The 62,467-nt window shown below is 32.4% G+C and overlaps 5 protein-coding genes and 1 non-coding gene across 6 annotated transcripts; 2 read left to right on the plus strand and 4 right to left on the minus strand.

Annotated features, from left to right (window-relative positions):
* Positions 1-5,609: 5,609 nt before the first annotated feature.
* LOC122600364 (malonyl-coenzyme A:anthocyanin 3-O-glucoside-6''-O-malonyltransferase-like) lies at positions 5,610-7,153 on the minus strand. Its single transcript, XM_043773072.1, has one exon. The coding sequence runs from the start codon at positions 7,124-7,126 to the stop codon at positions 5,753-5,755; it is 1,374 nt and encodes a 457-aa protein (XP_043629007.1). The 5' UTR covers positions 7,127-7,153; the 3' UTR covers positions 5,610-5,752.
* A 6,322-nt stretch (positions 7,154-13,475) lies between these two features.
* On the minus strand, positions 13,476-13,557 carry TRNAS-GCU. Its single transcript has one exon. It is a non-coding gene; the product is annotated as a tRNA-Ser (tRNA).
* A 3,461-nt stretch (positions 13,558-17,018) lies between these two features.
* On the plus strand, positions 17,019-17,948 carry LOC122599465. Its single transcript, XM_043771981.1, has one exon. It carries the CDS (start codon positions 17,019-17,021, stop codon positions 17,946-17,948), a length of 930 nt encoding a protein of 309 aa, XP_043627916.1.
* A 19,168-nt stretch (positions 17,949-37,116) lies between these two features.
* Positions 37,117-42,045, minus strand: LOC122600621 (protein CfxQ homolog). The gene is made up of 7 exons (XM_043773364.1): positions 41,715-42,045; positions 40,738-40,848; positions 40,493-40,591; positions 39,558-39,668; positions 38,861-39,164; positions 38,286-38,425; positions 37,117-37,899 (listed from the first exon to the last, which is right to left on the minus strand). Exons 1-7 carry the CDS (start codon positions 41,973-41,975, stop codon positions 37,363-37,365), a joined length of 1,563 nt encoding a protein of 520 aa, XP_043629299.1. The 5' UTR covers positions 41,976-42,045; the 3' UTR covers positions 37,117-37,362.
* A 2,788-nt stretch (positions 42,046-44,833) lies between these two features.
* LOC122599466 (rho guanine nucleotide exchange factor 8-like) lies at positions 44,834-48,952 on the minus strand. The gene is made up of 7 exons (XM_043771982.1): positions 48,775-48,952; positions 48,580-48,696; positions 48,332-48,486; positions 47,723-47,797; positions 46,503-46,769; positions 45,756-46,076; positions 44,834-45,279 (listed from the first exon to the last, which is right to left on the minus strand). Exons 1-7 carry the CDS (start codon positions 48,950-48,952, stop codon positions 45,058-45,060), a joined length of 1,335 nt encoding a protein of 444 aa, XP_043627917.1. The 3' UTR covers positions 44,834-45,057.
* Positions 48,953-54,785: 5,833 nt separating this feature from the next.
* LOC122599728 (protein LIKE COV 1-like) lies at positions 54,786-60,534 on the plus strand. The gene is made up of 7 exons (XM_043772285.1): positions 54,786-54,988; positions 55,855-55,907; positions 56,971-57,080; positions 57,375-57,542; positions 57,625-57,722; positions 58,706-58,832; positions 60,140-60,534. Exons 1-7 carry the CDS (start codon positions 54,845-54,847, stop codon positions 60,232-60,234), a joined length of 795 nt encoding a protein of 264 aa, XP_043628220.1. The 5' UTR covers positions 54,786-54,844; the 3' UTR covers positions 60,235-60,534.
* Positions 60,535-62,467: the final 1,933 nt, after the last annotated feature.

Here is a 62,467-nt window from a genome sequence, read left to right on the forward strand (position 1 = left end):
TCTGTCACATTTCGTTTTCACTAACAATCATCTAATCTTCCATGCTAGCCAACTAGAAACCCCTAATTTGGTTAAATTCCAAGAACCCTAAGTTGTATTATAGCAATTAACTCAATATAAAGAAAACCCCCAATTTCCAAATAAAAACAAAATTAACCCCTAAACAAAAATAAAATAATAGGAACTTATTTTAATGGTAAAACTATAATAAAGGTTAATTAACATTGGCCTAAAAATTTTAGGATGTTACAGTACAACCCTGTAAAACACATTTAGTGATGTATAGTCAAAAACGGATAGTGTATAGATCGCCTCCCCTTAAAAAAAAACAAGGATACGAGAATCATTTTCAACCACACATTTTTCTTCCTTATTTTTCGTTGACTTACACATATGAAAGTCACACGATGACATTTACGTAAATAGTGAAACCTTTTGTTTACTTGTATACTTTCGACAATGTATACAGCTGTCAATTTTATATGTGCAAGTAAATAAAAAGGGTCAATATTTACGAAAATATGACCACTTTCGCATGTGTAAATGAATGGGAAAAAAGGAAGAAAAACTTGTTGCTGAGAATGGTTCCTACTTTAGTTTTTTTAGGTTGCTTAGAATAACTCACCGGCCCCTACTTTAGTTTTTTTAGGTTGCTTAGAATAACTCACCGGCCCCTATAATGCAAGCGTTATAATACTAGGATTATTATGTGTTTAATTTAACGAGAGTAAGTATCCGCGCGTTGCGGCGGTGAGATGGTGGGTGATAGCTAGGTTATAGAGAGTGATATGTCATAAAGTGTGATAGGTCATACGAGTTGATATGTCATAGAGTATGATAGTCAAATGTCTTAGCCGTACGGGCTCCGTCATTATATAAGTGGTGAAAGTGAAAAGTGTACATGATTTGAGTAGAATTATAAAAAAAGATAGATTAGGTAATTAAATATTTTTTAAATTGTGTGGCTTTTGTTGATTATCTGAAACAGACAGAGTGTAAATTAAGTTTGAAGCTGGCTAGATTATTTGAACAACAGCCAATTAATGGTTTTGAAATTCACTAGCTTGTTCTAATATATATACATATATATATATATATATGCAGCAATGTGCATCGTAAACTGTCTTTAGCTGGAGAGATAGCTAGGGTGTTTGGTAAGAAGTTACCAAAACCTGCTCCCCGCGAGACGTTACCACTACCTGATCCTGATGAGACGAAGCTCTATGAACCTAGTATCAAAAAGGCGACCGAATACACCGTGGTGCGCTTGTTTGGAGCTGACGCTAAACAAGGTTTTCGGCTTGGATGGAAAATTGGGAAAGAGTACTTTTCAGTGGCAAATAAATGCGAGAAATACGCAAATGAAAACTTGCAATGTGTCAATGGTACCTTGCAATGTGATAGTTCACAGTCGGTGACTTGTGTTCCGTATTGTGTTGTAGAAATCGTAAAAGGGTTAAACGATACTTGCTACGAGAAAAATGGCGTTCCTGAAGAAACACCTTGCCTTTCTTCCAATGGTACTATTTATTTGGGATCTACACCGATCACGTATCAAGCTGCTCCGACTAAATGTACTTCTTGACGTAATACCATAGTAATTGTAATAGTAATACTGTATTTCTTACACGATAGTAATACGAGTAATACTCTAGCCTGGTATCTATATATGGGCAAAGTATATATGTGTCGGGTAAGGATTTCCTCAAGTTATCTTAACTTGATGTTTAAAGTTAGGAGATTTCTGAACATTTAATCAAAATCAATGATCAAGATTCAATGATTATTTTCAAATCAATCTTAACCATTAATTTTAATATAATGGTCAAGATCGCTTTAACTTTAATTAGCCCTCAAGTTAAAAATGATTCAAGGAAATCTCTACACATGTATGTCGATGATTAATAATGTATATATAATAGAAAATAATTAAAAGCTAGTGAACCTTTTTATTTATATATGAAATGAAATGAAATGAATGCATTGTATATGCTGGTGTTTTACTTTTGTACTTTATGTAAGATTGTAAGAAATAAGAAAGTTGAATATAAGTTTAAACGATTATAGTTTGCACTCGATCAAGAGTTATCCCTTATATAGCCGACCTGATGCATTTAATTCATAACACTCTGTGTATTAGTTTGTCGCATAAGACCTAGAAGTGATCTTGGTTATGATTTATGAAATGGTATTCAACATTCATTCATTTACTATTTTAATTGTACGGATGCATTCAGCATTCTACTCTCTTATTTTTTTTGTTATCATTATATTTTGTTGAGAGTGGATTACATTCTGCTCTTTTTCGTTATAAGGTGATAAGTGTGTGTTGATTTTTGTTTTGCAGATTTTCAAACAGGCTAAAAATATCGATCTTAGCTAATTTTGAAAGTCACATTGTTGATCATGTCCATGGAGTGTATTTAGAAAAAGTATGCTGTATGTGGCAAAGTATATGCACGGGTCAGCCTTACCTTACCCAACAAGGATTTACCCAACAAGTTCATATATACTCGACATTAACCGGTCTGATTATGTTTTTCGAGATGACATTGCTGACGACATAAAATGGTGCCCACGTAGCGAAAAGAAAAGGGAAAAGTAAATAATAGATTAATAATTTTTCCTTAAATTGGATTGGAGTCTAGCTAGTGTTTTAGTTGAGGCTTAATGTAAAAAAAAATAATAATAATAAAAAAAATTATGTTTTTCCTTAGCTCGGTCTGTACGTTTAACCTATTATCCAATGTTCATATACACAACATCAACCGATCTAAGTGATTGGTGCCACCCAGCAGTGGCACCGTCGTAAACATTCTAATACGATAATTTGAAAGGACAACAGCCTCTCCGAATACGGGTCTCCTTATGTTTTTCTAGATGACATTGCTGACGACATAAAATGGTACATGCCCACATAGCGAAAAGAAAAGGGAAAAATAAATAATAGATTAATTATTTTTTCCTTAAATTGGATTAGACTTTGGAGTATTTTAGTTGAGGCTTAATGTTAAAAAAAAGGGGGGGGGGGGGGGGGGTAATTGGTGACGACCCTAGTAAAACATTGCATCGGGCCATCCGCCACTGCCACCCAGATAAACTGATCGCAGAATTTTCGTTTTGTCTGAAAAACTATCAAAATATGTCGAAGTGTATCTATTGACTCATATAGTCATATCAATTATCATTTTTGCAACACCCATTTGGAAAGATAAAAAAGGAACATTTAGAAGCATGCAAACTTCCAAATTAATTAAATGCCAGTTTTTTTTTAAAGGAGGAACTTTTTTTTTTTTCTTTAAAAAACCCAGATAACTTGGGGACATCATTAACGTCATCCCTCAAGTATAGCTTATTTGGATACTTTCGAGAAACTTAGTTTTTGAAAAGTTGATTTTGAGTCCTGAAGTGAGACAAAAAGCAACGAAAGATACAACAAAGGTTTTAGGCATTTGCAAAATTGTAGACGAAAGAGTTATTGGCAAAATTGTAGACGAAAATAATAAAGTTTGTCCTTGTCAATCGACATGACTTCAAAGATGTTTCAATGTTTAGCATCTTGTAGATTGTGACGATTATTAAGATGTATTTACTTGAATAGCCTTTTCTTTGAATTTCTTGTAGAGGTATTTTGTTCTATGGAGTTAAAATATCATTGTTGTTATCGTTTGATTTTTATTTTTTCTCTTCTTGTTAAATTAACTATTTGTTTGGATAATTTGATATTTCATTTGATTTGCTATTTGATGTTAGGATTAACTTATTTTTTCTTTTGTATATATGCTTGTCCAGTCTCACATATTCGGGATTTCCTCTTTGCTATTCCTATAGATTGGTTAAGGAAACATTTGTCACTAATTTGTTTTTTGGGAACTTGCAATACACTATAAAAAGTTCTCAGGTTCAAATACCGACATGATTTTATTTAATATTTTTAGATATAGTGGGAGTATATATAAATTCCTAGACTTCATTATGAAAATGTTGATAGGCTTTGGATCTTTGTGTATAAAAAGTAACTTTAGAATGTGAGGGATGTTACTCTAGCTAAAATTACACCTCCTTATGCATGGGATGTTACTCTAACTAAAATTACACCCCCTTATGCATGAAGTACGTACAAGTAGCTATTGGACAACAAAAAAAATTAACGGCTTTAACGACCATTAAGTGTTGTGTCGTTAATTAACGGTAGTTACAAAAGGGTATTTAACGGAGTTTGTTTTCAAATTTAAATTTTTTAACTTTTGCCATCAAAGTTTTGCTTTAGTTGCATTCTGCCACATAACTTTTCGTTTCTTTGTTTTTTCCATCAAAAGTTACTTCTTTCTTATTCTTACTACAAAATTTTTACTTTTTAAACTTTCACTACGAAAACTCTTTTTTTTTACATTTCCCCTTTTACTTTTTGCCACGAAACTTTTATTTTTTAAACTTTCGCTAAACAAACTTTGTTTTCACGTTTAAGTTTCTTAACTTTTGTACATTTTTTTCACATAAGTTTGTCTTTTTAAGTCTCCTTCAGAAAGTTTTCTTTTATTTGTTTTTTACTACATAATTTCTGGTTTTTAAATTTTGTTACCAAATTTTATTTTTTTTTTTAGTTTTTATCAAAACTTTATATTTTTTTTTTTGAACTTTTGTCACGAAAATTTGTTTTCTGGCTTAATATTTTTTAACTTTTTCCTCAAGAGTTTTATTTTTCTCTCAGTTTTTACTAAGTAAGAAGTTCTGATGAATTTTTTGACTAGCTTTTGGAACAAAAATCATTTTTATTGAAGATATCCGAATTTAACGTTTGGCTAACCTTGAATCTAACGTTTGCCCAACATGGTACGTTAATATCAAACCATATATCATAGAATAGTCCAGACATACAACATGTCCTTTTCTTGTTGAGGTATCATGGAATTCAACGTGGCACACTGTTGTGGTCTATATTCGATATTTTATATGAAAAATAACTTATCATTCCTAAAAATTAAGCTTAAAAATCCTCTTAATATCTTTAGATAGTGACATGTGGATATCACTAATTCTTTTTTCTAATCTCATCCCTCATTTTTCACATGTCACAATCTTATTAATTAAGAGGATTTTTAAGCTAATAACTTAAGAGGATTGATCATTACCCATTTTATGTTATCATATAAATAAAATAAAGTATCACTATTATTATTCTTATACAGTCCTTGATACTAAAATAAAATACTGCAGTATTAATTTGTTAAACGAATTAAAATAGACGGAAGCAGAAAATCAGTTTGAAGTGTTCAATTTGATTCCAACTACTGTACGAGAAATTCCAAACTCACCATGGATTGGCGTGAAAGAGTCGTATCGCTATTCATTTACCAATGATAGATCTAAATTGGTTGTCATCTGTTTGTTTATTTTATTTTTTTGGCTTTTTAATTTTTGATTTAATCATTTTTTAAAAATGAAATAATTACATTGTCATTCGTTTTTTTTTGTTTTTGACAACCTTTATTTAAAGTTACTATGGCAGCTAAATTTTTATTTGTTTTTTTTTTAATTTTACAATCAATCGTATAAAGTTATTACATTTTATCCGAGCGAGCCACGTATAAAATTTTTGTCACTTCCAATTTTAATCAAACAGAGAATCCGAAGCATTATTATTAATGCACTATTAATGAAATAAAATGCATTATTAATGAACTAAATGCATTATTAATGAAATAAAGGAAATTGATAATCGAGAGATAAAGCGAGAATTAATAACGTATCACTAAATGTATGTTTTTAATCCATCATCAAAAACACGAACAAAAGCCTCCATCTCAATATCCGGAAGGCAAACTCCGATCTCTAGATCTTGATCCGAATCTTTACAAGCATTCATCGATATCGACCCATTATAATCAATCGAAACCGTTTCAACTTTCTTCGGTGTCCCCCACCCGAAATCCATATTATAAAACTTTAGCTTCGGTGTTCCAGCAACACCGATCATAGTGGTTGTCAACATTCCATCAGCAAAAATATCTTCGTACAAAGATAAATCCAACACAATTCCATCTTTATTTGTCAAAACCTTATGCAAACTTTCCCCAAACAATTTAGCACCATTTATAAATCCTTGTTTTCCTTTTAACAAATTTGTATTTTCCATAGCCATACAACCACTTAAACAATTCCCAAAATAGGTTGTAGGAATCGGAGGATCTAAACGTGCCCTACAATCGATAACGAACCCGAATATTTGTTGCTCGTCGACGTTTTTCGTCGATGCTAGACAACTCCAAATATACGCGCACGCAACCGTGAAAGACGATACGTATACTAATGTTGGAAGTTCTTTTAGTACGGTTTTTTTTAACTCGGTCATGATATTTCGAGTTAAAACGAACGTACCACGAAGTTTATTATTACTCGGGCCGGATAACATTTGAGGCTGATAATCTTCTTTTAGTGTTTCTGCCTTGACAAATTTTAAATAACTTTCGTCTAGTTTCGGGTTTTGAACCAAAGATTTATCGTAAAATGGTAAATTAGTCGGGTTGCTTAGAAACGAGTCGGTTGAACCGGATCGGGCGATTGATGTCCACGCGTTCATGAAACAAAACCGAGTGGTGGCGTCACCGAGGACATGATGATTAGTCATGCCGATAGAGATTCCATGGTTTGGAAAAAATGTCACTTGGACCGAAAAAAGTGGGATTTTAATGTAATCGGATGCTTTAGTACTTTCACCTAATATCGGTATAAGATGGTAAAATTTATCACATTCGCGAGGTTGGTTTGATGTTAGTTGGTTGAAGTCAAGGTGACATTTTGCAGATGTAACTGTGACAGAATCACCTTCAACGTAACGAATTTCTGGTTTTTTATCGGGTGACGAATACGCGAATAAGTTACCCGCGAACGGGTAAAAGTATTGAAGAGTGGTTGATAACGATTGTTTAAGATCGGGAAGAATTTTCTCGAGGAATTGAGTTTCGGTGATCGAGTGTTCGTAGAAGAAAAGATAGTGAACCGGCGGTTGACGTAGCCACATGAAGTCGAAGAAAGTCAGTGGCAACGATTTATCGTCTTCGACGGTAGATGGTGGTGGCGATATTTGAGACTGTTCGATAACAGTCAAGATTGGAAGGGAACCCATCGAAATGGTATATATGTGAGTGTTATAAAAGACTACTACGTATAAAACATATATATAGGGGACTTAAGGTCAAAGTCAAAGTTACATATATATTAACATAAATTAATGGATTGCTCTTCAAATTGTCAAAGAATAAATACGAATAGTCTAGATTGGCATGCGTTGATTAATACCACAAAAATAAAAAGTTGGATTTCACTTTCATTTTCGAAACTTTGTTTGATTTTCTCTTTTGCAATATTTTATGAATAAAGAGTGGTGAAGTGGCCTTATATTCTAGTTCTAGACTCGATATATACTACATACATCATAGCAAATATCTTTTCAATATCGTCAAGTGAAGAGACATGCCGGGATTTTTACAAAGCGACTGGAATTATCTCGCCTGTAATTATTGACGAATTGAAGTTTTCCAAACTATTTTATATTTTATAAATAAAAAAATTAATTATTTGTTAGGTTTTTTTTTGTTAGACTGGTAAAAGACACAATCAGCAAATAACTGGAAATACCTTACAAATTTGTCATTAAAAAACCAAATTCAAGACCGGTGAACAATGCTTCATTGACCATATCAACAACAACAACAAGGTACTCAATCCCGACATAAGCCAGGCTATGGGGAAGGTATGATGTATACAAATGTATACAGATGTATACATAAGAAGCTGTTTCTAGATCCCCTGGAGTGGAAGGGACCTCCGGCCCAAAAGTGAAAAATAGAGTTAGATCCACCGGAGTGAAAGCCTTAACCGGATAAGGATAATCTCGATCTCAAACTCTCAATCTTAATCTCAATCTCAATCCCACTCTTCGGATCACAAATTCAGATCTTAGATCTAGAAATTTATTACCGTTAGGGAGAGGAAGAGGTTAGAGAGAGAAGTTATCATTGGCCACATATATCTAGTTATTATATTAATATGAGATATAATACAGATATAAAGAGAAATGATATTCGTACCATCATTTTTGATAGATGTACGACAATGTACAAATTATATAGCTGACTGTACAAGCCAGTAATGCATAGTTGTTGTACATCCATCAAAATAAATGGTACGAATATCACTTCCCAAATATAAATATAGCTCTTATACTAATATAGATCTTTAATAGTAAAACAACCATGTAATTACAAAAAAACATACGTACAAAACAATTAGAAATATAAGACGAAAAAGAAAGTTAACGGACTGAATAACAAGAACCACTCACTCATAAGTCATAAGGTGTATCTAATTCATGCCGGCGGGAGTTTGATACTTTAATAATTTAGTATCAATACAAATCATCACCCACTTATTTTTAAAATATTTTTTTACTTGTAACTTTCGAACGTATTAATATAATTGCTATATTACTAATGTTATTTTATAAATGTTTTGTTCTGATTATAAATAGTTTGATTAGATAATTATATTTTCACGTTGTTTGTAACTTCAGAGTTTATATCGTCCATTTTTATTAGACACTTGTGGTCTCATGCAGTATTGCTTAATCTGTAAAAAAAACTAAATTAAAATTAAAACAATTCTGACCTGCTGTTGAAAAGTAAAAAGCTAAAAAATAATTGATTGAATGTAGCGAGGTCCAATTTAAACGACTGAACACTTTTGTTCATGGGTTGTTCCCTTTAGTACATGGAGGTAGGGATGAGCAAAAGACCCAAAAACCCACGCCTCACCCGAAACCGACCCAGAATCGGCCCAAACCGACCCGCTCGAAGCCTTAACGGTCCAGGTCATAGGTCACGTTTTTAGTGCATTCTCAGGTCACGGGGACGGGTCGGGTGAAGCCAAAAACCAAAAATTGTGAAGGAAACCCGTGACCTGCCCGAACTGACCCGAACCTTCACAGGCCGGGTCACGGTTATATTTTTCATGCTCTCACGGGTCACAGGTCATCTCGGATCGGGCCAGGTCGGGTCGGATTTTGACCCGTGCACATCTCTACACGGAGGAATTGTACACGTATGAAGTGGTCATTATATACATACATACTTAAAACTAAAATCGGTGCTAATCACACATGTTATTGTAGTTAATTGTACAAAAGGACCTGCATAGGGTACAACACACTTATACACACTTGACACGTTGTAACACTCCAAGATTTTAAGGTAAAAGAAATTAACCCCTTTTCATAGTTTCGACATTAAATTAATTTCCTAGTATTTTGTTTTTAGTTATGGGGTTAATTTAATTGGAACTTTAGCGGATGGCGAGTAAAATACCCACATTTGGAGAGATGGGTCGTGGCACTCCAGGAAGTGCCAGCCATCCCTTTTGGTTATGACTCATGCTTCCATTCTATTTCATTCTTCCCCCATCATTTCTTTCATGTAATTCCTCTTGTTCTTTTCAAAATCAAGCTAAAATCCTTCAAATTCAAGGATAAAAACATCCATAATAATCATCACCATCAAATAATCTTCATTCAAGAATTAAAAAGTTAGGGTTTGGGGGTTGTGGTGGTGGCCGAAAATTTAAGAGAAAAAGGAGAAAAAATTGTGAACTTAAAACCCTAATTTATTGTCTTCCATTGTTGAACTATTGATTTCCTCTAATTTAGTGTTCATCTTTCTTTTGAAATTAAGGTTCATGGAGTGAACCAATTTGGGGATTTTTGCTATAATATGAATTATGGTTAATTTTCCCCAATTCCTTAGTTAACCTAGTTGTCATTGAGTTATGTGATGTGCTTGATTATGAAATTGACAAGTTCATGTGAAAATTTTAGTTAATGAGAAAAGATGAATTTTACTAGTTATTGATATGTGGATGAAAATAGTAGGTTGAGCTACCTAATGTTATTGTTAAAGATAAAAGTAACTCAATGACAAATGGGTTGGGTTTTGGGTTTAGAAAAGGCTAGTGATTGAGAATGACTAGGTTGAGCTAGTCAAGTTGTGAATGTAAGCTTATGCATTTTTATGATATGATCATAGGTTGAAGCTTGTTGCGCATTATCGTTTTAGCTTTATTTTCCAACTTGCGGAGAAGGTGAGTATATTTGCATACCTTTATGTATATGCTGGATCAATTGACCACATCATGTTGAAGCCTTTTGTCTATGTGTGGTGTTGACCACATCATGTTGAAGTTTATTTATCCATGTGTGGTAATTGATGCGGCATAAGCCCATGTGGGGCATTGTGATTATGAGGCCTAAGAACCTCCGGCGCCTAAGAATCTCAATAGTTGATATGATATGAGGCATAAGAACCTCCGGGGCCTAAGAATCCCGATAGATATGATTTTTATGATTTTTAGCTTATATGGATCCATATATGTGTTGATAGTGTGCAAGGTGAGCATGTAAATGTGGCATGACGGTGTCATAGGTTACATGTGAAAGTCCTTGCACTTGCCCTCCTTCGTATTCGTAAATGTATGCAAGTATATTCACTAAGCCTTTGCTTATAATTTTAGTTGTTTACCATTTTATAGGTAGTTCTGGAAGAAGGAACTAGTGTTGTTGATTGAAAGAGTTGATTTAGAGCTTGAAGTAATTTTGGAAGACTTGAAGGTATTAGGTCATTCATGGATGAATGACAACTTTTGGTTTAGAGGCTTAGAAATCCCCCTTCCTCATGGCTCTTGGTACATTTTGATTTGATGGTCATACTTTTGTTAAAATTTTGTAAATGATCAGGTGTAAAGTTTTAGCAAATTGTGAAGTTGCATTTGGACTAAAATAATGTCAAAATGGGTAAATGACCCCTTGATGGTGTTCATGGGTTTTGAAATAAGTTGATGTTGTAATTATGTTTAAAATGTGTCTATGAAGTTGTTATAAACCTCTGGAATGTGTTTTAAGATGTTTGTTTTGCAATTTGAAAGTTATAAGTTTGATCAAGGTTGAAATGAGTTTTTGACTTGTTGATTAGGTTGTCCACTGCGGCACAGTGGGGGTGGTTTTGCCCACTGCGGCGCAGTGGAATCCCACGTCCAGAATTTTTATTCCTCCCACTGCGCCGCAGTGGGAGTGTGTCAAACCCACTGCGGCGCAGTGGGGCTTTTCCAGACTTAAGTCCGAGAATTTCCACTGCGGCGCAGTCGGAGTGCTCAACCCCACTGCGGCGCAGTGGGGGTGTAAAAAAAATCAGTATTTTCGGTTATCGAGTCCAGTTCTTTCACACGTTTAACCCTGCTCATTGTCTACAACATCTTAAGCAATAGATACAACTTCCAAAGCATTAACATATACATACAAAATACATACACATAACTAGCATGGTACTCGTGCGTTGCAGCGGATACCATTAAAATAGTGCAAATGAAAGAAAGAAAGAGAGATATTGAGAGAGAGTTGCGTATAAAGGGGGGAGTTCTTTTATAGATAGTAGTTTGGACATTTATTTTCATTATGGGAGCTATTCTTTTCATCATGTAGTATAGATAAATTTAAAATACATATAAGATAGAGTTAATATATTACATATTAATTGCATATAAATGTAGTCCATAATACATTTCATGTTATAATAGCAAATTAATTAATGCATAAATTAAGGTTTTATTAAATATAATCATAAAGGTTGTAAATAAAATATGTACATTTATATAGAACTCAAAAGGTATATGTCTTAAAAATTAATATATGTTATTAAATTCAATTAATTACTTAAATATAATATATGTTGATAGGTCACTCCTTATAAAATATGTGGCTTTTATTTTGTTAGTTTACTGTTAAATACATATGTACAAATGAAATGATATTGCTTTTGCTTAGTATATGTAGAATTTAATAATTTTCTTTTTAAATATAATTAATTATTTCTCACGTTGTTGTAACTTCAGAGTTTATATCGCCCATTTTTTACTAGGCAATTGAGGTCTCATGCAGTCATGCTTAATCTGTAAAAAACTAAATGAAAATTAACATATTGTTGACAGCTGACCTGCGGTTAAAAAAAAGAAAGAAAAAAACTGATTAAATGTAGCGAGGTCCCTTTTAAACGACTGAATAGTTTTGCTGATGGGCCCTTTCCTTTAGTACATGGAGTAAATGTTCGCTTATAAAGTTGTCATTCTAGTACTAAAAATAAACAAAAAGAAAAGAAAGTCTCTATCTTATTCTATATGTGCTTCTAAAGGGCCCATAGTCACCAGTTATATAATTATATGTGATTATTCATATCAAACCACCTGAGTTGGATCAGTGGTTAAAATCCTTTCTTTTAAAGATAAAAGTCATGAATTCAATCTTCATGCTCAGCATGGTTGGAGTTCCTTTTTTACCTTTGATAGAACCTAAAAGCAGTCTCTCCATACACTGGAACCCAAACATGTGGAATACGATATTAGGAGTTATTTTACTATACTTTTATGTGATTATTCATATCGACGTTAGGTACTTTGGTACGTTAATGTATCTAGTAAGTTCCACCAATCTAAAGGAAGATTGTTACGAGTCTTTTTGTGAGCGTATATACCAACAAAGAATTGTCTAATTTACTTTGTCTATACTTTGTTGTGTTTGCACTGTATGGTTTGAAATACATGTATGCAAAATATCTTTGAGGATACCTAAGGCTCGTTTCGTATCTTTTTTGCAAATTCTTACGGTTAGCTTTGAACCTTTTTATACAAGGTTTCTGTAATCTACTAAAACCACAGTTCATTGGTGTCATATCAACAACGACCCAGTACACTGAACCGTTTTTAACTATAACCATCATACTGAAAACTCATTTATTTGTTGATATTACATTATCATTTATATAAATTAATATTAGATTTAAAAAACATTATATATATATATATAAACGCATTTCATTAATAATAAATATAAATACATTAAGGAAAAAACATATACTTTGATAAAAAGTTTATAAAAAAACATAGATGAAGCATCAGAAAACTTCTCTTCTGTTAAATGCATATGAATCACCAACAAAAATACAAAAAATATCCAAATCATAAGAAACTAGCTCATAGAGGGAAGGCGTATTGTAGCAAACTGAATATAATCAAACCTGATATCATACATGAATATCTGCTAATTAATGATGTTTTGATCTCCCATAAATGTCAATTTGTATATGACACGAGTTGTGTGAGAATTGAGGTTGTATAAGGTCTATTTCACTTTTAATTCATATATATATTTAGTTCCAAAATTATAGCAAATGGGCTGGTTCAGGCCCGTTTTGATATGTACTAAATAAACTTCTCATCTTTGAGTCACTTTATTGGTTTCTTCTTACTATGGATGGTTTTTGGGTCAAAATTGAGATAATCAGATAGCTGTTATAAAGGGTACGTAGAAGTCTTATGTCAAATGATGTTTGCATAGACTTTTGGTAAATAAAGAAAAAGAAAAAAGAATGAAAAGAGAACGACGCCTGAGAGATTCGAACTCTCGCGGGGAAACCCCATGTACTTAGCAGGCACACGCCTTAACCACTCGGCCAAAGCGTCGTTATTTGATTCTTCTTGAATACACATATTATTTTAACTCATAGCTAAATATTTCTTTTTCCAATATCGTTGCCTGAAAAATGATGCGAGATTGTTCTTCAAAGTTCAAACCACGATTTAAGTTACTTCTTAACCTGGATACTTCACTCTATGAAATCCTAGACTTGTCTCTCATTAATGGATAAAAAAATTTAATTATGTATGAACAAGTTGATCTCAATCATGTTGGGATTTTGTTAACTTGTGTCCTAACTTGTTACATACAACTTTATAAATTCTCAATATATTATCCATCATAAAGGACATGGCATATAATTTGCATCCATAGAGATATGCTCTTATGCTACATGTTTTTTTTCTTTTTCCTAATAGAGTGGTGATAAATCTATTAAAAAAAAATATTAACCACCTACAATAATACATATATGTTAATACATAATGTACAACTATCGATCTGAAATATAAATTATGATAAATGAATGAAAAGTATTATAGATTTATTACTTCTTTTTTTCCGATATGGATGAGATCTCCTCTTGATAATAACACCATAATATATTACTAGTTAGATTACATATTATGGACTCTTATACAAAGTCAACACTCAATAAAAGCTCTAAGACTCTCTAAGTCTGGACGGAGCGCCCTAGGAAGGAAACCGGTACCCATCCGGTACCGGATTGAACACCACGCCGACCCTCCGGTACCGGTAGGGTGGGGAGCAACTTGGGGACAATTGTACCAATTGTGGTGCCTTTCTATTTGACCTTTAGGGAAATAGGAAAAAAAAGAAGAAAGAAATCAAGGGACCCACATGCAACGACTACTCCTCCTCATTCTCTTATCTTCTTTCCTTTCTTTTCTTTTTTCTTTCATTCATTATGTTCTTTTCGTTTTTCAAACAGCAGCAACAACAAAGTACACACACACACACACACACACATATATATAATCATATATATATATACACATATATTTATCAAACAACAATCATGAATCCTTTCTTCAACAATTCTTTCGAAAACGGCCCAACACCCCCAAATATGCAATCAGACTCGAGTTCATCCGATGAGACGGAACGATATATTAATCTCTTTACAATGGCACATTATGCGATTGATCAAGAGGTCCGCGATATTGCCTCCTCCTCAAGAAAGTATACAAACATAAAGTAAATTAAATAGAAAAGGGTGGGGAGGGGAGGAGAGAGTGGTGAAGCATTTCTAGCATTAGGCAGCGGGCGGAGAGGAGAAACAAAACCGGGGAGGGGAGGGGTAGCGAGACACTCCCCCACCCTAACCAAAGGTAAGGCTGAAGCTATGAACCGGATAGAATTTGTCATGATATACCTTAACAAATTTCACGGTAGTATAATATTAACATACCGTTAAGCTTTTTTGAATTCATATTAACAAACTAGGGGGTTTAAAAGCCCCGCAGGATTTGAAACTATTGTGTTTATATTTGTTATTTAGAAAGCGATTCATGTACAACATTTATAGTCATACACAATATTATATGCATTATACAGTTGTACAATATAATTATATAATAAATATATTATTGTGTATGACAAAAAGATGTTACGTTATTTGTCTCCCTTAACAAATAAGTTCATGCTAAAAGTTTGTCATACAAATACAAATCAAAATCTCTCAAAAAAAAATGTAAACTAATGAGAATCAAAATGGTTCAATTCTAACATAAACCCCCAAAGAAAAATATTTGGAAAAAAAAAATCGATAAAAATTGTCATATCAAATACAAATCAAAATCCAAAAAACAAAAGTGTTAAAAAAAAAACCCTACTAGAGTGAACTAATTAAAATTATAATGATTCAATTCTAACATGAACCCCCCAAAAAATATATTTGTTAACAAAGTCCAATAAAATAAAATCAATCCAATCTTAACATGGGCTAGTCAAGTCAAGGCCCAATAAATAGTTCATGAAAAAAAGTTCTAAAAAAAGTTATATGGGTGGGAATCGAACAACTACATCTCCTAGCTCAACCACTCTATCTTAAGTTATCTTTGTTTTACATTTTACATAGGTTTTATATATACATAAGATACAAGCATGGTACTCGCGCGTTGCAACACATATTATTAACAGAGTGCAAATGAAAGAAAGAGGGATTGATATTGAGAGAGACTTGCGTGTGTGTGAATAATTACAAGTGAAAGAGGGAAAGTTTTTTTTGTGAATGGTAGTTTAGACATTTCCCCAAGTAACTTTTAACATGGAAGACTATTTTTTTTATTATGTCGTATAGATATAGATTACAGACACCAAAAGACAAAATCAACAATGTTCACATTCATTACCTTTATTAAAGAGAGTAATCTGTCATGATATACCTTAACAAAGTTAAGTTGCTGGTTGGCCTGATACCTTACTAAAATAGACGATGTTTGTGACTATTTTGCTTACATAGTTACATTATATATCTTTTCGCTTTCGTGGACTACTACCTCATCTAAAAAAACATGTCTACCAACGGGGCAATAGCCAAAGAGGTAAGAAAGTCTCAACGGTCAATTTGGATTTGAGAAGACTCAGATTCCAGACTAATTGACTTAAAATATATTCGGTCAACATATGTAAAAAATTAAAATTAAAACCATTTACGAGTAATTGATTTAAATTAAGCTAACAACTTTTTTGTTTATCGTAAAATTGAATATTTACTCGTATCTTTTTTTTAAAAAGTTAATTAATTTCTTTTTTTGTATTGCCATTTTGTAAAAAAAAACTCAAAATTAACCTAAAAACTCCAATTACACCTCTCCGGGTAAAAAGAACGCGGGTTTTAGGAGCGTCTGTTAACCGCGGTTTCAAAAACCTTCCTAAAAACCTATATATATATTTGCCGTTTCCCTCAATTCGCATTCTTGCCTTATGTTATTTTCTCTCAAAAACGATACGAATTTTAACCCCACAAACATATAAATATAATATACATACATTACTACGTTAATCTCATCATTATCAGCAGCAGCAGCAGCAGCAGCAGAAACCAAAAGGTATTATCTTTTTTATAAAATCTGTCTATCTTTTGTTGTTTCATACGAATTCTGTTGTTTGGATCAACATATATGTATATATTATATAATGTATGCATAAATCTTGAATCTTGATTACTATTTTCTTTTCTTGTTCTGTTTTCTATATTCTGATTCTTATATATTAAATCTTTCTTTAATTAGTATATATATATATATATATTGTGGGCCATAAATCTTTTTTTGTTTGATTGAGTTTAATCTTTCTTCCGACATTCAAACAATGTCTTGTTTTTGTTGATGTTATCTTTTTCTTTCATATTGTCAGATTTATAAAAATATGTATATGTTCTGTTTTCTATATTCCGATTCTTGAATCTTGGACTAATTAGTTTTTGCTAACAGATTTATAAAGAATTACGATTTTTGGACAAAAGGGAAATTTGAAGGTGATGATGGAGTTTAAGACAGGAAGTATAGTTGAAGTGTTTGTTAGCCAATCGTGGCGTTGTGCCCGTGTGCTTTCTCGCAATGGGCTTGATTGCAAAGTAAGTTATGACGTTTATCCTGGTTTCACTGACCAGGCAGACGTTGAAAGCATATCGGTTGAATATCTTAGACCGTGCCCTCCTTTTTTAGAAGTTTCGAAATCTTGGATTGTTGGTGATGCTGTGGAGGTGTTTCACAATCTGTCATGGAACTTGGCTACTGTTTTGAAAGACTGCGGTTGTGATCAGTTTTCAGTCAGATTGGTTGGATCTTTGGAAGAGTTGGATGTATCCGGATCAGAAATACGTCGAAGCCAGAAGTATGAGGATGGTAAATGGGTAGAGGTTGATGTCACCATTCCTAGAATTTTCAAAGCGGCAGGTTGTACAAAGATGCTTCTTAAGGATGAGCAAGATTCGGGTTTGGAAGCTAAGCAAGGGAATACTAAAGCCCTGAAACGAGCATTGTCTTTTTGTGATTCTGAAGACGGGGGGCGTCCACAGAAATTCAGATGGGTTGAGAAAGAGGGAAAGCGTCTGCGATTGCTGGAAACATCAGCTGAAAAGGAGATTAATGACACACATAGTGTGGTGAGCTCTAGTGGGAGTTGTAGCAGTAATGGCTATAACCCAGATGAGGTTTGTAGTGGATCAGGCCCTGTTGAAGATTATGAAAGTGATGTAGAGTTTTTTAGTCAATTAGAAGATAGAATTCATGACCTGGAGTTAAAAAGATATTGTAGCGAGATGGAGGCATTATATGAATCAGGAACTTTAACATGGGAAGAAGATGGCAGGATAACAAGCCTTCGTCAGAAGTACAAAGTATCAGAAAACGAGCATTTCTCTATTCTGAAATGCTTGATTTATTCATCTGATAACTCTATTGATAGATGATTAAAAATCTGGGAATATTCAATTATATGTTAATTCTTTTGCATAGATGTAAAAAGCATTAATTTTTTTGTACAATAGGCTTCTATTGTTATCAAGATCAGCATATGTATGTATTAGATAGACAGAGCATTTTATGATTATCACTTAGCACTGAAGTTTAATGAAATCATATTATAGTTTCAGTTTGTCTGGTTCTTGGACTTGTTTATTCATATTTTGGTTCTAAATATTTTATCTGGCATTACTGCTTGGCAAGAAGTACAGAGTAGGGCTGCTCATCTTATGGAACACAAGTAGTGATGGTTCAAAATTCTTCGGCCCAAAATAAGAATACTTGACCTGCGCATTTTTGCTTTATTTTGACCCAATGATCCGAGCAACAGATTTGGGTCATTATGAACCAACTCATTATAGTTGATGTAATGCCTTGTGCACATATAAAGTTAAAAAAATGTAGTAACTTTACTTGATCTCTTGTAATATGAAGAAGGAAGTTTAAGTGTAGAAAAATGAATCTTTTGTTTGAACTTGTTTATATTGTCTGGATATAATCAGTATCTGAAGGCATCATATATGATCATTACCTTTGATTTTTAGTTCTAAATCAAGTTCAGTTCTATCTGGCATTGTAGGTGGAAAAAGGGTCTCCTCGGGTCGGGTCATGTTAACGGTCAATACGAGTTATTTCCAAATGTAAATGGGTCAAACTGCTCCGGATTAGAAAGGGCCTGGTTTCCCTGCATCTTTTTTGCTTCTTTTTGGCCGACCAGTTATGGGTCAAAATAACCCGACTCTTTTTGACCTGTACCCAACCTAGTTTATGTGATGGCCTTTGCCATATTTGATAACTATGATGGTATGACCTGTTTTATGTATACAGCTTTAACGTTGCATATTGTCCCCCCTGCAATCATTCGTGATGTTTCTTGGCCAGCCATATCCCTAAACAGTACGATAGAAATATCAGTATTACCTTAGTTAACCAGCTATTGTAAATTACAAAGGTAGTGCAGTGGTAAGGAACCTGATTTTTAAGGGTGCAAATACCTAGAAGTCCCAAATTTAATATCTTAGAGCAAAAATATATGCCCATTGTGGCCACAGATGTCCCAAATTTGAATTCTGGGAGCAAGTCGTAGTTTTGTGATTAGCCGACTAGCAAAGCAGGTCAGAAACCTAGGTTAACTAAAACAAGAAAAAAAAAAGCAGCTATTATGAAGAATCAGTTTCTATTGTTTTTATTACTCCATCTTGCTTAACTGCTAGTATGTCATGTGTCTCTAAAATACCAAATGTAAAACCTTTCATCATTTTATAAACCGAAATTAGATACACACTAGCTATAAAAACTGGAATCAAGTATATCAATACACAAACATATATATACCTGTGACATATTTTATAAGCAAGAATATAATCAAATGGCACACCCATACATATGACATATTCTATAAGCTGAAATACAATCTAATGACTCAAAAATACATATGACATACTTTATAACAAAAAACACAATCTAATGACACACACATACATATCAACAGAACCATTTTATTGTGGATTTATCTTATTCTTATTCTTGTAATCACTGGCAACTTTTGTGACGCCCTTTACTACACACTTGGCCATCATGGTAGAAACATGTGTCTTGCTTGCAGGTATAACTGTTGCCTTTTTCGATTTTGATGAACCTACATTTGTAGTGTGGTTCATCTGCTGACTGTTGTCTGCCATTGATCTATCCTCTAAAAATTGTATTAGTATTGTGTGGATGTATGTAACTACAAAATATTTTTAATATCAAAGAGGGACATAACAATGTGTATATATACAACTAGTGAGTTGCTCACATCTCTATAGTTTTATGTGTATATAGCATTTGGCTAAAAATTCTAGGAACTTATGCTTAAACTTCATATGTATTTGAGGGTGACATGTTAAGGGGTGTGTATTCTTATATGGTTAAGTTTCACACATCTTAGAGTTTCATTTGTATGTAGCATTTGGCTAACAATATCCTGGAACCTATGCTTAACTTTCATGGTATGTTGGATGGAGGTGTGTGTATTCTTAATTATATGGTCGACTTTCTATTAGTTTTATTTGTATATTGTATATATATGTAGATTGTCTAACAAGGGAAAAGTTAAATTAGAGACTCCTTATTTTAGGGACTATTAGGAACTCCTTCTACCTCCTTCTCCGGCCACCACCACCATCATCTTTGACCACCACCACCACCATGATCATCTCCGACCACTACCATGATCCTCCGGCAACGGCGACCATCTCCGGTGAGACTTACACATGTGTAAGTAACTTACACATGTTTTAAGTACAATTTTTTTTAGGTAGATCACCCATCACCGGTCACCCCTATGACCTATCACCCTCTATGACCTATCACACTATGACCTATCACCCTCAATGACCTATCACCCCCACCAGCTTTGGTTTATGAATATCCTTAAGGGCGAAGCCCGCTCCGAATCATAATTTTTATTCAAGTTACACATGTTTAAGTTGTACTTACACATGTGTAAGTCTCGCCGGAGATGTTACCAGAGATGAATATGGCCGGAGATGATTAGTGGTGATTAGATCTGATGAAAATGAACGTTCTAGATCGAGTCCCTAACAGTCCCTAAAATAAGGAGTTCCTAATCTAAGCCACCCCTGTCTAACAATATCCTAGAACTTATTCTTAACTTTCATGGGTATTTGTGGGTATAAAGGTGAATGTAAAGTTTTGACCCATTTACCTACAAACGGGTCAATTTGGGTTATTTTTATTGCTGATAGGCCACAATGCTAAACGCGTAATTAACTCAAAGAATAGCTCAAAAGAACGGGTTAAATGGGTCGAAAGCTTTTTTTTTTTTATAATTGCTCCCAAAGCCAAATCATTTGGGTTAAACTGCATTGGCTTAAAAAGAGCGTGGTTGACCTGCATCTTTCCTGCTTCCTTTTGGCCCAACAATATGGGTCAACATAACCCATCTCTTTTTGACTTGTACCCTACCTAGTTTAACCAGACGCCCATTGGCAGAAAACTTGGGTCTTTAAGGGTGAAAGTTCAGAGGGGTTGAGAAAGAGGGCAGGCGTCTGCGGTTGCTGGATACATCACCTGAAAAGGAGGATGTTGTTGCTAATAGGAAGAAAAATGTAGATGGAATCTTTCGTTCATCTTGTCCTTACATCCAAAAATGTAGGTTTCTAGTGGACTTGGCTCTTTTGAAGATTTTGATAGTGATGCAGAGTTTGTTTGCTAATTAGAAGATAGAATTCATGAGACTAAAGTTAAAAGCATATATCGTGGCGCTATGGAGGATATATGAATCAGGAAGCTTAACACGGGAAGAAGATGCCAGGATCGATAACAAGCCTCCGTATGTCACTCAACATACCAGAAGACGAGCATTTGATTATTCTGAAAAGCTTGATCTATGCATCTGGTCACCATTGGTAGATGGAAATCTGGAAATATTCAATTTCGTGTAGGATGTAAAAAGCATTACTTTTTTTTTTTTGTATATTTGGCCTCTATTGTTATCAAGATTAGCTTACGTCTTAGATAGACGGCGTTTTATGGTTACACCAGAGCTTTTATGTTTATTTTTTTCTGCATATCATGCTTACCATAAGGCACATCTTTTGTATTGTTCATATTTTGGATGTAAGGACAGGGTGGGGTTGCTCATCTTATGGAACACGAGTAGTGATGGTTGAAACTGCTTCGGTTCAAAACAAGACTGCTTGACCATCAGACTTTTGCTCTGTAAATCTTGGAATGTGATTATCAAATCTTTAATTCTCACAAGCTTTAAAAAACAAGGGATGCACCAAACTTCCATACAACCATTGCGTCATGTGCGTATATAAAGTTAAAAATAGGAAAATCTTATTGAAATCTGCTGTTCTTCTTGTACTTTAGCTTTGGAAATTAAGGACACACAGTGTCATCAATTCTAGTGGGCTGGGATGCACCAAATTAAATACCCCTTGTGACCATGAAGGTCCCAAATTTGAATTCTAGGAGCAAGTGGTCGTGCTCCGATTCAGAGAAGAAGAAAAAAAAAAGCTTTTGTGAAGAACTAGTTCTCTATTGTTTTTATTAGTCCATCTTGCTTAACTGATTGTATATCATGTGTTTCTAAACATCAAATGTTAACCATTTCATAAACAGAAATTAAAAATACACAATAACTATAAAAATGAAAGATTCGACTACATCAATACACAACACAAACATATACAGTATTTACCCGGCCATTACATATTTTATAAGCAAAAATACCATCTAATGACACACACATACATATGACATATTTTACAACAAAGAACACAACATATGTAATACATCTACAGAACCATTTTTATTGAGGATTTATCTTATTCTTATTCTTGATATCTTTAGCAACTTTTGTGATGCCCTTTACTACATACTTGGCCATCATGGTAGAAACATGCGTCTTGCTTGCAGGCATAACTGTTGCATTTTTCGATTTTGATGAACCTGCGCTTGCAGTGTGATTCATCTGTTGACCGTTGTCTGCCATTGATCTTACCGTTTTTCAGCAATTCTCTAGAAGTTATATTACTTTTGTGTGGATGTATATAACTACTAAATATATTGAATATCAAAGAGGGACATAACAATGTGTATATATACTAGTGAGTTGCACACATCTCTCTATAGTTTTATTTGTCTATAGCATTTGGCTAACAATTCTAGGAACTTATGCGTAAACTTCATTTGTATTTGGGGGTGCCATATTAAGGGGTGTGTATTCTTATATGGTCAAGTTTCACACATTTCACACATTTATTTGTATATGTTTAAATTTTATATGTATTTGGAGGTGCCATATTAAGGGGTGTGTATTCTTATATGTTTAAGTTTCACACATTTCATTGTTTTATTTGTATGTAGCATTTGGCTAACAATATCCTGGAACTTATGATTAACTTTCATTGGTATGTTGGATGGATGTGTGTGTATTCTTAATTATATGGTCGACTTTCTATTAGTTTTATTTGTATATATGTAGCATGTCTAACAATATCCTAGAACTTATTCTTAATTTTCATGGGTATTTGTGGGTGAATATAAATGTGAATGTAAAGTTTTGACCCATTTACCTACAAACGGGTCAATTTGGGTTTTTTTTTTTTTTTTTATCGATAATAGGCCACAATGCTAAACGTGTAAAACTCAAAGAATAGCTCAAAAGAATGGGTAAAATGGGTCGAAAGCTGCTCTCAAAGGGACACATTAAATAAGCAAGAGAATCTAAATATAACTTAATCGAAGACTCAAGTTATATATTAAATGATAAAACATAACCTTCTTAATCACACATGATATAGTAATCACTAGATTTTAGACCCGTATAAATATACGGGTGTATATAAAGATTTTACAGTTAAATAAAACTTATAAATTTATGACAAAAGTCGTAAAATAAATATATGAATCAAGATATGTTTGGTTTGTAAAGATCCATTTAGAAATATATTTAGATAAACATGAAGATTACTTTATTAGATATGTATTAGCTATTAGTATTGATTTATTAAACTAAAAGTATTGGTTAAAAAGTATAAATTAGTGGACCAAAAATTGTAAATTAAGTCAAAACTGAACGCAAAAGCCAATTTGAGGAAATCAAAATTTGTGATTGGTCGATAATTTATTAAAGCAAACTATCTTTTAGTCTATATAAACAGATAAAAATAAAGATTTAGATTTATAATAATTATAAATTAAGTATTTAATGAGGCCAAAATTTGTAATATGAAATACAAAAGGTGTAAATTAGTGAGACATTTTATACAAATATAAATACAAAAATATTTAGATAAAGATTATTAGAATTTTTAAATTATCTTAATATATACTATAAGACAGTTGAACGACTTATTAACCAATCAAATCGTTCGATTTCATCAAATTGGCTTTTGATGATGTCATCATTTAGATAAACTACAAATTAAAAATCCTAATAATCATTATCCAAATATATTATTATATTAATATTTATATTAATTTGTAGAAAAAGTCTCATTAATTTACACTTTTTTGTTTTCCATCAATAATTTACACTTTTTATCCCTGAATTCTTAATTTATATTTATTTTTAGTCATCAACTTGAGAAATTTTTTTAAAATTTATAATCATTTAATTAAATAAAAAAAATTTAACATATAAAATATTTTCTTAAAAAAAATATTTATTTGAAAACTTAATGATTTATTAACAAATATTAGAAGAGTCCTAATTGTTATAAAAAAATATAAAAACAATCCTAATTATTATCATATTATCATAAAACAAGTGATTGAAAATAAACATATGCGTGTTATGAACGTGTATCATGATTAAATACATATACTTGAATGCCAAGTTTGAGATCACAAATATGTTTATATTTTAATTCTTAATATGAGTACATCTGTTTCAAAATATATTATAATGGAGAAATTATTATATATAGCATGTGCCTTGTGAAATAACTACGGCAAACAATTCCATCAATATGTCTAGGCTAATAATGACAGTGAGGAACCTATGATTATTGTACTACAACTTGCAAAATATAACACTTAAAACCGTGTTTTTTTTTAAAAAATTGTAAGCTTTTATGATCTAAATTTATGAAGATCTAATATTGTTAATATCGTAAATCCCGTGTCCAGTGTTGGACACGGGTCTAAAATCTAGTAATAAGACTAATAATAACATCATTAATGCTAAATTTTGAGAATTGAAGAACTATGATTGGTTAGTTAAATGGTAAGGTTAATAAGTTATTAGATTAGTTGATTGGTCAATAAGTTATTGTTAAGTTTTCAAGATTAAAATTATGATAAGATTTTTTGTTTAATTTGTGGATGTAATATGTAAAAGAGATAGGTCCATAAAATTTATGTATTCTTTTGTTACAAAAGCCAAAACTACCATAAAAAGTATAATCATTAAAAAGAAGAATTTTACAAATAATATACAAATTTTTTTTATTTCAACAGAACTATATGTATTTTTTATATTTGGTTTAGTTAATAAAGATATCGATGAAGTGGATTATGACTTTAATATTATAGTTATCCAAATATGATATATCTCCTCGAATTTTTTTATTGTATAATTTAATTTATTTTATATTAATTAAATAAAGTAGTGTTATAATTACATGATGACATCATCAAAAATCAAATTGATGAAATCGAAAGTTATGATTGGTTAATAAGTTATTAGGTCAGTTGTCTTTTACTATACTATTATATATAAAGATAGTATAAAATACATTCAAAACTTTTAAACAAAATAGACTTTTAAACCGAGGGCCGTTCAATTCGGCTTTCATCTTAGAGCATCCCTTTAGCCCATTTCTGAAAGAATGTAACTTAAGCCCATGGAGGCCCACTAACTTTAATAACTCTTTCTTTTGCTAAGATCGTCCATTTTAGCTTTTGTACTATATCAAGATAGAATTGGCCATGGTGCACCCCAAATAAAATAACGTTAGTATAGTCTTAATAATATCATGTTAGAATTTAAAGTTAGTATAATATCAAAATCTTGTTAAGCTTTTTTTTTCTTCGAATAGCTCCCGAAGGCAAATCATTTGGCATTTGGCCCTTGTTAGTTTTTAACAAATCATTTGGTATTTTGGACAATCTCACCATAAGGTATCAATGTCTTATACATGTAATAAATCATGAATTGACAACTTTTAAATTTATTAGTGACATAACCTTCAATATAATGATTGGTCTTACGAACATAATTTTCCTTGACCAATTTGATATCCATTCCATATAAGAAATGGTTGATAGACATGGTTGATGAGCTTGAAGATTCCGATAGTTCATGTAAGTAGCTATGTCAACGACGTACAGTCTTTTCTCACAAAATTCCAATAGTCCATGTAAAAAATACTACTGACTTCTCATTTCAAAATTAGTCAAAATTAGTCGAACCCAAAACATGAAAGAAGTGAAACTAAAAAAAACAACCTACAGTAGAACCTCTATAATTTAATACTCGATAAAATAATAACCTCGATAAAACTAATAATTTGTCTGGTCCTAACTTGGAACCAGTACACAATTGGACCCCGATCAATAAAATAATAAGATAATAACTTTCTTGAAACCCTAATGTAAATATATTAGTCCAATAAAACTATAAATTAATAATTCCTTAAATATTTCAAAGTTTTAGTATTGTCTAGTAAAATAATGAATCTAATCACTTGTGTTTTTTTGGGAACTTGAATCTAAATTGAGTTCATCTTTAAATGTTCTCATCGCATTTAAGAGTTGAGACATTATCTTCTCGTATTGTAACAAAAAGTTGTGAAGTGTCCAATGATCTTTTGAGAGTGTTTTATATTGTAGTTTGACTAACTTTCAGATCAAAAGTTTTGTCAAGCTACTGCACCAAATTTTGTTGGGTACACCCTTGATGATCTCTCTTATACTTGTATAACAATTTTTGTTGTTGATTGGTCATGGACTCATAGTTGATTTTTTTAACACCTTTTAGTTTAGAAGCCATAGTTGATGTGAGTTTAAACCTATCCTTGGGCATTGTATAGTGAGAAATCTAGAATCATGTACATTGAACTACCTTTAATTCAAAACAATGCACTTGACAAGTTCATTTAGTTTAATGTGTCAACATAAATTAAAAATTAAAATTAAAAAGGAAAATTTTAAAGATTATATATGAATATCTTTAAATTAATAATTTATTAATTTATCGATATAATAATATGTCAATAAATTTATAAAAAACTCCGATCCCGACATTATTAATTTATAGAGGTTTTACTGTATATCATGAAAGAAATAAAACTAAGAATACATAATCAACTACTTTAATAACTCAAATTAACCTAAAAAGTCTTGATTGTATAAGATTAAACTATGACGGTATGACCTGTTGTATGCATATGGCTTTAAGGTTCCAAATTGTTCCCCCTGCAATCACCTGTGGTGGTTCTTGCCCATCATGATGGAAACATCAATATTACCTTAGCTAACCAGGTATTGTGAACTACAAAGGTGGTGGCTTAGTGGTAAAAAAAAGTTTGGTCTTATAACGGCGAAAACACCTTGACCATGGAGGTCCCAAATTTGAATTCTAGGAACAAGTGGTCATGCTCCGATTTAGAGAAGAAAAAAAAAGTTATTGTGAAGAATTAGTTCTCTATTGTTTTTATTAGCCCATCTTAATTAACTGATTGTATATCATGCGTCTCTAAAATATCAAATGTTAACCATCACATAAACAGAAATTAAAAATACACAATAACTATAAAAATGAAAGATTCAAGTACATCGATACACAAACATATACAGTATTTACCCATTGCATATTTTATAAGCAAGAATACCATCTAATGACACACACACATACATGTGACATATTTTACAACAAAGAACACAATATATGTAATACATCAACAACAGAACCAATTTTATTGAGGATTTATCTTATTCTTATTCTTGATATCTTTAGCAACTTTTGTGACGCCATTTACTACACACTTGGCCATCATGGTAGAAACATGCTTCTTACTTGCAGGCATAACTGTTGCATTTTTCGATTTTGATGAACCCACGTTTGCAGTGCGGTTCATCTGCTGACCATTGTCTGCCATTGATCTCACTTTTTCCAGCAATTCTCTAGAAAGTATATTAGTTTTGTGTGGATGTATATAACTACTAAATATTTTTGAATATAAAGAGGTGACATTTCAATGTAGATATACACTACTGAGTTGCACACATCTCTCTATAGTTTTATTTCTATTAACAATATCCAGGAACTTATGCTAAACTTTCATATGTATTTGTGTGTGACATATTAAGAGGTGTGTAATCTTATATGGTCTAAGTTCCACACATTTCATAGTTTTATTTGTATGTAGCATTTGGCTAACAATATCCTGGAAGTTATGCTTAACTTTCATGGTAGATTAGAGGTGTGTATTCTTAATTGGGAGCCCATATTAGTATCACTATTTTTTTATTAGTGTACCACACCGTTCAACTTTCATGGTCGACTTTCTCATAGTTTTATTTGTATGTACTGTGTCTAAGTGTGTAACAATATCCGAGAACTTGTTCTTAACTTTCATGGTTATTTGTGGGTGAATATAATGATGAATGTAAAGTTTTCATACAAGTCCCCATTTACCAACATATCAAAATAGAAACACTAACCAGAAAACATACCAAAACCATTTTACATATTACTAGCACGGTACCCGCGCGATGCAGCGGTAGTCATGACGGTGATGGTGTGATGGTTGGGCAACGGGTGGTGATGGAGCGACGTTGAGTTGTGTATATAATTGATGTAAAAGGTTAATGGACATATTTTAAAACATAAAGAATTGATAGTGTGATTTAATCATTAATGTTTAATAGGTAGTGTGTGTGAAAGTATTTTTAAGGGGTGCCAAATGAAAATATTACATATTTTCAACATTACCAAAAATAAAAAGGGATATTCTTTTTATAATACTAGCACGGTACCCGCGCTATGCGGTGGTGGTTGTGGCGGCGACGGTATAATGGTTGGACGACTGTTGGTGGTGGAGCGACGGTGAGTTGTGTATATAATTGATGTAAAAGGTTAATGGACATATTTTAAATGATAAAGGACTGACAGTGTAATTTAATCATTAATGTTAAAAGGATAGTGTATATGAAAGTATTTTAAGGGGTGTTAAGTGAAAATATGTAAACATTACCAAAAATAAAAAGGACTATTCTTTTTATAATATAGTATAGATAGTATAGATATAGAGTAAATTACACAGATGGTACCTAAAGTATACCTCAGATTACTCTTTTGATACAAACTTTTGAACTTTCACTCGGATCATACCTAAACTTGCACTTTTCCACATTGATCATACCCAACGTTTCATTTTTCCACTCGGACCATACCTATCACTAACGGTTGTCTATTTGGCCATTAAGTCAGGCCACGTGTCGTGCACGTGAGGTATCAAATACGTTATTTCATGTATATTTCACGTATCATCCGTGTAATTTATTTTAAAACTAATTATAAAAAAGTTTAAACTTTTATTTATATTCATTTATTAAGTTGGGTAGATATGATATTTCGTATGAGAAAATTATATATATATTTTTCATATTTTTGTATTATCTTTTGAATAAATTTTCATTAAAAGATACAAATAAATTGTAAAAATTAAAAAATAAAAACAAAAAATGATACAAATAAGTTGTAAAAGTAAAAGATATAAAACAAAAAATAAAAACGTCCTCATTATTCTCACCATTGTTTCATCAATATAATAAATAATAATAAAAAATATAATAATAAAAATAACAAGTTAATAATAGGAAACTTTATATGCATGATTTTATCAAAATAATAATAATAATAATAACAATAATAATAATAATAATAAACTTTTTTTTCATTGAAAAACAAACAAAAATATTTTTTTATAAAAAATATATCTACCAAACTTAGTAAATATATAAAAAAAATATAAATATAAATTACATGGATGATACCTGAAGTACACATGAAATTACGTGTTTGCACGACACGTGGTTTGGCTTAATGACCAAATAGACAACCGTTAGTAATAAGTATGGTCTGAGTGGAAAAGTAAAACTTTGGGTATATATGATCAGTGTTGAAAAGTACAAGTTTAGGTATGTTCTTAGTGGAAATTCAAAAGTTTGTATTAAAAGAGTAATCTGGGGTATACTTTAGATAACATGCGTGTAATTTACTCTATTATATATCTAGATTCAAGTGATGAAGTTTTCAGATGGAGCATAACTGATGGATTGTACCAGTAGATAAGAAATATAAACTGAAAATATTCAGGGCTAATGTAAATAATAAATCAGCAACTTCATTATACTTAAGTTACAAGTTCATTGTTTCCACCACTTACTTGAATGGCTGCTATAAAAGTTACAAACCTCCATACAACCATTGCGTCATGTGCGTATAAATAGGGAAATCTAATTGGAATCTGATGTTCTTCTTGTTCTTTAGCACTGGAAATTATGGACACACATAGTGTCACGAATTCTAGTGGGCTGAGACGCTGAGTCTCGAGCAAACAAGACATAGGCAGATGAAATTCATGGACCAGATATATAAGCATATCGTTGCACCATGGAGGATTTATATGAAAAAGAAACCTTACCTACAGAATAAGAAATGCAATACATTCAATCTGTATGGTTTTTGTTTGAACTTGTTTATGTTGTTTATTTTCTTTTCTTTATTTTTATTTATTTTCTTGGGATACTAGTGATCTTTACCTTTCATTAAAGTTTTCAATCAGCTTCTGTTTAATTTGTCATTGTAGTATAACACTTAGAGGTGGGGGAAGCGGTCTACTCGAGTCGGGTCGGGTCATGTTAACATTCAATACGAGTTATGGGTCAACATAACCCGACTCTTTTTGACCGGTACCCAACTTAGTTTATTGTGACTGCTATACATGGTAAAAGAAAAAGAAAATTCTAATGCCGTTTTTTACGGATTTTGGGTCCCAATACCGTCTTCGATGATGTATGGGAGAGGTTGAAATGTAAACAGTCTTACCTTTACCAAAGGTAGAGAGCCTGTCCAGGGTCTACCAAAGGTAGAAAAATACCTCCAGCCTTGTTGGCCGGACATGAGAATCGAACCCTTGACTTTTATCTCCAAAGACAAAGGTTCCAACCACTGCTACACATGGTCCTTGCTATTTTTGTTCACTATGACGGGTATGACTAGTTGTATGCATATGGCCTTAAGGTTCCAAATTTTCCCCCCTGCAATCATCTTTGATGTTTCTTGGCCAGTATGATTACTATCGGTGGCGGAATTAGAAACGAAAGTGACTGGTAGCACGATTTTTTTCCACTAGTCTTGTATCGGCATAAAGTAACGATAACAATAATGACTAAATTGTTATGATTTTTAGCATTTTTAGCTCTTTATAATGGATTTTAAGAATTTTTTGGCCCTTTTAATAGTTTGTATTTATCATTTACTTGTACAAATACAATTTTATAAGTTTTATTAATAAAAAAATGCTTCAAAAATTTTAAGTTGGTTATATTAACCGGTATTCCATATTTATTTGACTCGTAACATCAATAAAAAATACATCATTTTTCAAAAAATTTGAACTACAAGAATTTAACGGACGGGTAGCCCGCGCTATCCCTTAGCTCTATATGGTTCAATTCCGCCCCTGATAACTGCATTTTGTTTAACTGTTTCTCTATTATATAAAATGTAATACCTGTCACCATTTCACAAACAGAACTTCAAAATACACAATAACGTTAAAACTGAAAAAATCAGGTACATTAATACACAAACATATATAGTATTTACGTATTACAGTTTTTAATAAGCAAGAGAATCTAATGACAAGTCAAATTTTATAAACAAGGATACAATCTAAGAACACACACATACATATGACATACAGTATTTTATAACAAAGAACATCAATATATGTAATACATCTACTGAAACATTTTTATTGAGGGTTTATTTTATTCTTATTCTTGTAATCACTAGCAACTTTTGTGACGCCCTCTACTACACACTTGGCCATCATGGTAGAAACATGCTTCTTGGTTGCAGGCATAACTGTTGCATTTTTTGATTTTGATGGACCTATGTTTGTAGTGCGGTTCATCTGCTGACTGTTGTCTGCCATTGATCTTTTCTTTTTCAACAATTCTCTAGAAATTATATTACTTTTGTGTGGATATATATAATTACAAAATATTTTGAATATCAAAGAGGTGGAATATCAATGTGTATATATATACTAGTAAGTTGCACACACCTCTCTATAGTTTTATTTGTATAACAATTCTAGGAACTTATGCTTAAATTTCATATCTATTTGGGGGTGACATATTAAGGGGTGTATTCTTATATATGGTGAAGTTTCACATATTTCATAGTTTTATTTGTTTGTAGTATTTGGCTAACAATATCCTAGAACTTATGCTTAACTTTCATGGTAGAGTAGAGGTGTGTATTCTTAATTATATGGTCGACTTTCTATTAATTTGATTTGTATATATGTAGCGTGTCTGACAATATCCTAGAACTTATTCTTAGCTTTCATGGGTATTTGTGGGTGAATATAAAGGTGAACTAATGTAAAGTTTTCATACAAGTTATCTTTCACAAACATAAGATACAAATTACTTTTAGATGTGGGAATTTTGAGTTTTCACCCATTTACCTACAAATGGGTCAATTTGGGTATTTTTATCGCTAATAGGCCACAATGCTAAACGTGTAAAACTCATAAAATAGCTCAAAAGATCGGGTTAAATGGGTCGAAAGCTGCTCCCAAAAGGACACATTAGATAAACAAGAGATCTTAAATATAACTTAATCAAAAACTCGAATTATAAGTGAAATGATAATACATAAGCTTCTTAGATCACTTGACATAGTCTATTCTATAACCAAAAGAGGAAGTTAGGTATACAGCTGACACTCTTGAGAGCCCTTCCTGGGCCTAGAATTCCCGCCCACCGCTACACCCCCGTCCTTCCCCCTTCTTTTTTTCATTAAACTTAATCTAAAGTTGATCTTCTCATGTAGTCATGTAAGCTTTTATTTATCTTTTACAACCCTAATTCTCTCATTTGAAACCTATTTTTCTCTACCTTTCTCTGTAACGGTGATCTTTACTCCCCTAAAATCCTCTTCTTTATAACCATATAAATTAATTCATATAAAATGCATTCAAACTTTTGAACCAAATAGACTTTTAAACCAAAGGCCCTTCGGCTTTCATCTTAGAGCATCCCTTTAGCCCATTTCTGAAGCTGTAACTTAAGCTTATGGAGGCCCACTAACTTTAATTATTCTTTTGCAAGCTCATCCATTTTAGCTTTTGTTTCACACCATGCTTCAATTGCTGTTCATTTTCTCTGCGCTTCTAAGTTGAATATACTATATCAAAATAGAATTGGCCATGGTGCACCCCAGATAATTTAACGTTAGTATAATCTTAATAACATCATGTTAGTATTTAACGTTATTGTACTTTCCATTATAACTTACTGGTTGAGCACCAGCTTTATATATTGGAGGTCTCGAGTTCAAGACATGGGAAAGACATTTAAGGGAGTTGTGAAGCAGGTTTGAATTCTACAGCATGGGCAAGGTTTTATCCCAACTAAATGTCATGCCTTCAGGCGGTTTAGTTGAGAGTTTCTCTTCCTGCTAGGAATTGAGGGTGAGGGAGTTCTAGCAGACATAGTTAAGACAACGTAAACTAAATCTCCTGTTGCGAGCAAATGATTCACATCTTTCAAAACAAAAAATATTTAACGTTACTATAATATTTAAATCTTGTGAAGCTTGTTATTTTTAAATAGCTCTCGAAGGCAAATCATTTGCCATTTGACACTAATTAAAGGGAAGTGATATTCATACAAAATAATTTATCCATCTACAACAAATATACATATTGTAATGCACAGAATACAACTGAATGATGCAAATATTATTGTAGATATCTAATATTTGTTGTAGCAATATCATTTCCTCTTATTAAATTCTAACAAATCATTTGATAAAGCAAAATTCTGCTCCGCCACCAATAAGATATCAATGTCTTATACATGTAATAAATCATGAATCGACAACTTTTAACCTTATAAATAACAGGAAGAGTTATTTAAAAACCTTTAAAAGAAAAACACGTAAATTATTTTGGACTACACATTCTCTCTCCTTTTTTTTCTCTTCAATAAAAAATGAAAATTCATTTAAATCATTCAAAATGTTTTATCTCACAAACCGTATATCGTTAGATGAAAAAAAATATGGGTAGTCTTAAAATTCCGTTCTCTTTCATTAGAGATGCGACTCGATATAGTTTTGAAGACTTTTTAATTTTTGTTTTTCCCCTTGTATTTGTGTAGTTACACATGTGTAGTATCTTTGTTTTCACATGTAGATAACTAAATGACCATCTGTATGACTGTACACCACAATGAAAGTTAAGGTTTGTGGGGCCTGTCAGTCTATGGCGGGGCCATAGCAGTTAAGGGCGGAGCCCATTAGGTAGATCACTTATCACCGATCACCCATATGGCTTATCACACTCTATGACTTATCACGTTATGACCTATCGCCCCCTGTGACCTATCACCCCCACCAGCTACCCTTTATGAATTTCTTGAAGGGCGAAACCCATTTTGAATCACAATTTCGTTTAACCTACTCATGTGTAGGTTGTGTGTAAGTACAAACAAAAGTAAAATTAAAAAGTCGTTAAAAGTATATCGAGTCGCATTTCTAATGAAAGAAACGAAATTTTAAGACTATCCATACTTTTTCCATCTAACGATGTATGGTTTGTAAGATAAAGCATTTTGAATGAATTTTCATTTTTTACGGAAGAGGGAGAAAAGGAGAGAGAATGTGCGGTTCTCGCATTCTTCTTTTTAGAGTTTTCGAGATAACTCACCCCAACATAACATAACTTTTAAAATAATGATTGACCTTACAAAAATAATTTTCGTTCAACTTTTATTTTAACGAAGTGAAAAGAATGCGACCAATTGAAAAATATAAAAAGGTCCGCATTATCAATTTGATATGCATTCAATATAAGAAATGGTTGATACTTGATAGCTATGTACTCACGAAACATATACAGCAAAGGGGTAAAGAACGGGTAACGGTAAACTAAAAAATTTTAGGATACGAGTACGGCAAAAATACGATAATAAAAAATATTAAAAATTTAAATATATTGATTTTATATAGAGAGAGACTTGAGAGATTATGTAGAATTATACATGTATAATTTTATAATATATGCTAGATGGTGACCGGTGATCACGGATTAAACTGTTACTAATCAATTTTGGAATAGAAATAGCTTGATGGTAACCTCAATTGTATAATGTAGTTGGTTTGTATTTGGAGGTATGCATAATTGCAAAATGACAGTCGTTTTTGGAATAGAGTAAGCTCGGTTAAACCCTAATATTAATTAGATACGGTATGGAAGCTTCACAGAAACGTTTCGGTATATAGTGAAACTTGAAGGAAACATTTCGTACGAGTTTCCGTTCCTATGGAGTTTTCGAAATAGGTGAGACTACCTATTTGGAGTTTCGGTGCATTATAGCTTGATAGAAATGGTTGATAAGTTTGAAGATTCCGATAGTTATGTAACTAGCCATGTCAACCGTCTTGTCTCACAAAATTTCAATAGTTAAAAGTTAAAACACTACTGACTTCTCATTTCAAAAGAAATCGAGCCCAAAACATGAAAGTAAAACTATGAATACAACCCAAAATATGAAAGAAATAAAACTAAGAATACATCAACTACTTAAATAAGTCAAATTAACCTAAAAAGTCTTAACACCTCAACGTAAATAGAACGTGGGTTATGGGAGCGTTAATGTGAGCTGCAATTTCAAAAACCTATATACATTCCGTTTCTCTCAAACACAAATTCGTGATTTCTATGCATTTGGTCATAATTTCTTATTCTGGTTCTTTCTTTGAAACACACACATACCGAAAATTCCAAATCTTTTGATTGCATCCGATTGAATAATCTGCGTGAACTTACAAAAAAAATTCGATGTATAAGTAATCACACGTCTTTCAAATATTATTGTTATCCTGTCGTTTTATCGTTTACTTATTTCTCCAACATTTAATTGACTTAAAATTAAGTAGTGGTAACTTTTTTGTTTATCATAAAACTGAATATCGAGTATTATCCTTTTACAGGGAAAAAGTCAATTAATTTTTCATTTGTAAAAAGAACTCGAAATTAACCTAAAAAGGTTCAAAACACATCAAGGTAAAAAAGAACGGGGATTTTGGAGCGTCTATGTTAGCCGCGGTTTCGAAACCTATACATACATATATATATATATATATATATAGTTAACGTACCTATATTTGAATTCTAGGAACAAGTGGTCGTGCTCCGATTAAGAGAAGAAAATAAAAGCTATTGTGAAGAATTAGTTCTCTATTGTTTTTATTAGCCCATCTTAATTAACTGATTGTATATCATGCGTCTCTAAAATATCAAATGTTAACCATTTCATAAACAGAAATTAAAAATACACAATAACTATAAAAATGAAAGATTCAAGCACATCAATACACAACACAAACATATACAGTATTTACCCATGACATATTTTATAAGCAAGAATACCATCTAATGACACACGCACAAACATATGACATATTTTACAACAAAGAACACAATATATGTAATACATCAACAACAGAACCATTTTTATTGAGGATTTATCTTATTCTTATTCTTGATATCCTTGGCAACTTTTGTGAAGCCATTTACTACACTCTTGGCCATCATGGTAGAAACACGCGTCTTGCTTGCAGGAATAACTGTTGCATTTTTCGATTTAGATGAACCTACGTTTGCAGCGCGGTTCATCTGCTGACCGTTGTCTGCCATTGATCTTTCCTTTTTCAGCAATTCTCTAGAAAGTATATTAGTTTTTTGTGGATGTATATTACTAAATATTTTGAATATAAAGAGGTAACATATCAATGTATATATACACTAATGAGTTGCACACATCTCTCTATAGTTTATTTCAATGTAGCATATATCTAACAATATCAAGGAACTTATGCTAAACTTTCATATGTATTTGTGTGACATATTAGGAGGTGTGTATTCTTATATGGTCTAAGTTCCACACATTTCATAGTTTTATTTGTATGTAGCATATGGCAAACAATATCCTGGAACTTATGTTTAACTTTCATGGTAGATTAGAGGTGTGTATTCTTAATTATGTGGTCGACTTTCTCATAGTTTTCTTTGTATATATGTAGCATGTCTAACTGTCTAAGTGTGTAACAATATCCTAGAACTTATTCTTAACTTTCATGGTTACTTGTGGGTGAATACAAAGATGAATGTAAAGTTTTCATACAAGTCCCCATTTACCAACATATCAAAATAGCAACACTAACCAGAAAACACACCATAACCATTTTACATAGATTCAAGTGATGAAGTTTTCAAGTGGAGCATAACTGATGGATTGTAGTAGATAAGAAATATCAAACTTAAAAATATTGATGGCTAATGTAAATAATAAATTAGCAACTTCATTATACTTAAGTTACAAGTTCATTGTTTCCACCACTTCCTTGAATGGCTGCTATAAAAATTACAATTAAATACAAAATTCATCTTTTTACCAATCTTTTCTACACCTTTCTGCAAATATAAAATGAATTATACATCATAAAGACTGTAACAATAACACACATCCAACAAAACGAGCCACCTTTAATTTTGAAGGATTAAGATAGACAAGAAAATGACTTTTTCCTTGTCATTTTGAAAATAACCTGAGCCCGCTTTGTAAATCTTCTAATGTGATTGTCAACAATTCATCGGTGTCCATACATTCGAAACTAAGCCTCAAATCCAAATTCTCACGAGCATTGACTAACAAAGGATCAACCAAACCTCCATTCAGCTCCTTCCTTTGTTTCTCAGTTGTTTCTTTCTCTATTAAATTTGCCAGAGTTTTAGCTGTACATGAAGGATGCAATTTGAACCCGTATAATATACTGCCGTCAGTTTGATTATCCATTTTTAAATGAAGAATATTGGCTAAATCATCGGTACTAAAGTCATCAAAGGTGAAAAATTTAGTCACTCTTCTACAGAAACCTTCATTGGAAGAGATAACGCGCTTCATTGGTTCGCTATAGCCAGCAAAGATAACTACTACTTTACCACTATCCATAACTGACATAATCTCTTCAAGAGCTTCTAACCCATAGTCTTTATCATCAGACTTTTGCATGGGTATTAATCGATATGCTTCATCCACAAACAAAATCCCGCCTTCAGCTTCTTTTACCTGCATCATAATGATTAAAGTTAGTCCATACTTCCCATCAAGGACAATTGGATATTTTTAACAGTCGTCATCTGCAAAAGATCCATAGTTTCCTCAAAAAAAAAAAAGTTCTTTGAAGGATCATTTTAACAGTTGTGCCATATGCAAAAAAAGATCCATACTTTCCATCAAGGGTATACCCAATTGGATATTCGGAATTTGTTAAGGGGGAATTTAAAATTTAAATATTTCTTTGATATATGGGATTCAGGAGGTCACTTTTAGTGGTTGTGTCGTGTACAAAGATCCATACTTTTCATGAAGGGGTAAATTGGGCTTTTCATACCAAATACAGAACACTATGAACATTATAGAAAAAAGCACAATCTGGAATGAGAGATACATACCACTCTTCTAGTCTTGGGCCCGGTATGACCAACAAATTCTCCAACTAAATCAGTTCTTTGTACCTCTGTTACCTTGTCAGTTGGTAAAATCCCAACCATGAAAAGTAATTTTCCAAGGATCCGAGCTACCATGGTCTTACCTGTAGATAGCTTAAGGTCAGCACATATGATTAAAGATATGATACAAATTACAATTAGATATGGCAATTTTGACCCATTACTTACAAATGAGTCAATTTGGGTTAATTTTTATCCCTAATAGGCCAGAATGCCAAATGTGTAAAACTCAAAGAGTAGCTTAAAAGAACAGGTTAAATGGGTCGAAAGTTGCACCCCTTCTATTAAAAAGCAAAAGATCCTAAATAGATTTTAATCAGAATTATATTATAATTGAAATGATATAACCTGCTTAATTAGACTTGATATAGTAACCATAGTATAGAACACCTTGAAACTTTTGAACAAAGTAGCCCTTCAAGCCAACTAGACCCACATTGACCTGTACCAAAAAGTTACCCGATAACCAACCCGCCCACTTTAGCCAAATATAATTACAAAATCTCCGAATTAATCACCTGTTCCAGGATTGCCAAGGAAGGCCATATGAGGTGGTCTTCGGATTCCCACTTTTAAACCAAGGGCCCTTCGCCTTTCATCTAAGAGCATCCCTTTAGCCCATTTCCTAAGTTGTAACTTAAGCTCATGGAGGCCCACTAACTTTGATAATTCTTTTTCAAGCTCATCCATTTTAGCTTTTGTTTCACTGCATGCTTCAATGGCTCTACGTTTTCTCTGCTCTTCTAAGTAAGAGGTGAGGAGTGCCAGCAGCTTCTCGTTTCCTGGTCCTTGTGATAGATGATTCAAAGGAGTCATACCTTCCTGTGGCCGCCAAAAATAACAATCAAATTCAAATTTATTAGAGGTAGTAGTTCTAATCCGTTTACTATAAATTCTATCTTTAAGGGGTCAGACGGGCATTTAGCATTTTTTAGCTTAAAAGAAAATAGGTCAAAACTCGGCCCAAAGTGTGTAGAAAAATTCATAAAACCTTGCAAGTAATAGATTCCATAATCAAACTTGACAACTATCATATATTAAATTATTAAAATTCTGAAAAATAAGAATTCCGGCCCACCCAACTCGACCCAAACCGAACCTAAAGATTATTCTGTTAGACCCATTGCCCAACACCCCCAACCTCTAAGATTTATCAAAAATATTGATTATAAAACATAAATAGTAAAAAATAAATATAAAAAAAGTCACTAGTACATCATCTTTGGCACTACAGTCAGCATTATGCTCTAGCAATGTCTTTACAGTTGAGCTGTCCTCAGCTCTCAAAGAGTGCCAAACAGAAAGGTGCAATGGAGTCATTCCATTCTGCATAAATAATAAAAGATTAGTTTCCCGTCGAGTTTAGGTTACATGACCTAATGGAGATCAGCAAAGAAATGAACGTCTCACAAAAATGGGTCAAAACAGAAGGTTTTTTGTACATGTAAAAATGGTCAGGTCATCCCAAGTGATTTTTCATCCAAATCTGTTACACTTTTCATGATAATTAGTGTGTCAGATATGATTACAAAAAAATTTTTAACTTCAATAACCACTCAACTCATAAAATACATATATTTAGCAGACTTTATGCATTAGAGATGCACTATTATGTGATTTTCAAATTTCAAGATGTTTAATCCATTTAACCTACGCTAACCTTGATTAACTAACCTTGATTAACTAAGAGCGGTGCAACCGCACAAAACTGTACTGGACTGTATAGTACTGGTTTAGTCACAATACTCTGGACCAGACTCAAACTTTGGGCCACTGACTTAAGCCAAGACTTTCACCTAAACAACATGATTTAAATAAAATATAGAAGAAAAAAAGGTTTGGACCAGACAATTACCAAACCAAATACATACTGAAGCATAGTAGCATACTAAGAACTATTTTTTTTCCATCATTCATACTTGGTACCGAGAAATGAGCATACTGGTATCGCTTTGGTATGTATTTAGTTACGTATTACTTTTTCAGAGTTTGCCCTGAGCTTTGTACACTCCAATGCTTGTCAACCCCATATAGAAATATATAAACTGAATCCACCCATTCAAATGGTTTTAGAATGTGGGATAAGATTCAATAAACTTCTGTTGATATGATGATCACAAAAAAAAAAAAAAAAGAAGTAAAATACATACATTTGCTTTGGCTTCGGTAGAAGCCCCATGAGAGAGAAGAAGCGCAGCAGCTTCATTAGAACCATTTTTAGCAGCCATGTGCAACGGAGTTTCTCCATACTGCAAATTCATATATAGCAAAACAAGTAACATTCTTTTAGCCTATTTCCTTTCAATAACCTCATTTTTAATTTTGGGTCTACAGAGAACTGGACTTCTAAAACTAATCACAACCAAGAGTAAATCATGAGTTTCCGGGTCCTAACCATGTTCTTTGCTTCCAACTCAACAGTTTCAGGCTCAGTCAAGTTCAAAAGAAACTTGACCACTTCAACACTGTTATGACCAGCAGCTACATGAAGGGGTGTATTTGCCATCTACATAGTGAATGCAAAAAACTGAAATAAGCTTACATATTATTGAAAAGGTTTCAAACATGAATCAAGTACGAAGCAAAAAACATCAAAACCCTTTGGTTCCTTATAAACAACTACAAAATAACAAAGGAGAAAACTTCACAGTGGCAAATCCAAATTACTGAAAAATGCGGCATTGATCATTGATAAACTTTACAGTGGCAAATCCAAACTATGGAAAATGCCACATTCATTATTGCTACGGAGTAACTAACATGACTAACGCAACAAAAAGTATATATTATTAGCAAGTATCAGTATTCTTCAGTAATGCCTCACACATATACCACATCAAACTAAAACCACAACTATGTTTCCGATCACAACCCTCCATTCGACTTGACCATCATCCGTTTAAACTAATCTATTCTATCAGGTGCGTTGACTACCATACATATGTCCCAACTTATCTCTTTATCCTAATCAACTTAGAAAAAGGGCTTCCTTAATCAATCATTCAATCCTAATGTACATGATTCGCCACCACGAAAACAAAAAATCAGTTGTCTTTAGAACTTAATTATCCCATCAATCAAATCATCATTACACAAAAACCTTAAAAGACAGCCAAACTTGTCACTTGGGCATTACACTTACACCATACATATTGTATGCATTTTTTCTAATCAACCTAACATAAACCCATAATCACAATTTATCAAATTCACAAACTTTACAATCAAAATTACACAAAAAACAAAGTAGTCAAATTTCCAAACTTTCTTCAATAAAAACAAAAATCTTGAAAAAGGGGTTTCATTTCTAGTAATAAAAATTAAATCTTGATAATAAAAAACAAGTGGGTATGATTAAATTTGAATTCTTACAACAGGGTTGCGATCATTAATGAGAGAAGGGTTCTCCCGGAGACGTTTCTGGACGCCGGAGAGATCGCCGGACTGAGCAGATGCATGAATTGTAATGGGTTTTGTAGCTTTTGAAATCATCTCTGAAGAAGATGAAGATTTTGATGATTTTGTTAATGTGAATTGGGAAAAACTTAACAAATTTTCTTGCTTTTTTTGGAATATTGGTTTTTTGGGACTGACGATTTCTTGTGTGATTTCAAGATTTGATCTTTTCTTCATTAAATTGGTGTCTGTATGTATAAATTGTGTATGTACTTACACACACATACACATACACACACTAACCCCAAATGGGAGATGATATGGAAAAAGAAAGAAATTTTAATAATAATAATAATGTGTATTGGGAATTACCAAAATTTTATATAATTTTATACTAAAAGTGTTTTAAATAATTGAGTGGTTATAGTAAAATGTATGAAAAAGTGTGTGAACTGTGAATGGTGAGGAAAGTAGCTGTCTTCCATGATTATTGTGTGTGTCGGTGGTGCATATGGAGAGTAATAATGCAAAACTAGTTTAGATGATTCTCCCTCCGTCCCATTTTAGTTTTTAGGTTGACTAACTTTGATCATTAATAATTTTGTTTGTGTCATGTAATACTTGATATAAAATATATGAATGAATTGGATTTTTAATATACTTTTCGTTCATATAAGTTTCATCAACTACTATATAGTACAAACAAAGTTATTTACGGTCAAAGTTAGTCAATATGACAACTAAAATGGGATGGGGGGAGTAATAAAGTTGAGGGAGAGGATCCTCTTGTTAACATCTTTAGATAAAAATTAAGAATCAAGATTGAAAGACAATCTTTAAATTTTTATTTAAGATCAAGATTTTCTCAACTCAAGTTAGATATAATTACTTTGACAAAATTCCCTTCCTAAAATTGAGTTCTTGAAAGAGAAAGGGAAAAAACAATGGAAGTTAACAACTCTTGATTCTAATTTCAATTTCAACTCCAAAGTTTCAAGACTTTTATTTGGCAATAGAAGCAAAAGTTTTTTTTTTATGAAAAGAGAATTACAATAAAACTTCTATATAAATTACGAGTAATATTTAATATATTTATATTAATATTCTTGATAAAAGTAATAATTTATCTGGTTTCAACTCATAATTAGTCTTCAATCCAAAAGAAATATAATAGTAACTTTTTTGAAATTCAGTGTATACATGATGGTCCAATAAAACTATACATTAATAATTACTAAAACATTTCAAATTCTAAAATTGTCTAATAAAAAATAAATCTATAATAACTTGCTCCTCAAAGGGCTACGTCATCGAGAGTGTGCATCCACATGTAGAAAAAGAAGACGAAAAAAAGAGAGGGAGAGAGTCATATAAATAATAAAATAATTATTAAAGTAAAATAGATAAAAATCATTCATCTTAACTAAAAATCATTGTAGATTATGTTTCCATACTGATTAATCATGAAACTCATCATATTAATTCGTTTATGTATAGTGCATCACTAGATTTTAGACCCGTGTCCAACACTGGACACGGGGTTTTCGATATTATCAATATTAGATCTTCATACATTTAATTTATAAAATCTTATAATTTTGAAGATATACGGTTCTAAGTATTAGAATGTGCAAGTTGTAGTACAATAATCGCATGTTCGTCACTGTCATTATTATTAGCCGAGACATATTGATGGAATTGTTTGACGTAGTCATTCCACAAGTCACATGCTACAATAATTTTCTTATTATTGAAGTTTTTAAAACCAGTTATACTCATAATGTAATATTATTATGAATATATAATTAAGAATTAAAATATAACTATACTTGAGATCTTTTACTTAACATTCAAGTATATGTATGTGGTCATGATGTGGGCTCATTTTCAATCACATGTCTTATGGTAATTAAATAACAATTATGATTGTTTTCATTTTCTTTGATAACAATTACGACTTTTGATTTGAGTGATAATTGTAACTTAAAAAAATTAAATATAAATACTTTTTGTAACTTTTTTTAGAAAATTTTTAAAAAATCCTCTCAGGTTGATGGTTAAAAATAAATATAAATTAAGAATTGAGGGCTAAAAAGTGTAAGTTAATGAGATTTTTTCTACAAGTTAATATAAGTATTAATATAATAATATATTTGGATAATTATTGATGGAATTGTTTGACGTTGTCATTCCACAAGGCACATGCTACAATAATTTCCCTATTATTGAAGTTTTTAAAACCAGTTATACTCATAATGTAATATTATTATGAAAATATAATTAAGAATTAAAATGTAACTATACTTGAGATCCTTTACTTGACATTCAAGTATATGTATGTTGTCATGATGCGGCTCATTTTCAATCACATGTCTTATGGTAATTAGATAACAATTATGATTGTTTTCATTTTCTTTGATAACATTTAAGACTCTTGATTTGTGTGATAATTGTAACTTAAAAAAAATTAAATATAAATACTTTTGTCACTTTTTTTAGAAAATTTAAAAAAAATCATCTCAAGTTAATGGTTAAAAATAAATATAAATTAAGTATCGATGGCTAAAAAGTGTGAATTGTTGATGGAAAACAAAAGAGTGTAATTAATGAGACTTTTTCTACAAGTTAATATAAATATTAACATAATAATATATTTGGATAATTATTATTAGGTTTTTTAATTTATAGTTTATCTAAATGATGACATAAGCGAGAGTCATATTGATAAAATTGAGCGATTTGATTGGTTAATAAGTCATTAGTTCAACTGTTTATAGTATATATTAAAATCCTTTGCATTTGTCCTCGGTGAATCTGCGTGCATCATTTTGTGTAGTTGTGTGCACCTAAATTTCGTGTATTAATTTTATCTTGTTTGTTTTACGTTAATTAGTTTATTTTACAATAATAACTAATCCTTGTAAAATATAATCAGTAGCTATAATTAAGTTTCTAATAACTAAAGATCCAATAAGGTACAGTAATTTCGTCAATCCCTTCCAACTATGTGAACATAATATATATGTTTCCTTTACAAGTGAATGTTTTAAACCAATATACATATATACTATAACAAAATGTATATATCTACATTTCAAGGGCAAACTTCTAATGAATTTATGATCATTGTCTTCTTTCCTTGTTTCTATGTTGTCTGTACCAACAACTCTAAACTTGTTAATGATGATCCTTTTGAGCTTCTTAGTTTGTAATTAAACGATTGTGTGGGCAGAATGCTAATAGACTTGGTCATATAACCTTATCGTCGATCGCGTTATATATGTCATTTGTTACTTAGATAGAAGCCATCCTTATATATCTATGTGTCTTCTTCTTGGTCAGCTTCCCACCCCATGAAATCTGATATTGTAGTGGATGTTGCAGGTGTTCCTTTGGGAGTTTGACCAGATCCTGTGTTGTCTTGATCATCTGATTGTGCCATATCGTCTGCGTAAAGTACATCCTCTATACGGTTCATTACTGTGTTTGCCAAGCTCTCTAATACTCTTGAATAGCTTTCCAAAACCGCAAGACCAACATCCTACACAAAATAAAATGATTTAGGAAGTTTTTAGGCATTGCAACTACACTATAGGTGACTTTTTGAGCTAGTTTAAGGCCTCAAAGCTTGGGAATTTTAGTACAGCGGCGAAAGACTTTAAGAAAAATAATCAGGATGGTCGTGTACCTTAATGCATATAAATTTTTCAAAAGAATTATGAATAAAACTACACTACTGAGTAAAAAATAAGGGGAGGCCCGGGTCCCAACTAAACTTCGCTATTGGTTCAAGGCTAACTTTTTATGCTGCCCATTGGAGGTAAAGTATAACCCAAATCAACACATAGATTAGAAAATGGGGAATATTGACACTTTGGATTTGTTAGCCGAGGAGAAGAACTAAACAGGAGTTAAGAACTCGTGTTTATATCCTGTCTATGTAACTTTAACTCTTGACTAATCATTGACATTATAATAGAAATGGAATTTTTTTTTTAAAAAAAGAGCTTTTCATACTCTGTTGGACTCAATTTTGCTGATGTCTAGTAGCGATTGAGGAAGTCCAGGAAACCGTTGTTTGAGGAGAAGTAAAATAGTCTCGGCTCTCTCTTCAAAAAGTTCTCTTCTCTCCATCTTCGCAGATGAATTCCATGAAGCTCTCGACTCCTTTTGAAGCATTTTTCTCTTCCAAATGATCATTGAAGCTTCAATCTTATTTTTTATGTCTAGTATTTTGTGCTCTGATGATAAGTCTGTTGAAGCTAGGAATTGCCCAGGGTCAAAAAACTCGACTGTAATGCTCTTGTAGGCTACCTCTCCGAGGGTATCCCTGCTATTCTGTTTCGAAATTTTGGGTTATTAGTCTCAGCGAACATATTTAGTTAGTTTACTGACTAAATTGAGTCTAAGTGTAATATTGTAACAATAACAAGTAACTAGTGGTGCAATCTATCTATATAGTTTTTCGGACTTATATTTAGTTTTTAGCATGACAATGATATTAGCTCGGCTAGTTGGAGTCGTCAGGTTTTACACACCAAGGGGGGTTTAATCCTTGTTAACCTCTAAACAATGGTCTTCTGGTATGGCTTTTCCTTGGATGTCTACTCAGCGTTGGATGTAGCGGGGATCTGGTTAAGACAACTGAGTACTATAGGCTCTCACCTTTGGAAGACGGGGCTTGTTCTATTTGACAGTTGTCATTTAAAAAAAATATTTAGTTTTTGGCATGTATATGCAAATAAACTATATATTTGTAGATACCTTTGGGAGGTTGTCAATGTAACTATCAGGAATCTCCATTTCTGCAAGTACTTCTGCATTGATGGCCATGGAAGCTTTCAGAACTTGATTTGCACAATCTTTTTGTTTTTGCATCCATTTTCTTGATTCTTCAGAGAGGCCTCCAGGAGGAACCTTCACTGTTGGTAGCCACCACTTATCACTTCTTTGGACTCCTTTTTCAGATTCATTTGCATCTTTAGACACATACCAAAATTCTTTTTGATCCTTGAAATTGTCTAGACAATCCTAAATATACATAAATAAATAAATAAAATGCAAATAATACGTCAAATAAGTTGTTGGATAGTGAGTAAAAAAATGAGCAAGTAAACTTTTTAGTATGGTTTAGGACGGTTGAGTTGGGCCAAATCACTATTCTCCAAACTCAAATAGTATCTCAAATATGATTACAAATTAAAGGTGTATATTTAATATAAATAAATATGATATTCCTATTTTTTTTTCAAATGATTGTGATCTTAGGCTGCTCCTATGGCTCGCCGGTTTTTCTTCAAAATCTCGTCACTTAAGCGACGCTATTGACACCATTACGTCACTTTGCGTGTTAGTTTCCATCCAGAGTTACCGATAATTGAAAGACGAGGTCTGTGGGTCTACCTTTCGATCCGATTGTTTAAAATTTCTAAAATAAAAATATAAAGTGATGAAATGTTATTGACAAAAGTGTGTCAATTACAAGTGCTGACATATTTTCGTTTAGGTAGACATCTCTAAGTAAATATGAGTACTTTGTGAGCTCCCATTCATAAGAAAATGGGTCAAGTAGCCACCTCTAAGTATATACTTTGAGATAAATTCCAATTTATAAATTATACTTTACACATCAACATTTTTGGGTTCACGATATATTTAGAAATAGGTTAATATGTATTGTGTGAAGCCAATTAATAGAGTTTATCTCAAAGTATATACATAGATGTCACTACTTGACCCAAAGGGAGATCTCAAAGTATTTACTTAGAGGTGACTAACTAAACGACATTATGTCAGCATTTTTAAACTAGCACACTCTTGTCAATAATACTTCCTCAATTTATTTTTTATTTTTAAATTTTTATATAGATAAATTATCAATCATAAACTAAAAATGGGCTTCAAGTATGTCATTTCTGATTTTATTCTATGCACTTAATATGATTAACTCATTTACAGTATAAAATTGGCACCACGAATCATACGGTGAGCATCTTGTCAAGCTTCCTTAGTGCCGGAACGTTCATGAGCAAATCTTTTCTTTGTTTTGTCACCATAATCTGCATATATATGAATCATATATTAGGAACTTGGGCTACAAAACCATGTATAAACGCACACTATCATGTATATGGTACCCGTATAGATCTATATGACCAATTTGGTTCCTTTCGCGCCAATTGGTTATTTTCTTATCTTTAGTACTCGTTTAAGTCATTTTATATCCAAAGCATCACCTATTTAAAACAGGAAGTCATAGATTTCCAACTAAACCAGAAAGTTCCTAGGAAGTGTAGATTGACATAGACACCTTTTACTCTGAACGCTAGGAAGTGTAGATTGACAGAGACACCTTTTACTTTGAACGCTATTTATGGAACTAGCCATTGTCCCCTCACAACAAAATATGTAAGTCCAACCCATGATGGGAATGACATTGCTGATAGTTAAATATACATAATTTACTCATACTAGAAACATACTTTATTTCTCCCCCCATGATATGATAAACTACTCATTCAATTACTAGACCTAAGCACTATGTTCTTAAGTATAAAACTCAATGAATTTGGGTAACAAGAATGTTAGATGACCTCCATATTTGATCCATCTCTGGCCGTGTGTTGGACGGGAACAAACTCAACGATATGATCAGTCACGGATAAAAGCCAATCTACTTCTTTTCTCCACCTCTTTTTCGAGTCTTCTTTCATTGGAGCTAGCTTATGTTGTTCTCCAAACACAGAAGCTGGAAATCGTAACCACGAACCCAAGAAATAAGAAAAATTTACGGGCTTTAACGAGTTAAACAAGATTTTCATATTTACCATTGTAAAATTACCAGCAAGATTTGTAATGGCATTTGAAAGAGCCAAGGCAGATGAAACACCCTTCCCTCCACCTGACATGTCTTCTCCTAATAACAACTTTGAAAACTTTTCTTTCATTTGTTCCAAATCTACAAAACCCGAAATATTTTTTAAAAGAATTCCTATATTTGATTGAAAGATCGATGAAGAAGTTGTTAAAAATTTACCTGCTTTGAGCTTTTCCTTAGCGCTTTTCGGTTTCCCTTTAGTGTTTTCCTGATTTTCTTTGTTTGCATTATTATCTACATTTGGCATACTATCTGTTTGTGTAACATCTATAGATTGTTCGACGTCCATCGTTTGTTTTTGGGCGATTTTCGTGGTTTGTTCTTCGCCAACAACCATTTTTTTTTTGTTAAAACTTCAATGATAAAAACAATACAAACCCACTTTTCTTAGAGAAAATGGTTCAAGAAAAATGGGACATTTTTGATACATTTTTGTGAAAAATAATTAAATAATTAAAGATGTTGGAATGAATGATAAAAAAAACAATACAAACCCACTTTTCGAGAAAATGTTTCAAGAAAAGTGGGACATTTTTGATAAATTTTTTGTGAAAAATAATTAAATGACGCATTATGAACTCAATCGATAAATGACATGAAAAATCTAGTGTTTGATTTGTTTTTGTGTTAATTTTGACTTTGTTTTTTGTTTGTGGTTTCCTATTCTAGAAAGATTTGGAGCTTTTCTATTTGTAGGATGCATGTGTTTTGTTTTTGTTTTTTTTTATAAATCGTGAATTTTGTGTTTGTACCTTTAATAATGGATGGTTTTGTTTTCTCATAAAAAAATTATAACTTAATTAGCAATAAGCATAAGAAAGTAGAAAACACATGCAAATGTTACAAAAGTATGAACATTTAAATATCTTATACAGAGAAATATCTATACACCATTTTTTTTTTATCTACATACCATCAAACATGTTCATATTATTATATTGTAAAATATACTTGCAAAATGTATTTGGTACTACATGACTAAAAATTTCTCACATTTTAGTTTATGTGATATGATCTTTCTTTTGATTTTTAAATACTATTTGTATCATGCTTTTAAGATGTTGAACCGTATTAAACCAAATTAGCAGGTTGAGTATTCTTTTAACACATTGAATTATTGTCAAATTATCCAATAAGAATTATTTGGTTGGAATTAAGAGTCACTAAAATACTCGTAGCAATTACTTTTTCATATAACATGAGCAATAAATACATAAAACAATCACAAAACACATATTTATATTATATTATAAAGCAAATTTTCTCTAAATTTTCAACATTGAACTTAAATTTTCAATATTGATTTTAAGTACATGATGTGTCATATTTTATATCATTTCCCACGTGACTTTAGGACCAATTATTCGTTGTTTTTATAGTTTTATGTCCAACTTTCGATACTTTGAGGTATTGTTAAGTGTTTTCAGGTTGGAAAATGATTATACGAAGAAATTGGTTGTTTTAGATGATTTTTGGAAGAAACGGGAGAAAGGTTCGGTCGAAATCAAGTGAAAGACGAAGAAAACAGAGCCTGGAGCACGTAACTCCCGTTTCTGGTGCACGTAACTCCCGTTTCTGGTGTCACACCCGTTACAAGGAGATTTTCCAATTTCACCTGTAACTTGGAGTTATGACCATAACGACAGTTAGAATTTCAAAGAAGGGTAACGACTGTTACTTGAGTAACGGGGGTTACACGCGTAGTACAAACGTAACGGGAGTTAGCCAACTAACGGTCGTTACACGCGGATTTTGTATATATATTCAGCTAAGGTTCTGGATTAGAGGTCGAATTTTGGCATAATTTTTCTTAGGTTTCTCATAGTTAATAGCACTTTGGCGCAAACGAGTTGTTAGGGTTTTACATCTTTTCAGCTTTAAATTGTAATCATCATTGCTACCGAATTATCTTCAATAGTTTGGTATAATATGATCTCTTCTCTATTTGTTTGTTCTTTTCTTTTTAATATGAGTAGTTAAATCTCTAGCACCTGCTTGGGTCGTAGGCATGTCATAGGGTCGATTTAATATTGTTTGCAAGTGTTGAACAAAATTTTTATGTTTAATCATAGATCTACATTTATTTTGGTTTAAATATTGTTTTCATCTTTTATACTTATTGGTTGATAATTGTAATTAGAAGTTCGGAAGAAATCTATGTCATTGTCAATTGGTTTGTGAAAAGGTTGATCGGTCTATAATTAACCTAAAGTCATTGGAGTTCGGAAGAAACCAACGATAAAGATTTTAAACAATTAAATTCACTTTGAATGTGTAAACACTTATAATAGAGGAATCTGATTAGGTGAATAAGTAGTTCGGAAGAAAGTTTTTAAAGGTTAAATCGTAAAATTAACTCAGGATATTAATGCTTAATTGTTTTGAATAGAAATTAAACGCGGAAGTGATAACGATATTTAGCACAATTAAAGTGTTGAGTATAACAGAAGTTCGTCTTGACTACTTTTTGAGTCTTTCAACAAATGCAAGTAATGTTTAGACCCAATGATTAACATGTGAGCTGATCCAAGTAGGTGTTCCTTTTAAATCTTTGCTAAGATTCAACAACTAAAAATTCTCTGTCTTGCGATTAATCCTATGGGATTACTAACTTCTTTTACTAACTTTTGCAATGTGGCAATTCGGCCATAAAAACCCCCCTTTCTTTTCTGGATCACTTTATTTCAACAATTGCTTATTAAGTCATTGTGTTCGACCTCGTACTTACCAAGTCACTATATTGCATACGAACGGGTACACTGCCCGCAAGTGTGTAGTAGACAGTTACTAGGTATTTCGTGTTATAAATTTACAACTAGAAAATACACATCAGTACCTTCCCAAAATGTCCCTTCTATGTATTATATATCTACCCAAAATAATTATAATACCCTTTCTCTCTCATCAAATCTCAACCAATCATTTTTTTTCTCTCTCCTCCATATATAATTTTATTATTTTAATTCAATCAAAATCTTTTATCTCAAAAACCGTACATCGATAAATTATAAAAGTTATATGGGTGCTCTTAAATTTCATATTCTTTCATTAGAGTGGTCATTCGATATTCTTTCGATGAACTTTTAAATCCGAGGGGAGTCCGTACGGCTAAGGGCAGACCCCATCACCGCCACCGCCACCATTACATCACCACCCCGCCATCACCTCCATCACCGCCGCAACGTGCGGGTACCATTTTCGTACGAGAAAATCAAAATACAACAACACAACTAACAACTTTTAAAATGGTTTGCTTTGATTGACATAGATTCTAAAATTACAACCAATTCATTTTATTTGGTTTGAATTGTTCTTATTAATTAATAAGTTAAGTACTTTTTTCGTCCCTGTGGTTTTTCGTTTGTTTACTTTTTGTCCTCGTCGTTAACTTTTGGCTAAAATCATCCCCGTGGTTTGCATTTCGTCCCTGCCGTTATAACTTTGCCGTTAACCCCCTCACATGCAAGTCACGTGAGAGGCATTTTTGTATTTTCACCCCCATTTAAGTACAAAAATCGTCCATGTGGTTTGTCATTTTTGCAATTTTCATCCTCGACGTTTTTTTTGCCCATCAGCTTGGGTTTTTTTTTTGCCACTCATCCAATAATACCTACTAACCATATATATTTACTTTCAATCTGATCATAGTGAACTCCTCACATATGCATACACATCTAAGAATAAAAGAAAATTAAAAAAAATCAAAATAAATAAGAACAGATCTCGGTCGGGTTCAAAACCTCAAATCGGGTCCCATCAGTATCGGCGCCACCAGATCCGGCCACCTCTTCCCTGGCCGTCAACGAGCGTCCCCAACCGAGATCTGTTCTAGATCGATCGATGGATAGCGTGTTTCTATACTTTTTTTTTTAATTTCCCTTGTGGAATTATATGGATGCTTGGATGTTGAAAGAATGAAAGGGATGTATGTTTGGATGAATATAGTGAGTTGCAGAAGAAGAATCAAGATATATGAATACTAGGGGTGAGTACGGTTCGGTTTGGTTCGGTTTTTGACTAAAACCGAAACCGAACCATTATAATTTGGTTTTTGAAAATTAAAACCATTGGGTTTCGATTTTTTCGGTTTCGGTTTTTTTGGTTTTGGTCTATTTCGGTTCGGTTTTTCGGTTTTAATCGGTTTTTAACCACTTGTGGTTTGGATCAAATTGAGCTTCAAAAGTTTATAAGTTTATACCATATATTTACACCTTAATTAATTTCAACAAGTTTTCAAAACATTATTAGTAACAATAACACAACAATAATGACAACAAAACCATAAAAGTGAGTTGTACAAACTTCAAACAAATTTTATATATAACTATTTATATCTTTTACGCGTTGTTTAATTATACAATTATTAAAACAAATTAATTTTGTTGTGTATTTTCACTTAAAACATATAAATGATATTATTGTATACACCTAAAAATGCAAATATAATAACATATTTATCAAAAATTAATAATAAAATGATATAAATATAGAATAAAGTAAAAATATATATTTTTGGTTCGGTTCGGTTTTTATGGTTCGGTTTTTCATTAGAAACCAAAACCGAACCACAACTTTCGGTTTTTAGAAAACCAAAACCAATGGTTTTTGGTTTTTTCGGTTTTTATGGTTTTTTCGGTTTTTGCTCACCCTTAATGAATACATCCTTTATTTAGTTTGAGAATCAAGATCCGGCCACCCCTTCCCTTTCCGTCAACACCGTTGCTAACTACCGTGGTTGACCCGCTATCACCAATTCACCATCTCCCATTCTCTCTTTATCTCTCTCTCTCTCTATATATATATATATATATACACACACACACACACATATATATATATATTTATAAATATATACTTCATTTTTATATATGCATGATTTATTACAAAAAGAAAGGCAATGGAGATAAAGAAAAAAAGGAGCGGATGGAATGGCAATGGACCAAAATGGGGTGAAAAGACAAAAATGCCCCTCACGTGACTTGCACGTGGGGGTTAACGGACCAAAGGACGAAAAGTAAACCACAAGGATGATTTTAGGTAAATGTTAACAGCGAGAACGAAAAATGAACAAACGATAAACCACGGAGACGAAAAAAGTACTTAACTCTTAATTAATCAATATTAATTTGAACTTTAAAAGTTATCAAATAGAACAAATTGAATCGAGTAAATCAAACAAACATAAAACTTGATCATTGAACACCGTTATTAATAACATGCGCATTTTGGTCGTCACCAATAGAGTGCCGATTTTGTTTGGTGGGCTGGGAACCTAGGAATGTCCGACTTATAAAATTTATTTGATGATTTTCACCTTTTAAACAATCTATATAAGTACGAATTTCAATTTTCATATATGAATTATTGATCGTTTTTTCAGAAATCCTATGTTGTACCTTAAACATTTATCTTAAACATTTATGTATAGATTTAGGAATAAGATTAGTATAATTGTATAGATTATGGGTTGGTTTGTTCTTAAAGAAAAAAAAAAAAAAACATTATAAGTAATTCACTAGGTGACTAGGGGCTCATGTGGAATCGTACATGGTTGACTTGCAAGTTACAACTAAGCAAGTAGCAAATATCGTTGAATTTTCCGCCTAATCTAATCTGTAAAAACTAAACCAACAAATTTCTTGTATACTCACCACATGGCTAACTCCTACCTATATATTAATTATTATTATTATTTTTAATATTATTGTTAACCAGAGCAAGTACTATCTCGCGCGTTGCGGCGGTGAGATAGTGAGGGTGATATAGCATAAAGTATGATAGATAATAGGAGGTAATATGTAATAGTGTCATAACTAAATGTCTTATTCATACGGGTTCCGACCTCAGATTTAAAAATTCGTCGAAAGTATATCGATGACATCTCTAATGAAAGAGCATGAAATTTTAAGAACACCCATATAATTTTTATAATATATCGATGTACGGTTTTCGAGATAAAAGATTTTGAAAAATTGGAAGAATAAAATGATTTATGAAGGAAAAAAAAAGTTGTATTAATGTATGGTACATTATATATTATCATGTGTACATTATTAAAATTATTAAAATTAAAAGTTGAAATAATATAGTATAAAAGTATAAATATGATATATTCGTAAGATATTATAATAATCGTATCTATCTTTCGACATCCACTGTTTTTATGATTAATATTTTTCATTAAAAAGTCTTTTAGAGAGAGAAAGTAGAGAGAGAGAGAGTCCAAAAAATGGGGGATGAAAAATCAGGAGGAAGCAGCACTAGAGATCGGGAGCTGCTTATTCCCGTCGCTAACACCGCCGGAGATGACGGCGCCGCCTCTTCTAAACCCTCGCCGTCTTCTACTTCATCTTCTCATAACGCCGGCCGTGAGGTATATATTATTATATTTCTTTATTATATTATATTATATATATATATATTAATGTATATGTTAGTTTGTTAGATTTGATTGATTAAGTGTATATTTTGTATATTGAAGTTGATTGAGACCTGGTTATTATGGTTTTAAGTGAATCTATTTAAGTTATATATATATATATATGCATACACAATATGTATGTATATATTAGGGTTTTATGGAGAGGAAATTACAATATTAAGTTGCTAGGTATAGTTGTGATCCTACATTCCATCAGAATTCCAAAATTCTTGTGTTCATAAGTTGTCGTTATGGTCAGGCGGTGTCTTGATATGTTCACAAAAGGTCTCAGGTTCGAACCTCACTAGATATCATTTGAGTATGAATATCTTACTAATGGATAACCAACCCATCATCGTAATCCCACTGACGGGTCCCATGAGTAACGAACATGAGAGAGATAAGTTGCTTAAACACTGAGCTTAGCTTTTATGTTGCGTATCCTCTGTCACTGGGCTACCGTCACTGGGACATGATGTTAGGCAGGCGCTAATTCTACAATGCATGTTCTTATGTAGTATACAGCTATTAAATTCACACAGTTAGGAATTAAGGCTCCTTTATCATTAACAGTTAAATTTCTTCTAGTAATAGTAGTGCCATATATATGTGAATGAAATCTATCCATGAAATAGTTAATAATGACAATTCAAGAAAAAGATTGTTATTACAGTGTTTTATTTCAGTCTGATACAATATTGTGTATGCGGGAGTATTGATCTTAACAATGTGGAACATTTTGACCATTGCCTATTTTTTGGAATTAATTGGCTATTACTTTATATTGATGAGTTTTTTCATGTCATGTTTTCATGTAGACTTTTTCCAAAGTTGTCAGGAGTTGGGCTTCTAAAAAGTTCATGACAGGATGGTAGGCCAAACATTTCTTCTTAACCTTTTTTTCTTTTCTTGGTATGATGGAACTCCAAATATCAGATTGTATCCCAACTTTCTCCATTGCAGTTGAAAATTTTGTTTCTATGGTGTCAGGAGATAATGGTAACCACACCTGTTGATGTGAAACTTTTGCCATTTGTTTAAGCACGGGACCTTGGTATTTAACTATCTAATCCATAAATACTGGATTCATATTAAGTGAAAACATGCTCTCTGTCGAGAATAAGATAATCACACTTTATTATAGTATCTAATCATTTGTAATGTCTTGTTCTCCTAAGACATTGATGAGACTAGTTAACACTTGTCACTTGTAAAACAAACTAAAATGTACTGTTAAATTGATGTAACCTCTGAATTTACCATTTATTTATCTTTTGTTTGAAGATGGTGTAATATTAAGAAGAGCATGTTCAGTAATTCATGTAGTTATTCCGTGAAAAGTCATAAGAGAAAAATTGATGGTTGCAATGGATTTGTTATATGTATCTGCTATTGAGGCTGTTTAGGATGTATCTGCTATTGAGGCTGTTTAGGATGTATCTGCTAGGAGACATATTTAAAAATATGTCTTATTTTGACAGTCATAACTTCTTGGAATCAGATTTAAGTTGTAAAGTTATAAATGATAGATGTTTGAACTCTGATCATATAACATTTATTGGTATTTGGTCTTTTTGCTATCTTGTTGTGTAAGTCAACCTAATATTTACGAGTTCTCTAGAAAGAGTTAATCTTCAATGCTTTGATGTAGAAGTTTATTATTAATATTGAGATTGTTGCATGTTATGTTTTTAATCTGGTTCTGTAAATTTGTCATCAAATTTTGGTCCAGCTACGTGTAATTCACTTTTCACTTAATATGATATAAGGATACTTATAGCTTTGCATTGATATGTCACCTATGTATAATCATATGCTCACTTAATTCAACACTTGTTTTAATGATATATTGATATGTTGAACGATAGCGTTGAATGCTAGGAGATGTGTGTTGCATCTTACTTTTCTGTTTTTTGCTTTTGATTCTTTTGCAGTGTCATCCTGTTGCCTATAGCTATTACTTTCTACATAACGTGGTGGTTCATACATTTTGTGGATGGATTTTTCTCTCCAATCTATGATCAACTCGGCATAGATATATTTGGTGAGGACGTTAGCTCTATTGTTGTCGATTGATATGTTGAATTGTGAGGGTTTGGAACACTTCCTTATTCCTGTTAATGTCATTATAAGTACTGAATGCATTAGTACACAACTAGATTGGTACAATAATGATCCAAATTTTTCGTTAATGAAGGGACTATGCATTTGACCCACTTTACCTGTTTCCGTTTTGGCTTATATCTTCTAGGTTAATCTATTTGATCTGTTAGAGCATAAACCAATGAACCCATACTTTACCTCAAGTTGTAACTTTTACCACTTTCATTTTGTGTAGGTCTTGGGTTTATGACTTCCATTATGTTTATATTTTTGGTCGGGGTGTTTATGTCGTCATGGTTGGGTGCATCTGTTCTGAGCCTTGGAGAGTGGTTCATCAAGCGGATGCCATTTGTTCGTCATATCTACAATGCCTCCAAGCAAATTAGCTCTGCAATATCTCCAGGTTGGTGGTTGGTTTTCTCCCCCCAACCAAGTTTTAAATGGTAGCGATACATAAACGCCAAACTTATTTGTTCATATTGCAGATCAAAACACACAAGCATTCAAGGAAGTTGCTATTATTAGGCATCCTCGTATTGGTGAATATGCATTTGGTTTCATCACTTCATCTGTTACTCTTCAGGTTTATTTTTAAACTTAGCTTGGATAAGGTTTCATTCATTTTCTATTTTTTTGGAAAAGTTTCATCATTTTATATTAGAGGTGTTAAAATGGGTTCAGGTCAAAACAGTCAAAGTAGGTTGGTGTGGGTTGCGCCTGCAAACACTATTGTCCATCTTTAATTTTTTAATTAATTGCTGTAAATACATAGACACTACACTTTAGGCAACTCTGGACCTGCTTGACTTGTCATCTCTAAGTTATTTTTTTATTTGACCAATTACTAGATGCAATATATTCAAATTGACTCGTTTATAAGTAAAAGGATCAAGTGTCTATGGGGCAGAAATGGTAAATGCATGCTTACACAATTTTACAGTACTCATACTTTCACAGACATTGGTAGGAATTTGTTATATATTTGGAGTATCACAATGCATTCAAAGATGAAGGCTGATGCCATTGATAAGAAAAAATAAGTTCAGATAGAAATTAAACAAGATTTGATAAGTATCTTAATTGTCAACCATTTTCTAATAACTGTAATGTGCAGCTTAAAATCAGAATTAATATTTAATGTCACACATAAATCAAATGACTGAATGAGAGCCACAAATCTCTGTTTCTGTGTTGATGACTATATAAACTGACTTGCCAAATGAAGATGCTAAATGGTCGAAACTAATAAGACGTGCACTTTTACGTGTGCAATGTTTTTTCTCATGAGTTGGCTTGTTCAAATCGTCATATTCAATCTTTTTTATAGCTTTGAAAAATTTATTTCTTTTCTTTCTGGAGCTATTTATTTTTTAATCTAGATGGGACTGATAGATTGAAAGTGCTAAACAGGCCAAAGAAAAAGGATTTAAGGAACCTGACAGTATAGACTTTGGGTGACTTTCAACGTGTTTGACCCATTTGACTTGTTCTCCCTGTATATAGCTAAATTATGATTTGTGGTGTTGCATGTTTTGTACAAATTTATATTGTTTTCTTCGCTCACAGAATTATTCAGGGGAGGAAGAGCTATATTCTGTGTACGTCCCAACAAACCATCTTTACATTGGCGATATTTTCTTGGTCAATTCAAAGGATGTTATTAGACCAAACTTATCTGTTCGTGAAGGAATTGGTAAGTGATCGATTCTTTTCCTAGTGCCAGTTGCTAACTTTATTTGACCGTTGCTTTCAAGTTCATTCTATTACTATATCATCACAAAAGGTGAAATCCTTGCTTGCTCCTCGCATCCACTAGCCTATGAATATTGCAATGTGTTTAGTTGGTGGAAGTGTAATAAGTAATAACTATGTCAAATGTTTGGGTACCCTACATTAGTGACAAAATAAGTAGCTCGAAGTATTGCCGTTGGGTACCCTAAGTTTTGCTTTCAAGGTGATCGTTGGGTTGAATAAATTTTACTTTGTAATAATAGAATCTTTCTAACACCGCTTAAAATATCATATTGGAGAAAGGAAAACTGCATCTAAGAATAGATACATTGGATGGATCATAGGTAAAAAACTGTTCACACCCTAAAGTTAAAAATAAAGGAAAGAAAGGGGGTGGGGATTTGCATTTTGAAGGGATTATTGTGACTTGGATTGCAAACAGAATAATCAGCCTATTAAAGCTAGAGAGGTTGGCACTTAGCAGTTTATTTATTATTGAAGTTATTTGACCCTAAATAATCTGAAAATACGCAAACATATCCGACTTCATGTCACAACAATCAATCTTAATGCACCTCCAAACACCACATATGATAGCTACCGGACTTGGGAAAAATTATTTGGCTACTCGACCTCAAACTTTTCGAATGATTATTTGGGTGGAAACATTAACAAAGTTTATATACAACTATACAAGTGGGTTGTCTTGGCTTATATGTTATTGCTAAATGATCAGATTGGTCAAGCCATTTAAAGGGATGAATGCCATCTGAAATGTGTTCAAGTGCTTAATATCCCACTTAATCAAAAGGTTTTAGATTTATTTTTTATTTTTTTGGCAAAAATCCGAATTAGTTGGTGTAATAATAAAGTTTGTAGCTATTAACATATTCATTATATAAATAGTTCAATAACGATAATCAAAAAATCATCTGCAAATATAATCAATGCAAGTTTTTTTCACCCTTTTTTGATCTGAACCCCCATTAGCCATCCCATTGTTCCATCCCTAGGTCCTACAAGGCTACAATCTAGCCAAAAGCAAGTATATTCCATCTCCGAACATAACAGTCATTAGTTGAAGTTTGATGAATGCCTCTCAAAAGTCTTCGACATTGTTAGACTAAGTATTTGTTTATAGTTTATATTAGTTATAAATAGTGGGTACGTATGTGTTATATCAAGCCCCTCATATTGAGCTTATTGTAGTCATTTGTCATTTTTTTAAAAGCTATCTTTTCAGACATTTGTTTTGTATTTTTGATTCAGAAATTGTGGTTTCTGGTGGTATGTCTATGCCACAAATACTATCGACGCTGGATTTAAGTGAGAATGTTGACAGACCTAGAAACAACAGAAGCTGAGGAAACATGAAGATTTTTAGATGTAAGCAAAGGTAAGCCAATTCAATTGAACAGTGGTCTCTTGGTTTAGGTTATCAAGTAATTGTTTTTAGTAACGGGTTCTGATTATGTTAGTGTATACAAACATAGAGAGGCAGTTTTTTTTTATGGTGAGGTGGTGGCAGTTCATAGTCAATAGGCGGTATGATTCTATGTTGTTTGTTTTATACATGTAACTTTAAATTGGACTCGGAATTAAGAGCCGAGGTGAATTATGTAGATAAAAGTTAGATTATGCTGCTTGAAAAGGTTTATTTGCAACTTTTACAGGTCTCTTGAGATTTTGATTCATATTCATGATTCTATATTTAACAGTTGGTGCTTTAGCATCTGTAGAGTGTAGATCTTGAAAATTTTAACTTGTGTTGTGGTCTTCTAATATGAGCTCCTACTTTACCGCCACTAGAAATCCTCAAATGCATCTGAGATTTTTATAACTGGGTGAGACAACATTTAGGGATGCTCACAGTTTGGGTAAGACAGGTTAAACCAACCAAATTGTACCAATTCACAAACTTGTAATCTTATATGGAGCACTTCCTCTTTCTCGGTGCTTTCTCAAGACTCCTGTCTGCTCGGTGGTTTGAACTGCTTGAAAAACTGTCAAACTGATTTAGTGATTTATGTGGTTTGTTTTTCAAGTTGAAGCATTGCCGCTTGCAGTTTTAGCAGCAGGTTGAACCATATAATGAGATCATTTTTTTTTTAATTTCTTTTTTTATATATGAAGTAATTAGTTACAGATTCATGATGCTTGTTCAAAAATGAAAGATAGTAGGCACAACACTGTTAAACTGGCGGAGCCAAATTGATTTTGATCCGCCATTTAGATGAATGAATGACCTGACCAGTTCAGTTTGCAAAATTGTTGAAACTAAACTCATGAGTTATTGTGTTTGACCAAGATTTACACTTCAAACTTACCAAATCGTACCATTTGGTTTGGCATGGTTGAGGATAAACAACTCGAGTCATCTTCTATATCGTGCTCATCTTTAAAAGACTTTGATATTGTTTTTTTGAAGTAGAGAATGCTGACGCACAAATCTTGGTATTGTTGAAAACAGGTGAATTCGACTACGCTGAACAATAAATACTTTTTTAGTTTTTTGTTTGTCATCTTCTAACTTAATTCAGTGACAATATAATTAAATGCAAAATTAAAAGATATATCATGCAAACTTCATGCAACTTTATTATGGTGTTTAATCGTTTGAATACTTTATTGTCTACATTGTTCAATTAAACCGATCCAATCCAAGATTTTGTAATCTCTATAACTCTTTGAAATAAAAAATTAAAAGGTACAGATATTAATGTTATTAAATGATAATAAACTGAGAATTTACACTATCGAACAGGATTTGAATCCATGGCCAGCATGTTATGGAAAAGTACTGATACCAACAAGCTAGACGGTTATCTAATACGACTATAAGGTCGCGTTTGGTTCACATAATTTGATGGAATCTAATGGAATTGGAATTGAATTCCATTCCTTAGTGTGTTTGGTTGGTTAAAGATGGAGGAATCACATTCTGTTGGAATGTTAACATTCCCTCATTTGATGGAATCTCCATTCCTTGGGGATGAGGAAAGGAATCTCATTCCGTCCCTCACTTGAATCTTCAAAAAATAAAAAACATTCCGTCAAATTCCATTCCTTTAGATTCCAATTCCTTTAAAAGATTTCATTCCTTCCAAAAACATTCCGCAAACCAAACGCGCCCTAAGAGTACGAGTAAATAATATAGAAGAAATAATTATGGGGAAAAAGTAGATCTATGCTTCTTTTCAATATACAGAACTCCGAAGTCCAAACTACTTGCTATCTACAGGAGGTCAGGAGTATTACCTTTTTTCTTTTGAATAGGAAATGTTACTCACGAATATCAAGAGATTTAGGTTACGTTGTCTTTAACGGACACGTGTTAAAAAGCCCCCTTGCCGTATATATTCCCAATTTAACCCCTCGAAAAGAAACCTCTTTTACCCTAGATGAAAAAACTCATCTAAACTTACCATAAATGAAAATTGAATATATGTGATCACCTGCAAATATGTCTACAATAAAACTTACTAAACCATTTGAAGATAGTTGGTCAGGACTCAGAGTATTGCATGACTAGTAGAGTAGTAGTTAGGCTATCTCCAATGCTAAGAACGTCCTTAGGCGTCCTTGAGCTGTCACATC

Source organism: Erigeron canadensis, chromosome 5 (assembly GCF_010389155.1).
Source record: "Erigeron canadensis isolate Cc75 chromosome 5, C_canadensis_v1, whole genome shotgun sequence".
NCBI classification, from domain to species: Eukaryota; Viridiplantae; Streptophyta; class Magnoliopsida; order Asterales; family Asteraceae; genus Erigeron; species Erigeron canadensis.

Excerpts from the sequence above, each read along its gene's own strand:
- LOC122600364 (XM_043773072.1), bottom strand. The coding sequence starts at position 7,126 with ATGGGTTCCCTTCCAATCTTGACTGTTATCGAACAGTCTCAAATATCG.
- LOC122599465 (XM_043771981.1), top strand. The coding sequence starts at position 17,019 with ATGGAGTTTAAGACAGGAAGTATAGTTGAAGTGTTTGTTAGCCAATCG.
- LOC122600621 (XM_043773364.1), bottom strand. The coding sequence starts at position 41,975 with ATGAAGAAAAGATCAAATCTTGAAATCACACAAGAAATCGTCAGTCCC. Across the intron at positions 39,669-40,492 it reads CTACCGAAGCCAAAGCAAAT|AATGGAATGACTCCATTGCA; the intron begins GTATGTATTTTA and ends TTATTTATGCAG. Across the intron at positions 39,165-39,557 it reads ACTGTAGTGCCAAAGATGAT|GAAGGTATGACTCCTTTGAA; the intron begins GTACTAGTGACT and ends TGGCGGCCACAG.
- LOC122599466 (XM_043771982.1), bottom strand. The coding sequence starts at position 48,952 with ATGGTTGTTGGCGAAGAACAAACCACGAAAATCGCCCAAAAACAAACG. Across the intron at positions 48,697-48,774 it reads TAAGGAAAAGCTCAAAGCAG|ATTTGGAACAAATGAAAGAA; the intron begins GTAAATTTTTAA and ends CGGGTTTTGTAG. Across the intron at positions 47,798-48,331 it reads GAGATGGATCAAATATGGAG|ATTATGGTGACAAAACAAAG; the intron begins GTCATCTAACAT and ends ATATATATGCAG.
- LOC122599728 (XM_043772285.1), top strand. The coding sequence starts at position 54,845 with ATGGGGGATGAAAAATCAGGAGGAAGCAGCACTAGAGATCGGGAGCTG. Across the intron at positions 55,908-56,970 it reads AAAAAGTTCATGACAGGATG|TGTCATCCTGTTGCCTATAG; the intron begins GTAGGCCAAACA and ends ATTCTTTTGCAG. Across the intron at positions 57,081-57,374 it reads ACTCGGCATAGATATATTTG|GTCTTGGGTTTATGACTTCC; the intron begins GTGAGGACGTTA and ends CATTTTGTGTAG.